This window comes from Gossypium hirsutum, chromosome D13 (assembly GCF_007990345.1).
Source record: "Gossypium hirsutum isolate 1008001.06 chromosome D13, Gossypium_hirsutum_v2.1, whole genome shotgun sequence".
Taxonomy (NCBI): Eukaryota; Viridiplantae; Streptophyta; class Magnoliopsida; order Malvales; family Malvaceae; genus Gossypium; species Gossypium hirsutum.
Window position 1 is genome coordinate 57,184,140 of NC_053449.1, and position 71,542 is coordinate 57,255,681.

Consider the following 71,542-nt stretch of genomic DNA (forward strand, 5'->3'; position numbering starts at 1 on the left):
AAATTCACAATTAGCACTAAATTTATTCTATTAACAAAATCATGAAAAATTCAATAATATTATTAACAATTAACTTTCACCAAATCCATACTATAGCCCAAATTAAACCCTAAAAAATTAACACGGTTAACTTTGGATACTAAAATATATAATTTTTGTCATATACATGTAACAGATACACAAGTAACACACAAAAAAAACCGTGTCAAACTCGGGTATCAAATCCCATATTAAACCATATAAAAATGATAAAATATAATGAATTAAGGTAAAATTGAATCAAAATCACATCGGACAAATATTGGACTTAAAACTCAAGTTTTCCAAACCAAAAGAAGAGAATGAAGAAAGTAGCAAATTTGGCATGGAGTTGGAAGATATGAGTGGCAAATAACAAGTAAGCTTTAATCACTAAACAATGAATATCAACAAAATTTAGGAATCTTCCTACCAATCCGTAACCTTTTTTTTTTTTTATACAAGCTTCAAAGTCTTGTTTTGTTTAAGAAATTATGAGAAGTGATTCCGAGTTAATTAAAAATTATTAACTATTTATTCTATTAAATATAGAAAATAATATTTCCAAATTGATATAATAATATATAATATGAGATTAATTTAAACTTTTATTTTTATGCATGATAAATGTAACTATAATGTTAAATTCAAAAGATTGTAAAACTCATTATATTTGTACTCGACGGTCGAAATCTTGAAGTTTAAGTTTGTCGTGTTAGGAAACTACATAAAATAAACATGAAAAATGTTTTGTTTTCCCTTTGATATGGTGAAAATTTTTGAAACTTCAAAGTAAGGTTGTCCTGTTTCTTAATTGTCCTAAAAACAACATTCTTTGTCATTGTCACCAAATTAGATTTCATACTTTTCAACATCACGAATACCTGAATTATTTGATGAGTACATGAATTGTACTTTTTTTTATTTGGGAGTATTGAATACGTTTATAATTCTGAGTTTTATAGTACTTTTTCTAGGAGACATGTCAAATTCAAATGACCATTTTTTATTCTTAATCTATAAAATAATAATTTCAATCAAATCATACATCGCTGTATATTAAACCCTTTAATTCTTTAAGAGGTTTCTCTAAAAGATTAGCTATATAATTAGGAAGACGTTTCAAATACCATACATGAATTACTGGACATGCCAGCCTTATGTATCCCATTTGATATCTTCGTATCCGAGAATCAACAAATTCAACTCCGCATTGTTCACAAAATTTAAGGCCCTCCTTTTGATTTCCAATTACTCGATAATTTCCACAAGCGCAAATTCCACAAGGATTGGACCATGCAATTTGTAATTTACACATACTCAAATTACTATTTAATAGTAAAAAAATATTTTTTATTTATATTTATCATTATAAAAAATTACTTTTAATATTTTTATTTTAATAAATAGTAATTCAGGCTTTTTAAATCAATTTGGACAAAATTTATATAAGGTTGGGATTGCATTTCAACCCGGCCCAATTCATGGGCAAGTATACTCTTCGAACCCGCAAATCCTTAATTTGTTGCCAATTCCAAATTCTTTGTATGCTTATTTCTCTCAATAATCTCGAAAAAAATATTGTTTGATGAAATATAAAGAAAACTAAACTTTAATCGCCAATGAATAACAAAAGTTACATGCTACTAAGCGAGGATGATGGAATCTCCAAAGGCTTAATACGAATGGATTTTACATAATATTTATGATCATGTTCCCCCACTGTAACATCTTGACATGATGTTTAGAGGTTTATTAGAGGAGTAGCAATGTCTGACTTAGTTCCCATTTTCTTCTTGCACTCCAATTAAAGCTTGCTGCAAACATCCAAACAAACAAGAATAAGTAAACATCACATGGATCAACAGGCAAGAAACAACATGGATGGTTTTCTTTTCTTTTTGGCAAAAGTAGAGGCCGAAGCCTCGGAATAAGAAGAGTGGTTGCAAATGCTTGGAATCTAATTAATCCGTATCTGCTGGGTTCGGAACAGGGACAAGGTTGATTACCTGAAAGCATGACAAAGTGTACAGCACATCGCTTGATGATATTTGGTGGTGGAGGACAATTCTCATCCTGAATCAACATTAAGACCCACGTCAGTTTCGCTTGTGTATCATTATTACTCGGACTCAAGTGTGTCTCACACGGGTATGTTTAGTTTTCTTAAACACGGATGTTAGACACAGATACAGACCTGAGTGGGCCTTCCAGCATCACAAGCACACCATGTTCCTCTAACTTCTTGTATAGCTTCTCTGCTGTGATTTTAGATCCCTCCACTATGTCGAAAAATATCTGGTGAAATACAGTAACATGAAGAATATAAGCATGGTAATCCAGTTGGTAAAAGTGATTCTCTGCAGTTTTCTGATCCAACTTTCATTTCAGGCATTTGTTTTTAATTTTTTACAGCCAGTTTTTCTTGGAGAACAAGGTAGCAACAAGTAAAAAAACAGGATTGTAACTTATTTTACTCTATACTCAGATAGATCGAATCGCAACTAGGGGTATATAATTGAGCGAAGCCAAGCTCAAACTTGCATTCTACTTGAAATTCGAGACTCGAAGCTCAACTTGCTTGATAGATCAAGCTTGAATCAACTACAACCAAACTGAACCTGAGTACTTTGCAAGTATAGGTGTCTAGTTTAATGCAAAGTGAAGGAAAAGATTGTGATTATTGCTAGTTAATAACGAGCGTACTCACGATATTTGTTTCCACTGCAGCAACATTAACTCTTAGACCTTTAATTTGATTTAGCCCCTCTGAAACAATACAAAACCAGCATAAAATCCAAGAATTTAATTTGATGCTCGACATAGGTGTTGGATACGAGTATTTCATGAAAAAATGAAGAGTCAAAGCAATGAAACCTCAAACCATAATTTACCTGCTAACACCTTAGCCTTCTTGTGATCACCCTCGAGCTTTGCAACATTTTCTTTTAAAGCAACAAAAGCAGCAGCACAAATGAAACCAAGCTGCCTCATCCCACCACCTAAAGTTTTCCTAAGTCTTCTAGCCTAAAAAAAACAAAGAAAACGAAGTTTGAAGATAAATTTCGGTATATGGCAGAGGTCTTTTAGCTGGAAAAACTTCAGATTTTACCTTGCTAATAAAGCTTTTGGATCCAACAATGACGGATCCAACTGGAGCACCTAAACCTTTTGATAAGCATACCTACAGCATTCAAAAGCAATGAAAAAAAAAAATCTATATCCATTGTTTATAAGATAAAGAAAATTTCAAGTTGAAGTTGTATTTCTGGCAAAAGACAGTTTAAATTAAGATGAAGTATACCGAGACCGAGTCTGCAGCTTGTACAAGCCTGTTAACAGGAACTCCAAGTGCCTGGCAGACCAATACTTTAGTTAGATACCGTGATAATTGACAGTTTTCGTGTATACATTTAAACACAGGCATACAACACCGATAGAAGGCTAGTCGTGTTGCCCAGATTCTTCATTTTCTTAAAGTACCCGTGTTTAATACTTATATCCTATATTGTTTGGACATTAGTATGGACGTACATGATCCTCCAAAAACATGAAATAACTAGAAAAACAAGTTGAACATACTTGAACTAGACACATATTTACTACAGACACCGAGTGAAAATAGACTGAAAATATAAAAATGTGTTGCTCACCACAGATGCATTGAAAATGCGAGCCCCATCAATGTGAAGCTTTAAGCCATGCTTCTTAGCTAGCTCACCAACTTTGTCAGTGTATTCCGCAGACAAGCATCTACCCCCGGTGCTGCATGAATTGAGTAAACCATAACCAGAGGATTTCAATATGTATATAATCATATTGTCGGCATAAGCATAATTTAGAATTTATAGTACATATATGATCCATTCTTTTAATGTAGTGCCAATGCAAAAGTAGTTGCTTCGAGTCTTTATTTTTCTTGAAGTATCCATTTCTGACGCATATCCAGATACATGCTCATTGTTCAAATTGATCATGTTTACAACATTTTCATAAACTAGAACAAAGCTCTTACTTTGCATGTGAATTCTCCAAGCAAATGAGCCTTGTAGTTGGGTAAACAATCTCTCCTCTTGGGTCCCTAATGGCGGCTTCAATCAAACCGATGTCCATAGTTCCATCATCATTGTTCTTCACCGGCCTTGGATGAACACCTCCAATGGTTGAAATCCCACCATTCTCATAAATATGGATATGACAATTGTCACCAAGAATGACTTCACTTCCCCTAATATCACAATGAACAAGAACACTAATGAGGTTACCCATGGTGCCTGATGCAACAAATAAACCGGCTTCCTTGCCCATGATCTTAGCGACTTCAGATTCCAACCGGGCCGCGGTCGGATCAGCACCCAAGACATCATCATCAACTTCAGCAGTTGCCATTGCAGCCCTCATTGCCTCAGTTGGTTTCGTTACCGTATCCGATCGAAGATCTACACTTTTGGTCACCATTGTTTCTGAAATTTATCCCACAAAAAAGATCAGTCAAAACAATCCAATGATTCCTTTCTCCAAATTAATTACACCAAGAAAATTGATCCTTACTACATTTCTTTTTCTGGTAAAAATTTTCCCTGCCTTTCCATTTAAGAGGGAATTTTATACCATGCCAAGAACATGTTGAACTAATCCCAAGAAAACTCAAGAAATCCATCCATTAAAAAAAATCTACAAACCGTTTAAAAAATGCATATTATATACATATATGCATGTGTGTGTATAGAGAGAGATGGCCATATTTTACCAGTTGAAGCTCTTCTTGTTCTTTGCCTTACAACCAGAACGAAAAAGTGGAAAATTTGCCTCTACTTTTCCCAGAAAACTGAAAATTGCAGCAAATTTCCTTGACAGAAACAGTTTAATTGTTTCTTATTTCTGCAAAAAGAGAATTGCAAAAATATTAGAACCCAAAAATTTCACGCTTTACAACAAATATACTTACTACGTGCAAAATATTAAACCCGAAAAAAACAGAACTTCACCATTGAAAGGAATTTCAAGAAATTATGGGCTTATGACACCTTAGGCTTCAAACACACCACTTATTTTAGCTAAACTCAAACTAACTGTTCTGAAGAACACAATAATATTCAGTGAACCAACTTGACATGAAAAATTAAAAAAAAAAAATCTTCTCAAAGTTAAAGACATCATGTTTATACTTTTAAATCACCCATAAAATAGGCTGACTAATAAAGTACTGACCCCAAGGAATGAAACTAGACTTAATTAATAGCATTCAAATACCTTTTTTTCTTTTGGCCTTTTGATATTTCTTTGTTGGAAGAAAACAAAATAAGGGAATTATGATATTTTGTTTGTTTCTTTGATATTTGGTTTCCATGAAGGAATCAAATAACATATATGAATTAGTGGGTCGATTTAGCTTTTGTCGCTTTTATATCATGTAATGTTGGAAGCTTGCGAGAAGAAAATTTCCTTTTGGCTTTCCTAGTAATAATTTGGAGTTTTACATCATGCATGTGATTTAAATGTGTTTCAACTTGATTTCTTCACCAAAAAGAAAATATTTTTCTACTAGGGGATCAATTCAAATTCTCTTACTTTGATGAATGAAAGTCAGCCAAGAAAATAGTGGATGACAGATTCATTGTAAGTAATAAAAAGTTAACATCAGATTGAAAAGCTAGCCAACAACCCCCCACAATACCTGGTTCAGTCAATTATGTACACGTATTACATCGTAGAATCTTCTTTCAAAATCAAAACTAATAGTGTTACAAACGAAAAACAAAACATATATATCAAAGATTTAAACAATTTAAGAAGAAAAAAGAAACATAGATGACACTATCAAATTTATGCACAAAACAACTATGGATGCTTTCTGCGCCTTCGAATGCTAATGGTAAGAACATGCATGCATGCATGGTCGATCATTTCAATCATTTAAAATAACATCATAGAGAGAAGAATTTAGTTTCTTATGTAATAAATGATGTATTTATGTTTGTATATAAGCATACCTGCGTGAGGCTAAGAGGATTGAGAAATATTTTAAAGAAGATTTTTGTGAAGAGAGAATAGTAATAACAGAAGAGAGAAGGCTTATTTATAATGGTGGCTCAAGCAGTCAAAGCTTATCCAGTGTACGTATTCTTGTATTCTTGTGTTTCTATTTTTTTATTTGGTTTATTATATTTGTATAAAATTCAGTATGGTAAATAAAATTTATATATTCCTATATTTATATCAAATTTACATTATTTTATCGTGTCATATTATTTTTAAGTTCTGGGTTCTAAAATACAAGGTGTAGATAAGGCTGCTTGAAAATTGGGTAAGCAAATAGAATGGGAACAAAAATTTGGGATTAAAGAATAAAATAAATAAAACAAAACATACTTTTTGACTAAAGGATGAAATTCTGACTCCTCCCTTATGTGGCCATCACAGCACATTGGTGATGACTCAATTGGATAAATAATAATAATAATAATAGTAATAATCCCCCAGGAACAGAGTGAGTTGCAGGAAGAGAAGGTTGGTTGCCGCCTGACTGAAGAGAAGAAAATTAGTGATGAAGATGCGATGGGTGTGAATTCACTTGATTTTCATTTACAGTCAAAATCATGGCACTTGGTGTTCTTTATTTTCAGATTGGGTGCTGTCTGTTTTAACCATACTGCTGCTTGTCTGCTTCTTTTCTGTGTTTAAGCTTTTTTATCTGCGCTACTTGGATCCTCTTTGAACATGCTGTTTTGGACTGTGTTTGCTTTCCCTTTGAAATAACACTTTACTTTTATACACTTGTAATAATAAATAAATAATATTATACATGATCATAACACAAATGTAGTATCATAAGATCTAGCTACAATACTTTCAGATATGGGATGACCTTTTTATCAATCAAACGCAGCTGCATAAACCCTAATAAGAGGATAATTTAGGTGCAATGCAAAATAATTTTCTCAATCCCATATTAAGTACATTGGCAAGCATGAGTAGGAAAATATGCGACAGAATTCTTTTACCCCTTTTTGTGTCCCTTCATGTGCCCTCAATCATTAACACATGTTTTTCAGCCCCGGACTTCCAATGAATAAAAAGAGATAATTGAATGTAACTCTATGAGAACCAGGATTCCCCAAAAAAACTACAACAGTTATTCAAATCTTATAATGATCACATGTTTCATATTACCGGTATTTCTTTTCCAGGTTTCTTCTAAGAGAAACAAAAAACTCTGGCACTGGAAAATACAGTGATGCAAAGAAATACAACATAAAAAGCTCTGAACATAGCTGGAATCCATGTAACACTTTCGTGATTTATAAAAATAGAGAAGCAGATATGGTTCCATCAAATGCCCCAATACTACTCATTGTATAAGGCTTTAATCTCTTGCTGTCTGATGAAACTCAATACTTGTTCAGAGCTCAAAAAGCTATTCCTCCATTCCAGTTTGATTTTCAGCAGTGTCTCCACCCAAGACACAAGAATTGTCAACCTCGGTAGCTTCAACCGTTTCTTGGATGCTTTCCTGTTTGGTAGAGACTGAATCCGGATTTATAGATTCTGTAGCAGCCTCAGAACTTGTAGCAGCATCCCCACTCATCTTATTAAGTGTCTGAGTGATATCATCTCCTTTGTCTTCCACAACCAATGCCTCATTTATGTGCATGTTTCCATCTGTTCCAATATCCATAGTAGCATGTTCTTTTCCTGAATCAGCATTCACATCAACTTCTGCACTTGGTAGGCCATCAAGAGAAGAGTCAAGATGCTCCAAGGAAGGTGCAGGCTCTGAATGTCCTGCGCTAGGTACAGCAACTTGGCTTGCTGCAGCCTCAGACAACTCAAGAGCATGATTCTTTTCACCTGCCTCTTCTTGCTTTTCTGCTTGTGCTCTATATACATTCATAAGTCTTTGCATCCTTTCCAACTCAGACATGAGATTCCCGTAGCGTCTTTGTAAGGTTTGTTCAAGCTCCTTCTGTTTCTGGACTTCCTCCCAGAGACCATTTATTCTGTGTGATGCTGCTAAATGTTCCTGCTTTTGTAATGCTTGAAAACATTCTAGCTCTGTTCCTGCAGTATCTATCTGCTTAACAGTAGACTCAATATGACGCCAAAGAGTTGCAGCCCGTCTCTGATCATAAAAAAATGTTGGTTGTTTAGCACGTCAGGAATTGAAATTTCAAACAAGTTCCAAGTTCCATTACTAAAAGTATGATATTGTGCTTTCGAATTTAGAGTGTCACACTTTAATCAATCACTTGTTAGCTACGTGTAAAGTGAGTAAATTACTAGTACTCCAACCCATTACCCAAAATGGATTTCACCAGGTTGTAGAAATTATTGGAAGAAAAATATGACAAAAACTTGAACAAAGATTCAGACTCCCAAACACAGATCTCAAGGCATCAAGGTTTTCAGATTCTGATATGTATGAAGAAAACATACAGAATAAAGCATTCATTTAAGTGCTATGAAATTTCCAAATGAAATCGAATAACAGAAAATGCATGATAGAAGTTAAAACTCAAATGCTACAGTTGCAATAAAAAATAAGATGCTGTTAGTAGAAGAAAATTATTAAATGAAAATTATCGGCATATATCTAATGACATACCTCATAACCCTGTGTGAGAACATTGTACTTCTTCTCCATGCTTTCGGCCTTCGACTTATCATTATCCATCTTCTTTTTCACATTTTCAAATTCAGTTTGCAAGGCTGCAAGTTTCTCCATATTTCCAGCAACACTTGATAGACCATAAGCATTACGAGTAGGGAAGTACATGAGATCATTTAGGCAAGTATTATGTGCTTCCACAAAATCATCAAGAGATTCATTTTCATGCCCCATTGCCACACGAAGAAATTCAGCCTCCTCCTTAATCAAAGAATCAGCCTGCCAAAAAAATAAGGTTTTTTATCAGTTCACAAAAGGCGCATCACTATCAGTTATGCTTACATATCATCTCTGATATTACAAAAGTTGAGGATAATGACCAAAAAAAATGATCAGACTGACAGGGACCTGAATCTGGAAACTGTAAGTAGTTGATTTTCTTTTGGTTTTCAACAAAAATTACATGCACCAAAATATTTATACGGTGCAACTAAATGAAAATCAAGTCTCAACTACTTGTAAGAGGTTTTAGGTTGTTTGCATGACTTGATTCTTTAATAGGCAATTTATATCACAAAACAGAACCCAATTCTATAGCAGGCACCAAAACAAAATTTTCTTACATTAATAAGAAACCATTAGTATGATGATAAAAACCTTCACTAAGGTATGAAAACATAAATACACATGAAATAATGAAATGAAGCCAACATAATTAATCAAGAAAAGCATGACAAACCTCTTTCATTTCCTCTTCTTCGAAATCTTCAATACTGGGAATGGATCCATTTGCAGGACGCTTGGCACCTTTTTTCTTCGCCTTATTTGCCTTTTCATCAAGTGGATACTTAGCATTATCATGTTCCAGCAAGGACAAAAGCTCTTTTCTTATCATTTCATCAGCCTGCTCAATTGAAGTAGGGGGAACAAAAGAACTTTTGTCACCATCGGTCCTCATCAAAGAATCTCTAATTAATTCCAGAGAGGCACTAGGAGGTCTCGGAAGCTCCCTCTGCAACACTTTTGATCTCTTCTTAAGTAATGCCTGCTGTCGTGCTTCTTCCTCGGCCCTTTCTCTAGCAATCCGATCAGACATGTCTTCTTCAATCTTCTCCTCTGGTTCTTCATTATCTTCTGGGGGTGGCTGAATGACTATTTGGTACTCATTCTTTGGCTGTGGAAGAGTACCAAGTCCAGATCGCAAATTCCTTCTTAGATCAGCTTGTCTCCGCTGCTCAAGTTTGGCACTGTCATGAAGGTCCATCTCTTCGTTTATGTGGAGCCCATCCCTGATAGGAGTTCCTTTAGGGGTCAAAGCAAAAGAATAGACATCCCTTGATGGTGTCATTCCAGTTCTAGGCGTAAGACCTGCAGTTCCAGGAGTTGCAGCAGGAGTCAACATTGGATTTGGTGTTAGGATCTGTGTTTTAGGTGTGACCCCTGAGAAATCTGAAGGGTGCAACTCTGGATTTTCTCCACCAAGTAATGGTGTTTGGGACTCTCTCAGCCTAGCCAAATTTTCAGCTTCCATCATAATAGCATCACCTTTTCCAGCTGGTGTTCTTTGTGGGGTTCGTAAAGGTGTCATTCCTGGACGTGGTGTCTGAGAATAATTTGCGAGAAGAGCACGAGTTGCACCACTCCCTCCAGCCAGTTCCTCATTCTCTGCAAGAAGATCACTGGCATATCCCATCTTCGCAATCTCCTCCAATTCATGATCAGAAATCTGGGGTGATGGCAGCATAAGTTTTGATCTCTTTCTTACCGTTTCTGGATCATTCAACTTGTTTGCCTGCAATATTGCTGATGGAGTATCCTGCCTCTGTGAAATTTTATTCTTCGCAATATCCTGCTTTCTTAACTGTGCTTCTATATCAACTCTTCTTTTTCCCTCAAGTTCCTCAATAGTAGTTGGGAACTTAGGCTGCTCTACAGGTCTATCTTCATCGGCAACATCATAAAAGCCTGGAGGAGGCCTCTTCTCAAAAGGAATTTCAGCATTATAGTCAATTCCCTTCCTCTTCCTCTTCCGTTGCCTCGTATCAATTCCAGCAGCCTTAAGCTCCCTCCTTTTTTGCAAAGAAGCAAGTCTCCTGGCCTCTTCAAGCTGTTTCTCCCTAGCTTTCCTCTTCGCTTTCTTGCCTCTAGTATTAGCAAGCCGAGCACGAGCTTCAGAAAGCATTTCCTTCTCATCCTCATCCATATCAACAGGATCTGGACGAGCAGGCTTTGATTCGGGATTTGGGTCAATCTCTCCAGGGCGCAATTTCCGGGGATCATCACCTGGCTCATAGTTTTCATCTCTAGCACAGGCTGCATCAAGGAGCTTCTCATACCGTTCAAGACATTGCGATGGAGTCCGACCAACAATTGGAGCAATCGTTCTCCATTGTGTTGGCATGAGCTTAGCAAGATGAAGCAGTTTCTCGTCCTCTTCTCTAGTCCACTCAGTCTGCATACATCAACAAAACACAAATTCATCACTTGAAAGTTCTTACTTCTATCAAAATAACTATAAAAATTACTGCTAGTTTTCTTCATCAAAAGTAATAAAGTAAAAACACTTCAATTAACCTTAAGGGTTCACAAAGAAATACAATAACACCTACTCAGCAAGAAAGCTACCTGCAGTTTGAGTCACAGAAGAGTGCAATTCCTAATAATTAGACCACCCTCAATTCTTTTGCCAATCCATATGAAACAATTGTATCTGAAAGCCTGACGCTCCATATTTTAACTATTTGGTATTTATAATCATATATTATTTAGTTTATTTACCATTAAACTTTGTTTCCTAACCAAACATTCAAGCAAGCAAAAAGCATGTACCATGCAGCAACAAGAACGTTTCTTTTAATTAAGCTCAGCAACTCTAACCAAAGGTTTCAAATAAAAAACAATTAAAATGAAACATAACTTCTCCAACTCAAGAAAATTCTAACAATAATGATGTCCACGGAAAATTCCAACTCAGAAATCGTAACACTGAAAAGCCTAAATACCCAAAATTGATTTCATCTTTTAAGAAGAAACCAAAGTAAGCTAACCAATATTAAAGCAATACAAAGCTCCAATGAAAATGCTCAAACTCGAAAACGTTAAAACTTTATTTTAAAACGAAGAGAAAAGAAGAGGAAAATTTACCTTTTTGATGGAAGGATCCAGCCACTCATACCAACGAGCTTTACATTGCTTAGCAGATTTACGAACAAGCAAAGAAGAAATCCGAGCCCATTGATTCTTCCCATATTTCATAACCGCCGCTTTTAAGATCTCATCCTCCGTGTTCTTCCATACTCCTCCTTTTATCATAATCCTCATCTTCGCTCACGTTTCTTTGTTTCCCTTGAAAGATTTGATTGAAATGGAAGCTTCAAAAATTATAAACCCTAGATTTTCAATTGAAAAAGCTCTGAATTTTAAGCTCTTTAAACCCTAGATTTTCTGTTTAAAGAGTAACTGCGGAGCAAGAACAAGGGATCCTAATCTTATAATTTTTTATTTTGACCCCTTAGAATCTGTATAATTAAAGTAAGATCCTCAACCCGCTAATTGAAAACTAAAATAAGAAGAAAAATATGCATTACTTGTTCATCAATATTTAATTTATAAAGTGATAATTCTTACCACATTCACATTATTGTCGGTATAAAATATTTATAATTAGATTTTTATTTGATTGTTTTAATTATTTAAATTTTTTAAAAATAATTTAATCTCAATGTTTTTACAATTAAAATCAATAAATTTATCTATACCCAGAATAATCTTTCATGGATTATAGTTAGAAATTGTTATAGTTTTTGTGTTACATCTCCAATCTATGGTAAGCTTTTAAAGTTTTAATGGTGTATTAATCAAGTTGTTTTGTCAATTTGGTGTTAACTTGAATGTTAAATCCCTCCCATTTACCATTTGTGATTTCAACATTAAATGTGACTTTAAATACAGACTAAACCACATAAACCAATACAAGACTAGCTTATACCTATTCCATAAACAACTTATATCTGATAATTAAAAAAATAGTCATATATTTAAGAGGATTGTTTTTATTTTCTAATACATCAAATTCAAGTTATCCATGAAATAAGTAAATATGTGTTGTAATCATTGTTTTTTTAAATATGTTCCACGTCAAATTTAACTAACATGTGTAGATGAAAAATATATAGAAAAGCTAAGTGCATTTGGTTTAATTAAAAGTTATCATTTTTTCAGCAGTTTAATTGGTTGGAATGTAATTCCAAATTTTTTAAAATCTATTTTTTAAAAAATTTAATCATATTTTAATATATTTATTATTAAAATATGAATTAATAATATATAATATTAGAAAAATAATATATAGCCTACTTTATTATTTTTAAACTAGAATATCATTAGCGAAACAAATAATTTAATTATCCTCTAAACTAAAAAGCAAAAGATTAGAAGTAATAAATAGCTTGAGAATTATATTTTATATCCAAACATAATGTTTATACATTAACAAAAAGTTACACGAAGTCATTAGTTTATATGCCATAATCTATATGTTAAATTTTACAGCATCAAAAAGTTATAACAGTTTGTGGCATTCTATCATGTCATTATACCATCCAAATATTACATATACAAAAAGTTGCCAAAACATCACCAACATAACCATAATTTTTAATGGCTCGATATTTTGCGTATATGAAAGTAAGTTCCAGCTTCTTTATGACTCTATAAAAGAGGAATTCACATTAGATATAAGATTGGTCAAAACAATATAATAAAGACAGGAAATAATTCTTACACTTATATATGAGTTCCGCACAGCATTGACTTTTATATATATATATATATACAGCTTAGGTGGAAGGCAAAAGATTACCAACTCTGAAATAGTTATATCTCATATATACTCCTTTGAGCCCAAAGTAAACATAGAGGAACAATTGTTTGAAAAAAGTTTCCAATAGGCAAAGCACAGCAACATGGAGGATAAGTTGATGTTATGGTGAAAACGACTTCAAATGTGTACAGACCTTATTTTGCCCGGGCCCATATAAACCCTAGCCCGAACCTACCAACCCAAAAAATTTACTGACCCAATTACAATAACAGACCTACAACCCAAAATTCAAAAGCCCAAATGGCCCAAAGCGTTTGACATTTTCAGAATGCCAGAAACCTAGGGTTTCTGGCGCCGTTCCCTTGCTGCTACCCATGTGAGCCTTCAGCGCGCACCACGCCCGAGGCCTGCCACCACCAGCCGGCCTTGCACCGAAACGGCAAGTTGACCTTGCCATGTACCTGCAAACAAGTAGCAAAAAGAGAGAAATGGAAGCAGACTAGAAAAACAGTAGCAAAAGAGGGAATTTTCCTGCATTTTTCATCTTTTCTTTCGGCTATAAAGCCAAGTATGTGGTGAAATGTAAAAGGGGGGGATTTTTGTAAAAAAAAAAGACAACACATTAGCAAAAAGAAATAAAAGCAAACAAACAGATTCCATGTTGTTATTTACATCAGATTCGCATTTTTTTTATTTATTTTCTTTATTTTGTATATCAAATAGAAAACAAAAAAGGGACGAGATGAAGCCTTACCTGCGCCGCGCCGGAGAGGAGGGAAGGCGAACGGATTCCTTCTCTTCTTTTCGGTTTTGACTCGTTTTTTAAAGGATTCGGCTTTGAATCCGAGTTCTAAAGGGAGTGGGCTTCAAGCGGGGCTAAGAAAGGTTCTGTTTTGCACCTCCGGCTGCCGTCTGTGGCGAAGCTACGGCGGAGGTGCGCCAGAGCCTTTGGTCGGTTCCTGGGGAGAGGGTGTTGAGAGAGTTCTGACTCTCTCTCTGTTTTTGTTGAAAATGAAGATGAAACTGTTTTTTAGTATATTTTTGGTATTTATATTAAATTTAAAACGGCATCGTTTTGGCCTTTAAGATCCGCGCGTGACCCGACCCACTCCAGGGGATCCGCGCATTTCTGACAAATGGGCTATTTGCGCCATTAATCCCTTTCATTATTGTTTTGTTTTAATTTGATCCTTCTGACTGTTTCTTCATTATTTAAATTGGCCTCGCAAATTTGTTGCATGTCTCGATTTAGTCTGGGTATAAGTGGCGCGCTACAAGGCTGGGGCATATCGCTCGATCAGTCCTTCACATTTTGTGCGTGATTCATTATAGCCCCCGAACCTTTTTATTTTGCGATTTGGCCACAAAATTTTATTTTTTGTTCATTTTAGTCCACATCTAAGCACAACGTTTTGGGGCTTCGGGGTATTTACCATTTTGGTCCCCCTATTTCGGCGTGCTACATAATTTAGTCCCTTTTGTTTTTTTTATTTCGATTTCGCCCCATATTTTAGACTTTACTTCGATTTAGTCCCTTTTTAGCATTTTTATCATTTTCTTTATTATTTTCAATGTATTATCATTTATTATTATCGTCATTCATAATATTATTTTTATTATTTTTATTTATCATACTATTATTATATGATAGTTTCGATACATACATGTATAATATTGTCATTATTATTTCCCTTTTTCAGACTTATATACTATATATAAATACCTTTTATATGTGTATCTATATAACCCCTCTTTTTACGAATATATGTATACATATTTATATATTTTATATGGTTTCTTTTATATATATATGTATGCCCTTTTTACGTATTAAAATATATATTATATATTATCTTATTTCATTTTTATAATCCACTTATATTTTTTATCTACATACATATATTTTTATGTTTCGTAATATTTATGTATACCTTTCTTATTATATATATACTCTAACCTTTGTAAATACATATACATATGCACACATATTTTGGTTTGTGTCTCTTTACATTTAATTGTATTTACTATTTATTTATTTCATTTTCTTTATCATTTGAGAATGAATGTTTTAATCTATTTGTTTATATACATTGTTATTTTATATGATTGTAAGTATGACTTTTATTTATTTTATATTGTTGTTATTACTTGATATAACAAAAATTTTTTTAAAAATATATATTTCGTGTTTAGATTTGAAAAGATCGTACCCTAACTCACTGGGTTTCGATTTTTATAATAAATCTAAATGCACGAATTTTTTTTAACCCAAGTTTTAAATAATCTCGGGATTTTAAAAAGAAACACGTCCTAACTTACTGGTCGTGATCACATTTTCAAGCCTGAGATGATTAAAATATCTTTTCAACGAACAAAATTTTGGAGTTTTTACGTATCAGGAATTCGATACATCGTGTCCTAACTTACTGGATATGATATTTTCTTTCTCGAATAACGTGAAATATGCCCATGTTCCTAAAAATTTCCAACATTTTAATACGAGGATCGTACTTTTAAAATTCTTCAAAGCTCTCAATTTTCAACACTAAGACACTAATTAATCAGCTAGGTACCAATTTTGGGCGCATCGAGGGTGCTAATCATTCCTCGTGCGTAACCGACTCCCGAACCCGTTTTCTGAATTCCGTAGACCAAAATCATTGTTTTGATAAAAATTAAATCGGTTATTAAAAACAACTACTTTTCGAGGTGACCCGATCACACCTCACAAAAAAAGATTGGTGGCGACTCCCGTTTTTAGTTTTCATTTTCAAAACCCAAGTCGACCCCGTTTTTAATCCAAAAATGGTGTCAACAGCTTGGCGACTCCACTGGGGACAAATACGAGAGTCAAGCCACGAGTTGATTACCTTTTGTCTTTTTGTTGAAAATTGAAAACTTGATTTAAATATATGATCCTTTCATTGCATTCCATTCGTTTTTATCACAATTTTCATCATCGTAATTGTTGTATTGATTTAAATTTTGGCATCTTTTTTCACATTGCATTGCATGACCGTTGGTCACACCCTTTTAAGTGGGAGTGAGAAACTACGCCTTCGTGAGGTTTTCACCTCCGCATGGGATAGTGAATCGCTTTCGGGATACATCCGTACCTATGTCTTCGTGAGATTTTCATCTCCGCATGGCCATAGAGAAATGTATTCCCCTGAACTGAACTCAGTCCACATGAGCCTATAATGGGTGAGGATTGAGGAATCTGCTAGTTCGGGTACCCGTACTTTAGAGCCAAACCTCATATAGTGGACTTCAGAACACATCCTAAGTAGAGCCACTCTAAATCCCTAGTGACTACCCAACTAATACTTTTGTTTTCCTTACTTCTGTTTTGTACTAACCCCTCTTGTTGTGTTTTGATTATGATTGCATTGCATCTGCATCTTAGGAAAGAGATATTGATTCAAGTTTGATTACTAACTTAGAAAGCTTGTCGTGGAATACGAATTCCTTGATAAAGTGGAAAACAATACGACTGCCTGAATATATTCTGAGAAACACAAGAAAGGATGATGAAAGAGTTCGTAACCTTTACTTCGTGGCCTAAGGATTCAAGACGATTATCCAAGAGCCTTTGACATTCCAACTCCCTTAAAGAAGCTGACGAGCCTTATGAAGATGGACAGATGATGGATCGCGACCAAGATCAAGAAAAGGAGCTAGTAGTGGCATCTTTTGGAAATTGGCGAGATTATCTCAAACTTGCGGATGAAGAAAAAGATCGATGTTGCCTCTTGGAATATAAGGGCGAAGCCGTACATACCTCTGCTTTATGTAAAGGAATTTGCTTTATAGAAAAGTTTTCTAAATATAATTGAATCAGATTCAACGTCTCTTTAGGCATTTATTTCATGCATTTGCATTACATGCATTAAAATCCATTAAAAGAGTCTAATTGAATAAATTTATTTCAGCTAACCTGGGAAACCAGCCAACCAAACACCCTTACGATATCCAAGTAAAGACTAGAGAAATGGAACGAAGGTTGGAAAAATTAGAGCGAATGCAGATTCAGATGCAAGAGCAATTGACTGAATTTCAACAGGAGATGAGAAATCAGACGCTAGAATTACGGAGAACTATGATAAACCAGTTCAACCGATTGCTAGCTGGAAAGTCAAAAGAAGTGAAAGACTCAGTGGTTTACTTTGGGGTTGATAATGAGGATATTGCCTATTCCTTAGATTGTATTCCGACAAGTGTCCAGGTCCAGCCAGATGGGTGCCCGCAAGGAGCACTCTTTACTATCGGATCCCAACACTATCAGACTGGTACATCGACACCAGTGAATTACCTGACAGGCTTAGGATCCAACTTGAGGAACGATTTAGTTAATCCTGTTGCTAATTTAGCTGAAATAAAGCAGATGAGGGTAGAGTACCCAGATACTACAAAGTCCCCAAGGAAGAAGGGGAATAAAAGGGATAATGTAGGCGGATATAACAAGGGCCACTCAAAACCAATCACTGTGGGCAGGCCAAAGACAGAGACCACCAGCATCAGAGCCCTTTAAAGCAAGAACCTGGAGTGAAACCAAGTACTGAGAAGCTCCAGTTCACACAAATTCCGATGTCATATAAGGAGCTGTATCAAAGCTTGTTCGATGCGCATGTTGTTACTCCTCGTTACTTGACCCCTTTACAACCTCCTTATCCCAAATGGTACGACATGAAAGCACAATACGACTACCATGCAGGAATTACGGGGCATTCAATAGATAATTGCATTACCTTCAAGAAGCTAGTCGAAAAATTCATCAACATGGGTATTGTCAAGTTGGGTGACTCATCTAGTGCAGAAAGCTATCTACCCAATCATATTGACAACGGGATGAATGCAATGTATGAAGAAGTGTTGGCAAGTGTTCACACCAATGGCATATATGAGGACACAATTGAAAAGGGAACTTGTTAGATGACCGCCCTTATAAATTTGAGAGCGTTCTAAGCGATTGGATTGCGGAAGAAATCCTTGTAGTCTTTAGATCTTATTTAGAGTAATGTTCAGAATATTTTTGTTGTTTTTAGCCTAAAGCGATAGAAATTCCTTTGTGAAATAGGCTAATGTCTGAACGTCATTATTCTAATAAAATACATCTTTGCATTCCTTTTTGAGCCAATGTTCTTTCATTCTTTTTGAATAATTATTTCTGATTATTTCATTCTTTTAGATTTTCTTCCACATCATTCATTCATAATCATATTGTATAAATAATTATTCATAAATTTATACTTTCTTTTGTATATTCTTTGGTACTTATTATGAGTCCTCAGATATCAATGACATGAGTGACACTGCTACAGACTCAGATTTTCCTTTTGAGCGAGGCATGTGTTTAGACGAATCTCATGACTTTGGAAATGACATAAATTGTAGCCTATCTCCGGACTTGTTGAGGATCGTAAAACAAGAGGATAAACAGATCCTACCTCTCAAGGAATCATTAGAATTTGTGAGCTTGGTGGAGACTAGAATTGACCTAACCACAGAGACGAAGCAAGACATTGCTGAGTTACCTCTAGAGTTCAATGATGTCTTTGTATGATCATACCAGGGTATGCCTCGATTCTTATAATAAAATCTGCACAACAGCACGATGTCAGAAATTTGCAGTATGAACAATGTAATTCATTGTCGAGGCAATGCCTGTCTCGTGGAGTCAGCATAGCTTTGCCCATTTGAAGTCGAATTTCCATCTCTTCAAGTTGTTGTCGAGTCCATCCTGATTAAAGAGGAAGATCCAAAGTTTTTGTCGAAGTTGCGCCCAAAAGGCTCAGATCAAAAAAGGAAAAAGAAAAATCAAAGTCAAAGTCAAAAGGAAAATGAAAAAATCAAAAATCAAAATAAAAAAACCAAAAAAAGAAAGAAGAAAAAAATCAAAATCAAAATGAAAATGAGAAAAAGAAAGAAGAATGAAAAAAGAGAAATCTAGATGAAAAATCAGAATGAAAAGAAAAGAAAAAGAAAAGGAGAGGCCAAAGCGAAAACCCGCAAAGGGCACTTTGTGACCAAATGAGGTTTGAGTTGAAAACCCGAAAAGGGCGACTCAAATTTCGAGCACAATGAGGCATGGACATCACCATTATCGAAGACTTCTAATGGGCATTGCTTCATTTTGAGAGGCTACTTCATGAGCCAAAGTCATCGTATACCGATACAGAATTTCAGAGAAGAGGGTATTAGAGAATGCATTGAGCTTAAACAATAGCACGATCGCTGAGGTCTCAAATTAACTCAGAAGTGGACACCACGATTCGTCACTGAATGGCCTAGAGTTGAACATCAAAAATTGAAGGAAAATGACTGAGACTTACAAGGATTGGCATGAGAAATTACTATTTGCCTTCCTTGCTTGACGAACATCTGTACTGGGGCAATACCTTTCTCTTTGGTTTGCGGGGTTTAGGTAGTTTTACCTATTGAAATCCTCTCCCTTCGGGTATTAGTTGAGCTAGAATTGGATGAAGCAGAATGGATCCAATCGCGATGCGATCGGTTGAACCTAGGAAAAAGGTTAAAAGCTATTCTTCAGGGTCGGATGTACCGGAAACAAATGATACGAACCCATAATGAACAGTGTCATCTCAGAGAATTCCACGAGAGGGTTGGATGTCGAAAAAGATCATTCCTCTCCAAAAGGATTCCAGAGGGAAATAAATGCCAAACCAGAATGTCCCTACGTTGTAAAGAAGACATTCTTCAGAAGAGCACTGATCCTGAGTGAGATTGCTAGTCCTATAAACTCGGATCCAGTCAAGAAATACTTCATTTAAAGAAAGAGAAAGGACCAAGGTGAAAACCCGCAAAGGGCACTCTGAGTCAAAAAAAAATGAAAAATGAAAATGAAAAATGGAGAGGCTAAGGGGAAAACCCAGAAAGGGCGCCTTAGGCCAAAGGGGATTTGAGTTGAAAACCCGAAAAGGGCGGCTCAAATACTTGTTCAGAATGGGGCATGAGACGATCAGAGTGATTCGAATTTTGATTATATTGGGGCATGTGGTGATCTTGCTATGCCTGAATTAACAGGAAATGATAAGCGACATATTGGGGCATCGACAAAGCACTGTAGATCTCCTAAACACATGCCAAACTCAAAATGGTCTTCAAAAAGTTTGTACAGAGAAGTTCAAGCTGCGATATTTGAGGCACCCAATTCTCATATTATTTGTTGTTATTGGAATACTTTTTTCCTTTCCAAGATATACATTCCCAATTAATTTCTTTATCATCATTCTTTACTATTTTTGATAATTTGTTCTTTCGAGCTATGCTCAGAACCAACTTTATTCTTATCCATTGTTATGACCTTTTTGCAAACGTGTTGCATTGGAATAATGATTAATAGACTAATAAAACTTTCACAAAAGAAGTTTTGCATATTACTCTGGAAAGTTTCTAAATATCACAGGAACCTGAAACAGGACGATTGTTTAGAACACACTAGGTAAAGGTTGGAAATTTGAGAAGGAAGAGTCTAAATTTGGACTTTCTCTTTAGATTTCGTTGTCAAATGCGTTGATTGAACAAAATGATAAGATGACGGCTTAACGGCAAAGCTGGAATGAACAAGCAAGCAATAATCATCAGGCAGTAGGAAGAGGTTACCTCGGAGAAGAGAGCCTTCATCTGCGCATAAGTCTTTGGTATGACACCCTGAGAATGGTGTAAGAAACCAAAACGATTTAGGTCATGTATCCTCGATTTGTGATAAGATAGGATTGAGATAAAAGTCACATATTTCTACCCTTGGATTGCAGTGGGAGAATGATGGTACAAATTTTGGCGTCCCAATGGATTGAACTTTGAGGTTTACAGAGGGGCAACCTGGCCAAATGTTTCTTCAGAAAAACCAGTCAAGCGAGAAGGCGTTGTAGCACGTCAGTCACAAAGCCTTAATAAACTTCGAGTAATGACAACCTAAGCGAGATCATTCTCGGAAAAATAAAATTCTGTATTCATGCAAACACCATTCACACATGCCTAGTTAGTAGTATTTGATTCATTTTGATCATGTCATCCTAATCATTAGGCATAATTAGGTTCATTATACAGGTCATGTTCCCCAGAGAACAGATCAATGAATATTTCAGATCTTATCTCCCTGAGGTTACAGTGGAGCAGATTGACGCCAGAGATCTTATCTCCTTGAGATTACAACGGAGCAGATCGAGGACACTATCCTATCTCCCTGAAGTTATAGTGGAGCGGATTAAAATAAAGGATCCTATCTCTCTGAAGTTACAGCAGAGCAGGTCACATAAAGCTTTATCTCCCTGAAGTTACAGTGGGGCAGGTTGAATATGCAAGTCCTATCTCCCTGAGGTTACAGTGGAGTGGACCGAAGAATTTCAGATCTTATCTCCCTGAGGTTACAGTGGAGCAGATTGGAGCTAGTAATCCTATCTCCCTGAAGTTACAGTGGAGCGGATTAAAATAAAGGATCTCATCTCTCTGAAGTTACAGTAGAGTAGATCGCGTCAGGTCTTATCTCCCTAAGGTTACAGTGGAGTAAACCGAAGAATTTCAGATCTTATCTCCCTGAGGTTACAGTGGAGCAGGTCGAAGATGGTAGATCTTATCTCCCTAAGCAGTAGTGGAGCAGATCGAAAATGGCAAATCTCATCTTCCTAAGCAGTAGTGAAGCAGATTTAAGCCACCAGTCTTATCTCCCTAAACAGTAGTGGAGCAGATCGCATCAAGTCTTATCTCCCTAAGCAGTAGTGGAGCAGACAAAAGAAACCAATCCTGTCTCCTTGAAGTCACAGTGGAGCGGATTAAAAACAAAGATCTTATCTCTCTGAAGTAGCAGTAGAGCAGATCGCATCCAGCCTTATCTCCCTGAAGTTACAAGAGAGCAGACTAAAACCACAAACAACGTCCCCCTGAAGTTGCGGCAAAGAAGATTGAAGCTACAAGTCAAAACTCTCTGGAGTGCAGTGGAGTGGATCGAAGCGGACTGAGATAAAGCTACTTGAAGAGGAGAAGCGTCAAAAGAAGTCGAACTCGACGAGACCGGGCAAAATTGGTCTTTCTTAGTCTTTGCTCTGTTCTCGTTACACGACAACGAGCAAAGAGGGGCAGCTGTACAGACCTTATTTTTCCCGGGCCCATATAAACCCTAGCCCGAACCTACCAACCCAAAAAATTTATTGACCCAATTACAATAACAGACCTACAACCCAAAATTCACAAGCCCAAATGGCCCAAAGCGTTTGACATTTTCAGAATGCCAGAAACCCTAGGATTTCTGGCGCCGTTCCCCTGCTGCTACCCATGTGAGCCTTCAGCGCGCACCACGCCCGAGGCCTGCCACCACCAGCCGGCCTTGCACCGAAACGACAAGTTGACCTTGCCATGTACCTGCAAACAAGTAGCAAAAAGAGAGAAATGGAAGCAGACTAGAAAAACAGTAGCAAAAGAGGGAATTTTCCTGCATTTTTCATCTTTTCTTTCGGCTATAAAGCCAAGTATGTGGTGAAATGTAAAAGGGGGGATTTTTGTAAAAAAAAAAGACAACACATTAGCAGAAAGAAATAAAAGCAAACAAACAGATTCCAGGTTGTTATTTACATCAGATTCGCATTTTCTTTTTTTATTTATTTTCTTTATTTTGTATATCAAATAGAAAACAAAAAAGGGACGAGAAGAAGCCTTACCTGCGCCGCGCCAGAGAGGAGGGAAGGCGAACGGATTCCTTCTCTTCTTTTCGGTTTTGACTCGTTTTTTAAAGGATTCGGCTTTGAATCCGAGTTCTAAAGTGAGTGGGCTTCAAGCGGGGCTAAGAAAGGTTCTATTTTGCACCTCTGGCTGCCGTCTGCGGCGGAGCTACGGCGGAGGTGCGCCGGAGCCTTTGGTCGGTTCCTGGGGAGAGGGTGTTGAGAGAGTTCTGACTCTCTCTCTGTTTTTGTTGAAAATGAAGATGAAACTGTTTTTTAGTATATTTTTGGTATTTATATTAAATTTAAAACGGCACCGTTTTGGCCTTTAAGATCCACGCGCGACCCGACCCGCTCCAGGGGATCCGCGCGTTTCTGACAAATGGGCTATTTGCGCCATTAATCCCTTTCATTATTGTTTTGTTTTAATTTGATCCTTCTACCTGTTTCTTCATTATTTAAATTGGCCTCGCAAATTTGTTGCATGTCTCGATTTAGTCTGGGCATAAGTGGCGCGCTACAAGGCTGGGGCATATCGCCTGATCAGTCCTTCACATTTTGTGCGTGATTCATTATAGCCCCCGAACCTTTTTATTTTGCGATTTGGCCACAAAATTTTATTTTTTGTTCATTTTAGTCCACATCTAAGCGCAACGTTTTGGGGCTTCGAGGTATTTACCATTTTGGTCCCCCTATTTCGGCGCGCTACATAATTTAGTCCCTTTTGTTTTTTATTTCGATTTCGCCCCATATTTTAGACTTTACTTCGATTTAGTCCCCTTTTAGCATTTTTATCATTTTCTTTATTATTTTCAATGTATTATCATTTATTATTATCGTCATTCATAATATTATTTTTATTATTTTTATTTATCATACTATTATTATATGATAGTTTCGATACATACATGTATAATACTGTCATTATTATTTCCCTTTTTCAGACTTATATAATATATATAAATACCTTTTTATATGTGTATCTATATAACCCCTCTTTTTACGAATATATGTATACATATTTATATATTTTATATGGTTTCTTTTATATATATATGTATGCCCTTTTTACGTATTAAAATATATATTATATATTATCTTATTTCATTTTTATAATCCACTTATATTTTTTATCTACATACATATATTTTTATGTTTCGTAATATTTATGTATACCTTTCTTATTATATATATACTCTAACCTTTGTAAATACATATACATATGCACACATATTTTGGTTTGTGTCTCTTTACATTTAATTGTATTTACTATTTATTTATTTCGTTTTCTTTATCATTTGAGAATGAATGTTTTAATCTATTTGTTTATATACATTGTTATTTTATATGATTGTAAGTATGACTTTTATTTATTTTATATTGTTGTTATTACTTGATATAACAAAATTTGTTTAAAAAAAAAATATATTTCGTGTTTAGATTTGAAAAGATCGTACCCTAACTCACTGGGTTTCGATTTTTATAATAAATCTAAATGCACGAATTTTTTTAACCCAAGTTTTAAATAATCTCGGGATTTTAAAAAGAAACACGTCCTAACTTACTGGTCGTGATCACATTTTCAAGCCTGAGATGATTAAAATATCTTTTCAATGAACAAAATTTTGGAGTTTTTACGTATCGGGAATTCGATACATCGTGTCCTAACTTACTGGATATGATGTTTTCTTTCTCGAATAACGTAAAATATGCCCATGTTCCTAAAAATTTCCAACATTTTAATACGAGGATCGTACTTTTAAAATTCTTCAAAGCTCTCAATTTTCGACACTAAGACACTAATTAATCAACTAGGTACCAATTTTGGGCGCATCGAGGGTGCTAATCATTCCTCGTGCGTAACCGACTCCCGAACCCGTTTTCTGAATTCCGTAGACCAAAATCGTTGTTTCGATAAAAATTAAATCGGTTTTTAAAAACAACTACTTTTCGAGGTGACCCGATCAAACCTCACAAAAAAAAAAGATTGGTGGCGACTCCCGTTTTTAGTTTTCATTTTCAAAACCCAAGTCGACCCCGTTTTTAATCCAAAAATGGTGTCAACAAATGCATTCAATCCGCTAATAACCAAGTCCTCAATAATGCACTCAATTTCAACAATGACAACTAGTTTTAGTTATACAAATAACAATTAATTTAATGGAAAACATTAACCCCAGCCTACTTAATGACATTGATCATGTTAAGATGACAGTTAAAGAGAAAGAGTGTTTTTAATGCAATTTTTTTTTTAGAATTTGATAAAAATTTGTATAAAATGTAAAAGAAATTCCTATAATAATTAACCTATTCTTATAACAGGACCCTTAATTTATGGACTACATCATCTCCACTCTCTTTTCTCTACCAGATTGGTATATCAATCGCATTGTTGTTACAATTTCATTGCAATCAATAAGTAACAAGATTTATATACTAAAGGAAAAAAAATGCAGTAAACAAAGAAAGACAACTGATTTACTAGTAATTAGAGGTGCTCATGGCCGGGCGGCCCGAAATATGGAAGGGTTTGGGTAAAAATATAGGTCCGAAATATGGGCTCTAAACGGGCCAGGCCTCGGACACCGCTTTTATGGCCCGAGCCCGGTCTGGCCCAAATGTACTAAATATATATATTTTTAATTTTAAAATACTTTTTTTAAAATTTTTTTATTTTTAAAATAAATTTTTAGTGTTTTATTAAAAAAATGGGTCGGGCCTGGACAAAATCTCAGGCCCATATTTCGGGTCAGGCCCGGACCCGGGCCTAGGATGCGAGATGAAATTTTTTGGGCCCGACCCGGCCCATGAACACCTCTACTAATAATATGATTTGATAATTAAACACTTGCAATGACCCCAAGCTAAAAAGCCAAATATTTGTGTTATTAATTTATGATAAATTATAGTCTCTGCCTCTAATCATTCAATGATGGACAAAATTTATGGTTCACATGCAACAATGAAGAGAAAATGTTGAACATTTATATAATAATTATCTTTTCAAAGGGAAGAAGGGGTGATTAAGGGAAGAATGGGTGATTAGAGTCAAATCATATTCACAGTGTCTGCAAGGAAATGAAGTATGCATCCAAAATCTGTAACACTTCTTACTCGAGACCGTTTTCGGAGTCGAGTACGAGGCATTACTTAGCTTATCTTACTAATTCGGAGCATAAAAACTTGGTTTGAAAATTTATTTCAGTATTTACAGCAAATCTATCCACCTGCGCAACAGTCACTTATTTAATTATAACTCGAGTTACGAAACTCAAAATTTAGATCCGTAAATTTTCCCTGAAACTAGACTCATATATCTTTTCACCATAAAATTTTCAGAATTTTTGGTTTAGCCAATTAGTACAGTTTATTAGTTAAAGTCTCCCCTGTTTCAGTGACTGACCATCCTGACCTCTTGTCACTAAAATTCAATTATCTATTTGTACAGACTTCATATGGTGCTTCCACTTATTTCTCCTGAAAATAGACTCATCAAGGAATATATACATACAAATTATAACTCATAATTCCTTCTGTGAAATTTTTAATGAATTTCTAAAGTCAGAACAGGGGGCCTCAAAATCATTCTGACACTGTCTCACTAAAATTAAAATATCTAAAAATATAGAACTCTTTTTCTTACTCTATTTTTTTCATGTGAAAGTAGACTCATTCATCTTTAATTTAGTATCTCACTCAGCTTCTAATTCAATTTCCACCCTTTTTTATGATTTTTCAAAGTTACCTCAATGCATATATCCAAAAACTGTTCCATTGCAAATTTTAAAAAAAAATTCAATATAACCCTTTTATAATTATCTAACATTCCCTGCAAATTTAAATCACAACCAATTCCAGTATTTCAACTACTTCATTTAAATACTAATGAAGTTCAGCCAATCAATCATTTCAAACTAAAAGCATGTATATATTTCGATATCTAACACAACCATAACATTCAAATTTATTTTGCATACTTAGTCCTTCATACTAATACTTTTTACTTCAATTCCCTATACATGCCATATAAATCCAAAAAGTTGTTTAACAAAATCTACCGGAGTAAATCTGGATAGTGTGATCGTTGTTGTAGATCTGATCCTCCGAAATATATATATACACGTCAATCTACAAGAAACAGTAAACACACACCAGTAAGCTTACAGTAAGCTTAGTAAGTTCACAGGCTCATAATAAAATCTTACCAGAATTTCACTAACAACATTAACAAACAAATAAAAATTCAACATTTTCTGCCAACCACAATCTCAAATAATAAATATATCCAATCGAGCTCAATATCAGAAGTCAACTTCTATTCCGACATTTAGCTTCAATTGCACTTACAAATACCTATCAAATTAAGGATAGTCTTACGAAATTGAGTACACCGTTTGCCCGGTGCCACAATTTGCTTGAATATTTCACATTGCTATAACTCAATATGGCTTTCTTCACGGAATTACCATACCTACTTTTCACAACTCAGTATGGTTTTCTTCACTGAAACACCATACCTAATTTTCATAACTCAGTATGGTTTTCTTCACCGAAACACCATACCTACTTTTCACAACTCAGTATGGTTTTCTTCACCGAAACACCATACCTACTTTTCACACTTTGTCATGGATCCACCATGGACTTATCCGTCAATTCGTCGTTGGTTGCCAAACATGTGTATTCAATCCTGCGTATCCCTTAATTTGAACTAACAATCTCATCTTCTTCTCATTTTTACCATAATCATAATTCAGTAACAATATACGGATTTATACAATATATCATTTCCACATTAACAATTAATCATAAAAATTCAGCCATATGAACTTACCTGGGCCGATTTGTAGAAGTTGTAAAAGTTTAGAAACTAGTTCGATACTTTCTCTTTTCCGCGTTTATCTTCGGATTCCCGATCTATAATATAAAATTTTCCATTCATTAGCATCTAATTCAATACTAATTTACTTCACAATTTATGCCTTTCAATTTTTGAAATTACACTTTTACCTCCAAAATTTACAATTTTTACAATTTGGTCCCTACTCAATTAACCCTTCAATTGATCAAAATTTTCTCAATTAACATCTTATCCAACCATTTTAGACTACTGAACAGCCTTTGATATTCATAATTTTAGTACAAAACCCCAATTCCTAACTTTTTCACAATTAGGTCCTAAAAATCATTTTCTACTAAAATCACTTAATAAAATCATAATATAATGAAATTAAAACTTTAAATATATATTAATTCATCATAAAATTCCAGAACTTATTCATACTAACTTACAAAATCACCCATGGAATCAAAAACTAATGAATTCAATAGTTGGACCTAGTTGTAAAAGTCACAAAACATGAAAATTTCAAAGAAAAAGCAAGAATTGAACTCACATGGTGTAAAAATATGAAAAACCAGCTTGTTTCAGACCTCCTATGGCGTTTTTGCTGATAAATTATGAAGAGATCTCTAGATTTTTCACTTTTATCTTTGTTTTATATATTTAATTTGTAAAATTTCCAATTTTGCCCTTATTTCTCCTTACTTTCTGCTGATTTTTCTTGCCCAACCGTCCAGCCCATATAATTTGGGCCTAATTACCTTTTAAATCCCTCCTTATTAGTCACTTAAGCCATTTAATCACAATTTTAATAATTTTGCACTATTCTCAATTTAGTCCTTTTTAATTAATTGACTATCCAAACGTTATAATTTTCTAACGAAACTTTTATACTAACTCAATGACACTCCATAAATATTTTTTAAAATATTTATGGCTTGCTTATGAATTCGAGGTCTCGAAACCTCGTTTTAGACCCAGTTTACCTATTAAATTCTTTTTAAATCACAAAAATTCACTAAATCACAAAATTCACTAATTCAAAAATTCTTCTAAATTCACACTTGACCCATAATTATTAATTTATTAATTTTTAAGACTCACTAGTCAGATTTAGTGGTCTCAAATCACTGTTTCCGACACCACTGAAAATTAGGTTGTTACAAAATCAGCTTTCTCTGTCAGCTTTTCATGGATCTTAAGGCGTTGATCACATGTGGTGCGATCTCCCATTGAAGAAGATGGACACTTATTTTCATCTTATTTTGTCTTTTATTCAATTTTGACAAAAATGCCCTTGACCCATTTACTTAGATATTTTTCTAGAATTACCCTTATGTGTCCATAAACTAATTTATGGTCTATTTGCCACATAAACACTTTCAATTTCATGCAATAATTCAATTAAGTCATTTAATCACTAATTAGACACACTTTGCATTTTTTTTCTCAATTTAGTCCTAAAAATTTAATTAGGCACTAAATCATTAAAATTTCCTATCAATATTTTCACACAATATTTCAATCAATCGGTAATTAATAAAAATTTATAAAATTAAACTATTTCACTTCGGATTTGTGGTTATGAAACCACTATTACGATTAAGCCCTATTTCGGGCTATCATAAATAATGTAACATTCAGTGCAACAATAGTTGTGCATTAACGACTACTAAAAGAGGAAAAGCATAAAGAAGAAAAAACTTTGAAAGAGACCCTATCATTGAGTGAAATATACAAGTGAAATGCCAAAAGAAGAAAAAAGACTCACTTCATAAGAATATCATAGTACCGGGGATCTAAAGAACGGAGTATTCCTTCAACATCTTTTATAGCCATTAATGCTTTATGCACACCTACCCAATTAGCATACTGCAAATGCCAATATCCAAATTAAAATGAAAAAAATGGAATTTTTTTTTCATTTTAGGGTACGAAACCTTGCATCGTTCGTCTTGAGGAGGATAACTCTCGAGTGCAATTTTAATAGCTTTAATGGGTTTATACCTGAGATAGAAACAAACCAATCTTACAAAATTAGGGTTTTTTTTTCCTTTCAAAACTTTTAAATGGGAAACTTGAATTAATATTAGAAATTTCAACTGTTTAATTAAGCTCTCGATCTTCAGAGATTTGTTTTCTATTTTTGCTAGTATATCCTCGGTGTTATCAGATCCCGCAGATTTCTCCGTTTCTGCCATTATCACTAATTCACTCGTTCTCTCTAATCAATCACTTGCCAAACAAAAATTATTTTCAAATGTATTCGTGCAATGAATTCAATCAAAATGTCTGAAAATCATACCTTATGAATTAATTAAAATATTTGTCAATAAAATGATTATTGAAAAATATGATTATTAAATCTTTTATTCAAATATTTGTTAATAATGATTATTGAAAATATAAAAATACATAAATATTATCTTTTATTCCAAAGGGTAATTTTTAAAGTAACATTACATTCAAGAAATATATTGAATGCATCAAACGTGTTAATGTAAAATTTTTGAAATTTTAGTCAATACTTTTTAATACATACAAAATATTGTAAAGTAACTATTGGAAATCATCCATATTTATGGAAAGTCAAAGATATGGGTATCAAATAAAGTCAAAGATATGGGTATCAAATATTAGAAAGTCAAAGATATGGGTATCGAGATATTGGCATAAGAAATCTGAGATATTTGCAATATTTGGTCCCTAATTGTAAAGTGACTTTGCAAGTTGATCCCTGAACCTCAACTATAAATAGGCATAACCATCTCTCATTCTGTATATCATATTTGCCATTTTTTACTTAAGGCATTGTTCTCTCTCTCTTTGTAAATTCTCACTTGTATTTTGGAGTGAAATATATTTGGTAGCGCCCGAGGACGTAGGCAAAATTTGCTGAACCTCGTTAAATTCTTGTGTTCTTTATTGTATTATTCTGCATGAATTGTGAGTGTGATTGTAGTGATTTATTGTGCTATTAAATTACGATTGAGAAATATTTTGGCTAGGAAAGACTTGGTACTTAAGCGATCCTTGTAATCCATCTCTCTTTCTTGGGAATTGAACTTAGTATGACTTTTTAGTACAATAATTTTACTCTTTTACACGCTTCCGCACAACAGTAACTTTTTCAGTAATATCATTTCTATCATTGGAATTATAATATTAGAAAACATCAAACACCTTCCAAGAAAAAAATATTGGTTAATAAATTTTTATTAAGAGAGTCGAAATAGAATTTAGACTCATATTTTCTTTTCTTTTATTCCTTTTTAATATCCAAATAGAACGTATAAAAGAATAATATAATATTTAAAACTGTCTTTTAAATAGTTTAATATTAAATTTTTTTAATTTAATTTTTTTAAATTATTAACTGTTAAATATTTAAAATAGTTTATACTTTCTATTATTCTCTCTCCATTTTTAAAAATTTTAACAACCTTACCTTAATTTTAAAATTTGTTTGATATATTCTTTTGAATCATTTGATTTTTATTTTTTATTTTAAATTTGGTTCACATTTTAATTAGGATTCTATGAAGAATATTGGTGTGTTTTTTTTAAAATGAATTTAATTTTATTAGGAGATATCTATTTATATTGGTGTAAAATTAATATGGTTTTAACACCCTTTTATAATTTTTTTACAATTAATATTTTAATAATCTAATAGTCGTATTTTGTTTTCCATTCATATAGAAAATGATTGTCAAGTTTGGAGTAAAGAAAAAAATAATTATTTATTTGTGTTAAAAAAATTCAATCGTTAAATATATATGGATTAGTATTGATAATATTTTAGATCAATATGATAAAGATATTAGATCGATTTGAAATTTTACATGCATGATAAGTACAATTACATTGATAAATCCAAAAATTCAATAATAAATTATTATTTCTGAATCAAGAATCTTAATTAATAAAAAAAATTCTTCATTTTTAATGAAAAGTAAGAGAGAAACACAAAGTTAAGGAATACAACGCCAATCATATCTACTAATAATAAGAAGTTGACAACACGCATGAGAAACTCATTGTAAATAATCAAATCCCTAACGATCAATTATCTCTCCTTGGCTAGCCAAACCGCAATAAAATTCTCTTCCCTTGGTACATACTTGCTAATCTCCTCTCAGCACATTCCTTCTACTTTCAACCATGCAAAACAATGGATGAAATATATTGCATAAATGGAACCAACTTTAACCTAATAGTTTTGGAGCTTAAATATTAGCTTGTACCCTACACTTTAATTTACTCGGCATAGGTTATACAAAGTTAAGATAAATATTATTTATGAGCAACTCCTAACAACCAGTTCGCGTGGCCTAATGGATAAGGCGCTCGCCTCCGGAGCGGGAGATTGTGGGTTCGAGTCCCACCGTGAACGACTTTTTAAAATCTTTCCATTTTTTGTCTCCTTTTTCGCTTGTTTCTTTTTCTCTATTTTAAGTGAACAAATAAGACAAATTTAGAAAATAGCCTTTTTAGTTTTTACGTGACATGATTTTTTTATTATCAAAACTTAACTTAAATAAAATATTAGTATTAAATCGATAATAGATTTAAATTTTAAAATTTAGAAACATTAAAATGAATTTCATATGAAATATTACTCTTAACATTATGATTTTTAGATTTTTAAAAAAGAAGTATTAGGATTTATAGTGTTATTAAACATAACTAATAAATTATTAATATAATTAAATAGTACTTATTAATTTAATAAAATATTATTTAATATTATACTATTAAAAATGTTTATATTACTATTATAATAAGAAATATATCAATTATAGTGTATAAATATTTACTAATAAATGTTTTATAATATACTAATAGTATATATATATTAGTACTAATATTATTTTAAATCATTATTACAATATTTTAATTATTTTAATAATTTTAAAACATTTACATGATTAATGCAATATTAATACTAACATGATACTTTAATAATATTGTATTGAATCACAAGAATTAGGTGAGATAGTAAGGGTTTCTCTTACCTTAACCAATGGTCAAGGGTTTGATTCTCACATTGGGTATGGAACAAGTTTAAAACTCGTGCAGAGCATCTACCTCTTAATGGTTCTACAGAATGCAAAAAATTAATCAATAGGCTCGCTTCAGTGGAACCTTGGGAAACCAAAAAAACATAGTATTGTTTTGGGTTTTTAATATTAATATAATAATTTAAATATTATTAATCTATTATTATTTAAAATATTAATGTCTAATATTTATGTATATATTTCTATTTAAAAAAAATTCTAGAATTGATATATAAGATATGAATTATTAAAATATTTTAAATAAAAAAATTTTAATAATAAATAATGTTTTATGTATTTAATATTAATTTTTATTATTAAAATGCTATTATTTCAAATAATGCCATTAAATAATATTTTGTTAATAAATAATTTTGTACTTTTATCAACATTGCTATTTGAAAGAAAAAAGAGAGTAGATTTTCCGAAAAGTATAATAGAAAATATTTGTCATTGAATCATCCAATTAATAATTTCTAAGTAATTTTATCATAATTAAGTTTTTTTTAAAAAATCTTCTAACACAAAATCAAATAATAAAATCTATTTCAATTACTTCTGAAATTATTATTCCTTAGTTTCATATGCAATCAGGGGACGTTGAATAGAAAGGGGAAAAAATGTGACATGTTTCCGCCATGAACAGTATTTATATATTTTTATCATAATTTACTATTTTAATCAAGTTCACTAATTACACAAGAATCTCATAATTTAATTTACAAAAACTAGTGGCAGTGATCATGGCACGTAGAAATTGATAGGAAAAAGGTGGGCATGGTTGCTGAATCTGCTATTTGATTCTACGTACCAACATTGGTTTCATGTGACACTAGGCAACTTGATACCCTAATAAATAAAAGGTATTATTAATTTCAGTTGTCACTATTGTTATAAGCTTTTGGAGATTATGAATTTAAATAAAAATAATAATATAAAATTACTTATGTTTTAGTTGTTTATATTATCGCTGATGTTAAAATCTATTATCAATGCATTAGATTAATTAAAATAAATTTAATTAAATAAATTATTTCAGTTGCCGTTAAATAAATTTAATTAATTGAAATTTCTAAATCGAATAAAGGAAATAATCAAAGCCACTGGCATTAGATTAATCATTGAAACTTAAGCGTGCGTTGCTCATAAAGAAATTATAAATTACAAGAAAGAAAAGAAGCCTAAACAAAACACCAATCATTGAGTTCAAATCGTTAAAGGTCGATTAAGATTTCATTTTTTTTTATTTACTTTTTAAATCTAAAGAAGCCTAAACAGAAGAGCAATTTATTTACTCATGTCGATTAAGATATTTACTTCAATTGATTTTTTTTTAATAATTTTTAAAATTTTAAACCATTGTTTTGAATTTTTTAATTTTAAAAAATTAATTAATTGCTGACATAGCATCAACACGGTAATCTACGTGTGCCCCACATTAACAAACATTATGTTTCTCAAGTGATCTAAGGATTAAAAAGGTGAAAGTTAAATGAAGAGCTAAAATGACATTCTTTTTAAAATTAGAGAATTAAATCTTTAAATTTAATTCAAACCATAAAATAATAGAAAGAAATTAGCAACTTGAATTACAAGCAGCATGTTTCAAATAAGATTATGTAAATTTATTTTAAGAAATTAGTCCTCTATTTTTCTAAAATTTTCAATCAAATATGGTTTTTTAATGCATTTTTATTTCCACCATATTTTTATTTTCAAAAATAGATTAAGTAAAATATAAAAATAGTCACTTTTGTTTGTCTCAAATTACATTTTAGTCCCTTATGTTTGAAATGTTATATTTTAGTCATCGTTTTGTTACAAAGTGATCACTATACCGTTAAACTCCGTTACCTCCCTAACATCAGCCCAAATGAATTTTAAACGCCAACTTGAATGCCCAGTTGCTGAGATGAAAATAAATTTTTAAATAAATAAATTTAATTTGGACTGTCACATGAGACATTCAAGTTGACATTTAAAACTCTTTTAGACTGTCATGTAGGATTACCGTTAGAGAAACAATAGAGTGATCACTTCGTAACAAAACGATAACATAAGTAGCTAAAATATAACATTTCAAACATAAATGACTAAAATATAACTTGAAATAAATAAAAGTGATTATCTTTATAGTTTATCCAAATAGATTATAGTTTTCATTTAACGTGTTTTTTAATTTTATTTTTTTTTAAAAGGAAATAGGTTAGAACTAGACACGATAACTTGTTTCTCAAGTAAACATAAACATAATACAAATTATTAAATTATTAGATTCGAATTTACCATAAAAAACTCTTTCATATAATACCTAACAATCTTTTCCTCCAAAGTCTTTCACATTTCTTCAACAAAATAGCTAGTGTTTCCAATCTTACATATAAGCCCTTTCACCATGTCTATGATAAATGGAATGGGTAAACTAAAGACCTCAATTATGTAAACCCATGTATACCAACAATCCAAAGAAATGTTTATCTTTGGTAACTCAGATATGCAGCTCCTTTTATCATCAAAACATCTTAAATTACGATATTGCATGAAATTGGGGAAAAAAAATCAGAGATACGAAGCACAAAATTTGTACCGAATTCAATTTGATGTCCCTGAATCACCAAAAGAACAAGACCAGTTACAGTCCTGGCACACTGAACGAGCAAGACCTTAGTATATTCATGGCAGCAAGGGTAGCAGATAGTGTACAAGCGGGGAGAGAAGGAAAATTATGGCCTTCTATCTTCAAACCCAAATTTATATAATAAGAGAACAGATCATTTGAATTAGTTTCTAATGATTGTTTCTCTTCCAATCTTTTTTACAAATTTGAGCATAATATATGGAAATCAAAAGGACCTCAAAGTTGTCTTTACTGCAATTGTGGTTTGTTCATGACATAACCTGGCTCTGCCTTCCACAATGCATATGGGGCTCTCAAATCCTTGTGCCAAGGAACGACTGAAATGACATAGAAAACATATAGGGTAGTTAGTGACAAATGGAAGCTACAATGTGAGAACCATGGGAGATGCCAAAAACAGTGGCATATGAACATAGTTGACTTACTCATAGCCACGAGTGCCTATACTCCTTTAGTTTAACTTAAATAGTTGAGGATTTACTCAGAGCATTTACCTTGACTCCTGCTGGAGTATTTCCGGGCTTTGCTGTTGTCGTGCTGCCAAAGACACTGGCAGAAGCGCTACCAGGCCTGGCTGTGGCCGTGCCCCCAAAGTTAAATCGGGGTTTTTTATCAGCAGGCTTCAATATTTGAAAGGAGCACATTAAAGTCTCATCCACACTCATCATGGCTCCTGCATTATCGAATTCCCCGCAATAATTGGGTGCTGAAAATATAGTTACAAGTTGTCGGTCGGCGAAAAACTCATATCCATCTTCCACAACCTGCAAATAATATATTAAAATATCCTAGTTAAACATAAAATAGGTTAACAAATGAGATGTGCATTTGCTCCTGCTGCTACATTCTTCTAGAACTTGATTAACAACATAGAATATTAACTCCTAACACATGTTAAGCATAAAGTAAGCTGCTAAAGCAAGTAAAACCTGGTGGGCACGGCAAATGAGATCTAGGTCATGTTTCTGTAAAAACTCTGACACTTTGTCAGGACCAAAAGTAAATGAAACACCTCTGTCGTTCATTCCCCAACCTTGAACATCTTTACTGGGATCTGACCAAAGAAGATCACAGAGCAAACCTGTGTCTGGTACATCAGTCGGGCGTTGTAAACTTCGAATATGATCCAAATTATTCAGATCGGGAGAAAGGCCTCCATGCATGCACAGAATCTTCTCATCGATTAATGCTGCCACTGGAAGGCAGTTAAAACATTCCGTGAATGTCCTCCATAGCCTAACATTAAATCTTCTCTTACACTCATCATAGAACCCATATATGCGGTTTATAGAAGCACATTCATGGTTACCCCTCAAGAGGAAAAAGTTTTCAGGGTGTTTTATCTTGTAAGCAAGAAGAAGACATATGGTCTCCAGACTTTGCTTGCCTCGATCAACATAGTCCCCTAAAAATAAGTAGTTGGCATCTGGTGGCAATCCACCATACTCAAAAAGCCTTAAAAGATCAGAATATTGACCATGAATATCACCTGAATGTCATAAACAGATTTCAGACAGGAAAGGAATTCAAAAGCATTCTATATAACCGTTTGGAAAATAGAAGTAAAAATTAGGACCAATATGATGAAAACAATTTCCCCCAAATGCTACCTCATGCGATAAATAATAAAGCTAGTAGCACGACTGCAACACAATAGTCAATTTGAAGTACTTTTGTTAAAAGAATTTATTGCTTCATGAATATTCAGCCCTACTCTGGATAATACAGAGATTTTGTCTTGGTTTAAAATTTTAAGACATGCACTTATTGAAGCACTCCATACTTTAGAAATATCAACATGTAGCAAAAAGTTTCGCTTATAATGTGGCAGAGAAAGAGATAGAGAGAGAGACAGAGACAAGGAATATAAGTAATGTGGATATTCAACATTGTATCATCTCCATTGAGTAGTCCTACCAAACATTCATGCTACACCAAGGAAAATTATCACATACCAAGAACCAAATCAGTGGTACTTTTAGAGCAGAAGATCCAGAATTCAAATAAATATGATTGGCTATCTATGCATCAAATTCATAAAGTAAACATGCAGCAAAACATTCTAAACTTCTAGTTTGAGCCCTTAAGACAAAAGACATTACAAACTGGAGTCCTTGCAGGTTGTTCAGCTAAATCACATCAGAAATTTCTAGTAAACAACATACGTGAGACAAAATTAGATAATGAAGAAAACACTCACGTGAATTCTCCAAAAGATCTAGTATAGGACAAAACAGTTTAGAATTTCCAAAAATTAAACACTCAGGACACAAACAGAAGGAAAAATGGGCACAAACAGATAGATAATCGAAGAGATAGGAATAACTAGCATACCGCAGGTGCAATGCCACAAGTAATTAAAGAAAAAAGACAAATATTAGGCTGCAATGATAATATAGCACAAATGGAAACCCCAACTAGATGAACACCCAATTCACAAAAAGAAAAAGCCAAAGCAATTTAAGTCATAGGATTAACAAAGAAAGTTGGTCTTCAAAAAAACAATGATGCATGTCTAGGTGCAAAATAAAATATGGTGAGCCATCTTGACCACTTTGAAAACAACTGTAAAATCCAAAGCATAAGAAAGCCTTATTTTGAGTTGGCCATTTTGACCTACGCTCGTATGTGAATTCATCCAATACGACAAGAACATGCGAGATAGACAATCATCATAACATTCCCACTAACTTGAAAACTTAAAAGATGAACTGAACCATCTCCGAAGTCCAACCTTAAGCAACCAAAAACACAGAAAACCAGGTCATTCCTCGGTATAAAACTGCAATTTAATGAAACGAACACAGCGAACTAAAACATCACTCAATGAATTTTACCTACTAAGCGGAAACCATCCCAATGTAATATGAGAGGTTGCAAGCTAATTCATGCTTTATAACTCAGCAAGATTAGCTTAACTTACTAATTCCAAGTTAAGAGTAAATAAAACCCAAGGTAATAAACAAAAATGAGAAAATAAAGGGCAAATCCAGGATGCAGTTCCAAAAAGATCTTAAAGTCACAAAATTGAACTTCAACTCATCAAAGTAAGTCAAAGCAAACATATGGATCATAAATACCATACAAAATAAGCATTGGGTATTCAAAAAATAAGTGAAAAAAATACCACAAATCTTGATGGGGGCTTCAAGTTCCAACAAATTAGGTTGTTGTAAGAAAATCTCTTTAGAAACCAAACAAAGCTGCCGGATCTCTGATTCAGATAACTGAACTTGTTTCCCTGGTCGACCCCTAACTTCCAAAAGCCGGTTTATAATATCATCCAGTAACCCTTGATCCATTTTTCAACCCTCTCTCTTTTTGAACAAATTGGGGTCTTCGAGTTTGGCCCCCCCCCCAAAAACGAAAAGTCAACGGTTTTTTTTCTTCTTTTCTGAGGGATGCAAAAGGGTAAGGAGAGCGAAGAACAGCAGGCCGTCCAGCGAAGAAAGAGCGAATTGGCGAGGTCGTTCTAGAGAAATTGAGCTTTTTGTATGTGTGTATAGGGTTTTGGTTGAAGAGTTAAAAGGGAAAAAAAAGGGTATGTAGAAAACAAAGATGGAAATTTTATTTATGAATTTTTAGTTTATGTTTGTGAATTATTATTATTACTATTATGAGTAAAATTACATTAAAGGAATTAAATTTAACCTAATAAATAAAAGCATTATGTCAAATTCAATTTTAAAAATATAAAAAAAAATTCAGAACCGCTTAGATTAATCAAAATATGAATAAAAAAGGGAAATGAAAATAATTAATTTATTGGATAAAATTGTTTTAATTTTCAATGCCATGGAATGACTTGAGTAAGTTTGGTAATATCAACTTCACCACTTGATTTATTAATATCAAGTAAGTTGGTGAAAATAAAAATTAATAAATAGAAATATTTCTTAAAAAAGGAAATAATTATACCATTCAATTGTTTTTATAAAAAAATATTTTTTAACAGGCTCATTTTTATCTGGGTGCAATTATTAGTGAGATAATATAATATATTGTCCCAACTAAATTCACTTTAATATTTGTATTGTTTTTATCAAAAAAAATATTTGCATATTTTTAGTTTACTTTGACATCTAAACTTAATAATTGGATTCATTGTGATTTTAAATTAGGATTCCATTAAGATTGAATGATGTGATTAGTGTTCTTGAAACATAACTGAAATACTAATATACTAGTCCAAAGTTCAAACAAAAGGGTTGACTTTGGACCGACTGAACTAGAAATGACTTAAAATTGATAAAAATTAAATTAAAAATTGGGGCAGAAATCAGTAGTTCTAATGCAATTCTTTATTTTAATTGTTGTTGGTATAGCAATTGAACTGATAAAATCGATTGAACCAAGAATCAATTGCCTGATTGATTCTAATGCTAATTCAGTTATTAAAATATTGTATGTAACACTTTAAAAATTTTCAGGTGATGACATGTCACAACACAAACTTTTATATTTTTTTAAGTTCTTGGACCAAAATGAACCTAATTGCTAAGTTCAAGAGTCAAAAAAATATATTATTCTATTCTTGATAAACTATCCATTATTTGTATTTTTTAAAAATAGATTATTTCTCTTTAATTCAAACTAATCGATTGACTCTTAACTTAATTGACATGAACATTGTTGCATTTGTAGGAGGGCGTGGATTCGAATGCGTTGACACGCATTATTCTTCTATTTATGAGTTAGGGAGAGATTGTAGGTAATTCTAAATATTGTGTCAAAAAAGAACAGATATAATCAGAATCTATAATAAAAATTATATAAAAGAATTATTTTATAATATAAAATTTATAAAAGGAATATATTTATTTCACCCCCAAGGAGGACTCGTATTGAACTTAGGCTTCAGAATCGGATTTAATATAAATAAAAACGACTTTTGTGTTTTTCACTTTTTCTTAATAGCACGTGCAATCCTTAATGTCACGTGACATATATAAGATACAACCCCCAATTTTCTTCCGTCTTCAACCTATTGCGAAAACCCAGATTTTGTCAGCGTTTCTCACCAACCAAACGCTGTTAAGGAAAAAAACAATGAGAAAAGCAGGGCCAAGAAAGGAAGGGAACTACACGAATCCATGTTTAACGATGCATCAGCCATGGGCTTCATTGTTAGTTTATGGGATCAAACGTATAGAAGGCAGGTCTTGGCCTGCTCCAATCAGAGGTATCCGCTCTTTTTTCTTTAAATAAAGCTTTCAAATTTATGCATAAATCCTAATACCCTATTTTTTGGGGGGTTATATTTCATGGGGGGCTTTTTTTTGATAAAAACTCTACAATATGTAGGAGATTTTTTTGGAAAAAGTACCATCTTTTATGCTTTTCATGTTTATATTTTTCTCCATAGTATAGGATTTTAAGTTATGGGGTTGATTGATCCTTAGTAAGGTTAGGAGCTTTGGTGCTTCCATTATTTTCCTTCCCAACAGTATAAGATATCTAGTTTCTTTACTCAATAGTGAAGAAAAGGTTCAGGTTTTTAGCTGCTTTGTATCGGAACTTAATTTGGAGTTTTTTTATTTTTGTTTTCTTTACTTCTTATAGAAACAATGCTTGTTGTTAGGAGTAAAAGAAGTTCCAAAATTTTTTTGATTGTTTTTCCATCTTACAATTACTGATTTTCAATTTGTTTTGATTATTTTGACCTAATTAGCTGATTAATGGTTGGGACACTTATAATTGAAGTTGATAAAGTGACTCCATAATAAGAAAATTAGGGTGAGGTAGTCTGAGTTAAGAGGGTTATATAAATTTTGATGGTAATAGAAGCATAAATATGCTGCCAATTTTGATGGTACTTTAGTTTACTACAATAAGTAGACATTCAAGCTCTGGTAAGCAATAAGTTTTTCATGTCCAGTTGAAACGGACTGTTCCCGAATTGGAAAGTGTTTCTAGAAGACCCCAGCAAGATATTCTGTTTCAATTCTTTGCATTAGCCCTGAAGTGGGAATATCTATATTGATTTAGAGAAATGAAAATTTCTTTTCCATACTTCGAAATCAACCTGCCTCTAAGTGATATTGTATTTTTTGTTCCAGGCCGCCTTTGGATACATGCTGCCGGTAAAGTCCCGGATGAATCTACGATCAAAGCAATGGAGGATTTCTATAGGGAAATTTACACATTGAATGGAATTACCGATATTAAATTTCCAGAACATTACCCTATCTCAAGACTGCTAGGTTAGTCCTTTCTATACTAATCTGATCTCTTTTGGTATTCCTGGTGCTTTATTGCTTGTTTTCGGTTTTTGCATTATTTACTGAAATCGGTACATTGCAAATTGATAAAATAATTTTTTTGAAAGCAGAAAGATTTCATCTGAATTTTGAATGATCTCCTTTTCTTATTTCATTCTAATCTAGATTAATTATTCCGTGGCATAGGGTGTGTCGAAGTGGCTGGCTGTTTGACATGTGAAGAATTGGTTCAATGGGAGGCACTACCTGAAGGGGTGGGCAACTTAGCTTTTCTTCCCTTTATGTTATTCAGTTCTCAACATGATATGCAACAATTTCGATCCACTCATTTTTCTTTCTTGTTTTTCTTTCTGTACCCAGGTTAGGCTAGAAGGACAAACTGATTTTTGCTGGCTTTGTGAACAACCAAAGGTTTTACTTTCACGTTGGATAGTTCCTATTCTATTTATTCTCTTGTTCTGTTTCTTTCCAATTAGATATTATATTGTGATTGGTTTTTCTTTTTGGGTTCGTTGTAGAAATTGTTAGTTCCATTCGAGATGCGAGGATACCAGCGTATTTATAATTTGGAAAAGAAGGTAAACTGTGTGCAAGAAGTCATGCTTATGCCACTTTCTTAATTTGCTCTGAATTGTTATTGATGGAAATATTTCTAACAGATATATGAGGCTGCTGTTAGAGGCCTTGTCCCAGTTGACGGTCCGGCACCTGTAAAATTTCCATTACCAAACCCGAGGGATCCTTTCTCCTTGAAGCCGGGATCGATTGCGGCTTCCTTTCCGAATTCAAAAGCATCTGCCATTGAGAAATCATCTAGTCTCAGTGCAGCAATAGCTGGTGCACGAGGAGCTGCTACACAATTTTCAAAGGACCAAAATATTCGTACAAATGCCATCCTGAACAGTGCACCTGATTCAGTATCGACTGAAACGCGGACGATATTTATAGATGATAGAATACCTGATGGTAACTTAAAGGAAGGATCCATGGAGGCAAATTCAGCCTCAAAGCAAAGTGACTATGTCGAGGAAGAGGGAAGCAGTAGTCTCAATCAACCTCCTACACGTCCAAAACAGGATTCAGGTGTCCCATCTAAGGTAAGCACTCATTTACTTCAATATGATTTCTGGTGTTTAACTCTATGCTATTGTAACTCTTCATTTTTCTTAAAGTATCCGTGTTTGACATACATTCGTATACGAGGACGGAGATATAATCTTTCAAATACCTTGGCAAAAAACTTGGAAAAATTGAAGATATGTATATCTGATTGCTCCATGTTTATTTTTTAGATTTTTGCTGCGGCATTAAGGGGGCTGAAGCCATCATGAATCTCAAAGTTGTCAACTAATTCTTAGGGCAAGGAGCTTGTATAATTCATTTTCTTCATTAATCTTTTTCCATTTTAATGTATGATTCAATTATCCTTGTATGTTTCTGGTTCTTAGGGCTTTATTTATGTGTTGAATTTTCATGGATTATTCTAATTTATAAACTCTGACATTGTGTAGAAACGATAACTATTTCATGCAAGAGTGGATTCTCCAACACTATTTTTCAGTTTACTACTTTTTTAATATGTAGTTAATGAGTAATGACATTCACCATTAACAAATAGTTTCTCTACATGTGTGCTTTTATATGTATATTTTGAAAGTGAAAGACAATGCATTTTCTGTCAAAAAAAAGAACAAGTATCTATATTTACATAAAATATTAACCATAATTTGATGGTCAGAGAAAAGACCGGATCAAAGTCAACCCAAACTTCTGTCATTTCCCTGGAGATGAAATCATAGTGTGATGTCTTATATCCAAACACATTTTGAATATGGTACATAGCTTCAAACGATGTTTTACACTAATGTAAGTGGATATATTTTTTATTTATGTTAGTTAAAAAATGGATATATAATTAAATCGACATGAATTTAGAGATTAGTAGGGACCTCTTAAATTTTTAAATTGATTTAGTTATATTTATTAAATTATATTATTATTTTAATTTTGATAAAATTATATATTGATCTAAAATTTTTAATTGTTTTTAGTGATGGCTATAATATATATTTTATGTTATTACTTAAATTTTGGTAAAAAATTTGCTTTTCCCTTAAAATTTTATATATTTTTTTTATGGATTTTGATAAATTTAGTAATACTTTTAATTTAAACCTGATTCGTTTTATTAACTTATTACCTTTACACAAATAAAAACAAATGTAAATCATTACAACATCTAATACAAACTTTATATTTTACTTTGGTTAATTAATGTAATTTTATATTTTTCTTGCTATATTAATAATGATATATATCAACCTGAAAACCTCTAATAATGCATGAAGAAATTAATTAAGATATCCAAATTTTTGGTGGTAAAAAAAAATATCGAAATCTTTGAATAGCCTTTTTCCATGGATAATGTGAACTGCAAAACTATAATCACAAGTTGTTAATTGAAATCTTTGGTTGGAAAACCTCGTAAAGCATATAAAGGGCATTTATTTGCAGTCTGATGCTACAATAAGCAGTAACCATCCATGGCTACCATTTCAAGCTTCCTCGCAGTCTTTCTAATATTGGGGCTGTTAATATCCGATGCTGGTGTCGTGGTGGAAGCCACTGAAGATTTTCCTGGATCCTTCAAGTACGGAATGCTTGCAAAACGAGGCAAAACGCCTCCCTCACCACCTTCCCCTACTATCAATCCCGTCGTTCATCAACTCCCGGAGCCACCGCCAGCAGCGCTACCATCGACATGATCAAAGAATACAGTCCTCATCCCGTCTACTTTTTTCATGTGTGTAATAAATAATTATGGTTCGGTTTTCTGCGATCATAGAAACAAATGAAGTTGAAAGAAAATAATAATCATCTTACAGTTGGTTGATAAAATGTTGTATTTTATTTTTATATAAACTTCCTCAAGGCTCAAGCTTTTATATCAGAAGAAAATACGCGTTTAAAGGTGTCATTGTTTGTTATACTTTAGGCAGCGAATTTTGTGGACTTTATATCATACTTCGCCAACGTCATAACATATTTGTTCAACGAAACCAACAGTACTATGGATCTGAAATTAGCTCGCAAGCTCCAAGGCTAGTTTGCGAATCTTCACTTGCCGAATTTCGGAACAAGACATCTTCACCGTGAAAAAACACTTAAAACGTCTTATCTTAAGATGTAACATCACCGTCACTGTTAAAATTATCAAATCAAACTTCCACGAAAACGGCTTTAAATTATATACTACACTTCTTTCCTACTATAAAAGAGACGTAAACAACTCACAAACCAAGTAGACATTGCTTTCCAAAACCTCCCATAGTCTCTTCCTGGAATGAGGAATTCTTCAAACCTTCTTTCCATTCTCCTCTACCCAATGACCATTAACTAAAGAAAACTAAAACTAATAATCTTTGAATCTATCATTCTTAATTTCTAATAACATGTCATTGATATTCCATTTTTCATATCTAGAAGTTTTTTTAGAGAGTTGAATTTAAATTTTATTATGTATTAATTTATGATTTTATATTTTAAAAAGAATTAAATATAATTTTTTTTAATTTTTAAAGGTACCAAATGTAATTCCCTTTCTTATCTGCCCCAGGTTCATCTTGCCATTTGTTGGTTACATTTGAACAGTCCATCATGTCTAAATCAACGATTTTCTTCAGTATGTTGATCTCATCCTATAGTTGCTTCATAATTGCAGACTTTTCAGAACATAAATTTTTGTAGTGTTCAACTTCTTCTCGTAGAGATTGAATTATTTCTTGCCCTATGTTAGACTAATATTTGATCAGCTTTAGGACTATAAAACAGATTATAAACTAATGTAAGTAGTAATTAAATCATATATATATATATAAACAAACTTATGTAAGTGTAAGAATAAAAGATAGGAGTGATTGAGTCTTGACTTAATTAATATTAAGAGAACGTTAGGTCAAATGCGTTAAAGCGCATTCAATATATTTAATAACATTATTTCTTTCTTTAATAAATTTTTATTTTTAAAAAAATTTAGGGTTTTATATAAAATATATCAAAATATTATCTTTCCATAATACAACTTTTATTTAAAATTGGATTTAGGAATTTTGCTTAAAATCTATTTTGATGAATTGTTGCAAATTTAAAATTTTTTAAAACAAAATGCTTTGAGTGGTAAAAAATGTAAAAGAAATTGTCCTCTCATAAAAATACATCAAAATCAATTTCATCATTCATCTAAATTGCCTTCCAATGTGTGGTTGACTCAATCCTAACCTAATATAAGTCCCATCATTGTGTGATCAGACTTATTAATTAAGTGTTTTCTTATATGAACAATATGTTTACTCTGAAAAATAAGTTATTTATAATTTAAAAACATTAGAGATGTATGTGGTATATTAATTAAAAATTAGTTAAAAGCAAGGAAATATATTTTCATTAGTTCCAAGACTTGTTCATCTCTGCTTAGGCAAAAACACAGGTTGACAAGTTCTACTTCAATTGATGAATCATAAAGAAACTTCCTCCCAATTATATATATAAAAGACCATAAACTTGCAAAAGGCTTTGCTTAAAAACAAATGCTTCGAACAGTATGAAGAATCAGAAAATTGTTTGTAACATTCAACGCTTGATTGCTTTGTTTTTGATCCATGGATTGCTTCTTTCACAGTCTGGTTTCAGCGGCAAGGCTGTTGCACGGAGGGTTACTTCTGCTTCATCTTCTTTGAACATAGGGATCTATAGGGTCGTAGAATTATCGCCACCACCTCCGCCTAAATCTGGTCAGACTATAACCATGGTTGCACCGGCTCCATCACCATCAACCATGCTTGTAATGGTTCCATCATCGTCACGGAGGGAGCCAGGACCATATCCATAGCATGTCTTTTAATCATAGGATGTATGTAATATGTTGATCATATTTCATATTGTTACGATATTATTACAAGATATTATATTATTATGGGATATTATCTTTTAAGAATATACTATATATGTTTCAATATATTTAGGAATATATTTTATATCTTTCCTACTCATACGTGATTACTGTTGTATAAATATTATGTATACTCTTAAGATCTATTAATAAGATTGAAAGGGATTACCCTAGTATCAAGAGCTTAGGTTCCACTTTTATTTTTTTTTCTTCTCCAAACTGTTTATCTTTTGTTTTGCCTAATGGCGCGGCGGTGTCAACCTTCGGGTTGGTTATCACTTGCCTTTTAACACAAAATTTTTTATCGTTTTCAATGGTTGGCAGCGATTCTATTTCATCATCATCACCTAAAATTGAACCTAACACTCCATTTTTCTTGGGTCCTCAAGAATAACTCGGTGATTTTATTACTCCTATTCAATTAAATCTCGATAGTTTCGATGATTGAGCTTATGCTATTCGCGTCGCATTATCTTTGCGGATTTTGAATGCATTTGATGATGAAATAGTATGGATTATCCACGGACTGCTAAAGAAGTGGTAGTTGCAAGAAGGGTAAATGTTGCAATGAGGAACCAACATGTGTCTCAAATTACCTTTTGATGTTTTCATCTGTTTTTGTTGTTTTATTGCTCCATTTGAGTAAGGGGTTGTGGTGATAGATATGTTTTCTCAGTCTTCTACTAAGGTTGAGTATAAATATACGGCTTCCATCACTTGTGAGCGCAAGTGATGAAAGTCTTGTTATTGAGCTTATGTGTTCATCATCCTAAAGCTATTTCTTTATTTGTGATGGTCATTCTGCATTGTATATTGCACAGAATCCTGTATTTCACGAGTGTACTAAATATATTGAAGTGGATTGCCACTTTATTAAGGATGCAATCCATGATGGGTTAATCGCACCTTCTTATATCTTGACCTCGTTTAGTTGGTTGATATTTTTACAAAGGCGCTTGGTAAACTACCATTTGAATACCTTCTCAACAAATTGGACATTTATAATTTGCATGCTCCAACTTGAGAGGGGGTGTTAGGATATTATATTATTATGAGATATTATCTTCTAGGAATATAATATGTATCTTTTCATGTATTTAAAAATATATTATATACTTTTCTTATTCTTGCATGACTATTGCTATATAAATATTATGTATACACTTGAAATTTATCAATAAGATTAAAAAGGATATTCTTATCATATATTCTGTTCCCTTAAAATGTTTGAACTTTTATGCACCAAAAAAAATATTTCAACCATGAAGAATCAAACTATAGATGCCAATAGCTATGTTTGAATTTCAACCATTTCCACATGATATGTGACATTAGTGTGAGAAAGTCGTTTTACATTGCTACTGTTAACAGCTAGGATAGCTATCGCAAAGGAGAGACTTCTGTAAAATAGGTTCAGATCATGAAATTAGCACCTTGGAATCTGTTTCCACACGAACCAGCAAATGCTCCCAAACAGCAAGTTCCAATTGATCAGGTTCTTCACTTAAAGGTTCCTTTGGATTCCACCGAACCCACGTTTCTATTTTTGTGCAGTCGCAGCAGGTAAATCTATTTGGATAGCAATATTACGGTGCGGTGGAAAGACTCTCATCACGCCCGTTAAAAGTTAAAGCTGCGTTTGCACCTTTAATTTCTTTTTTTATTTTATTTTATCCTTTTCTATATTCATCATTTAGTTGAATAAAACAATAATATATACTTATATAATTAATTATAAAGAGATAAATATAAAAATAAGATAAAATATATTATTATTTAAATAAAGTATTAATTAAATAAATAATTATAACTAATTATATTGTTAATTTTAATATAAAATAAATAAAATATGTTAAGTGAATAAATTTTAATTTTGAAATATTAAATAAAATAAATATTATAAAACACATACAGTTATAAGTATTTGAATATTTTGAAATTTTAATTATTTATTAATAAAATTATTATTTGACATAATATCAAACAAAATAATTTGTAATTATTCATTAATTTACAAATGTTAAATAATCTATTCTACACCAAAACAGGCTTTTAGCGGCGTTTTTTAGCGCCACTAAAAGTATTTGCGGCGCTTTGACAAGCGCCGGAAAAAACGCCGCTAAAAACCAAGACCTTTAGCGGCGCTTTTCCCACAAATGCCGCTATAAATCACGACCTTTAGCGACACTTCTTCCACAATCGACGCTAAAGATCATGACCTTTAGTGATACTTCTCGCAAAAACGCCGCTAAAACATAACCTTTAAAAAAATTATTTTAATCAAATAATATCTTTAGCGGCGCTTTTCCTACAAACGCCGCTAAAGAACAAACTTTAGTGGCGCTTCTAGCAAAAACGCCACTAAAAACATAACCTTTAAAAAAATTATTTTAATCAAATAATATTTATTTTTATGATAAATATTATATTATGCTTTATTTTTTAAATTTGAACTTTAAATATACTTTTTAAGGATAAAAAATATTATTTAAATTAAATTTTCTATGAAAATTTTAACTTTAAAACTAAATATAAAAATTAATGAATTTAATTTTAAAATTTAAAATAATAAATTAATAACACAATTAAAATCCAAAAGTTAGAACTCAAGTTGTCGTAAATATTAAAGTAAAATGGTAACAATTTAGAATCAAAGCTAAAATAAATAATACATATGAAAAACAGACTGACTAGTTAAACCTGCCTATGACTATACACATTGCAAGTACAATGCATTAAATTGTTGAACTTGCCTAGGTACTATCTGACAGCAGAATAACACATTAAATTGTTGGATTAAACATGTAGATTACATACTAATGTAGACCAAAATATTTTCCTTTTCCTTCTACCCTTAAATCTAGAGATAGCAAAAACCAGGGACCTAACACCAGCAAGTTCAAATATATCGCTAAAAGAAACACAACTTTAGCTCCATCCAAATGTACTTTCAATTCTCATTTCAAATTCTGCTTCAATATATTGGATGAATTTCCCCACTGCATGATGTTAGGTGATCAAACAGAGTACTTTAAAACTGCAAAAGTAAGAAGCAAGCATCCTCACTTGATAATCTGAAGGGTTGTCTTCCTCACCACTTGGTCCTCTAAAAGGAAGCAGCTGAGCTTTAGGTTTCTCTAAAGAGAAAACAACAGGAATTCCACCCTCAATCCCATGATCTTTCCTTAAACGGTGTCTCACCTAGAAGCAAAAATTTGAGAAAGAGTAAAGTGAATGATAGAAGAAAATAAACCCCTAAACAATGTCTTCTTAATGCAATAGATAAACAAGAGTAAAATTGGAGAAACCTAAAGCTCAAATACAAGCATAAGATATTAAAGTTTTTCCAAACCAAATAAAATCTAATTGGACAAGGCCCCAAAGTAAACACCAATCATAAGATCAGCAACCACCAGAAAACTGTAGTAGCAAGTGTAGATTCAAAAGCCACAGACGCAAAGAGCCCCCATTTTAGAATGATTGAGAACTCCAAAACAACTTCACCGTATTCAGAATCAATAATATAAAATGCCAGAAGCTCAAATCACAATAAATAATAAAAATACAAAAACATAAATATTTCATAACCCAAAGCTACTGATACTAAAATAAAACACGTATCTAGAAGCAAAACTTAACCTTCGTACATACTAAGTAGCAAAGCTGATCCTAATCCTCTATTACTGAATAAAGTAACCAATCTTAAATATATATAAAAAGTAATGCCAAACCCCTAAAATATTGGAAAGAAGCAAAAACTTTAGATAATTAAATTCCTTAAGCAATTTTTTTACACCCTACATAAAACACAATGCTGGACTCAACAACAAGCACCAAATCTTCCCAGCATTTTCCATCATTCTGCCATTAAAAAAAATCCTATTATTAACCCCTCAATTTTCTTTCCATATAGCTTTGCAACCTATGTCCTATCAATATGCAGTAACCCTCTCCATCCACCCTATACTACATTGTACTTTTTAAACTTGTTATTGCCTATCCAAAAGCATCAATTCTAGAAACAGTGTTTTATGCTGACAGATTATTAGCAATCAGCTGAATAACTTATGTTGCTTGCTTACTCGTGCTTTAGATGGGTGAAATATCAAACAAGCATATAGAAGGATTAGCCATGCACTATCATAATAATGATAAATAAAACATAAATTAGAGCATAACATGAACCACATAAAGAAATTAGGAGTTCTATATATGGTGAAAAGCCAATATTTGATTGCAACGTTATATAAAATTCTTATAGCCAATAGGTAAAATTGAAAGTTCATAAGTCATGATGATACCTTTGTGTCAATGTTATCAATGCAGTCCAAAACAAAATCAGGGTTTATCTATTTGATTAAAAAAATTAAAAATTGTTTTATAAATTATTTTTTTAATCAGGGTTTAAATTTGACAAATTTAAAGACTAAATGTTATTTTATCTATAGATGAATTGAAAAATTGAAAAATTGAAATGCCAACTAAGCTTCTTATATAGCAGCTCTGTCAAGGTTCTGAAATCCAGCTGAATCAATCAAACATAATCATTGAAAATATATATAATTTTATATATAAAACCTTGTTTGCTCTAAAGAAATTTGGATGGAAAAGGGTTAATTTCATATTCTTTAAATTATTTAAAATAAATGCCTGCATGGATGGAGTCAAGTACCTTCTGGGAGTTCAGGCTGTTCCAATAGGGTACAAAGAGCGACTTAGCTGCTCCCATCTCACCCCTTGTTCGAGCTTTCACATCTTTCTCCACCTCCTATATATACAAAACATAAAACATCATTTAAGAAAAATGAGCTACATATGCCTCGAGAGATTAGAATATGATCCAGTTTATGTTGTTGCCTAACAAAATACTTTGAGATTAATGATGATTAATGATGCAGTTCTGAGAAAAAAGGGTAACAAAAAAGCATTAAAACAATACCAATTAAATGCTAAATTGTCATGATCCCTATAAATAATAAGGATTCTACAAATTAAAGTCATACCTCCTCATCACACCAAGGAGCTAAGATCAGTTTCTTTTGCCCAAGAGCTTTTACAAACTCATCCCACGTTTTTACAACTTTAATGCAGGTATCTCTTTTTTGTTTTGCCACATCGAATAGGTTCTGTTGAATCTTATCCAACATTCCTTTTACTTGTTCAACCAAAAAGACTCTAGAGATATCAGTCTTTTCTCCATTGTCACGGCGAACTGCACGCACCTGTCCAATAAAACACATTCTGGTTTGAATAATAAGAAAATAATACATAAAAGAATAGAAGGAAAGCAGAAATAAGAAAAAAAAAAGGGTTAATTGCATGACCTTAAAGAGCTAAGAAAATACGTAATTTTGTTTTGGACTTAAAGAGCATAATTTTGAGTACTATTAGAGGTTATGAATTCCGAGGACATGTAAGAGAAGTGCACAAGGCTACTAATAGGAACATGGACAGCAAATAATCATCTTTTACGTAATAATTAAACAAATAAGCTATCCGATTTTTCTTTTGGTTTGAGTTGGTAAAACGTTAGGCATGTTCGTATTCAACATAAGTTTTCTGACCTTTAAATTTTTCATTATTGTTGCAAATAGAAGCACAGTCACTGAAATGAGAATATTGACATGCTCATTGTCTTTCTAGTTGCAGGCTTCTGTTAGCAGTATTACTATCAAAATTTGCAATTTCATTTGAAGAACCTGCAAGAATCACAAAATTTAAAGTACATATGATTCATAAATTTAATTAAACCGTTGACAAGGGAAGGCGGAAAATAAAAATTAAAAGAAAAAGAAAACTTTTTCTTACAGAAAGGAAAACAAAGAAGAAAAATAAACAATCAAAACCACCCACAACAATCTTTCAAAACCTAAAAGGAAAAGATAAACCAACCCCAAAAACTTTGAAAACCCAATGATCCAAAAAAAAGTGTTTCTACTTTTGTTTTATTTTGTTAGGAGCTTTGGTGCCACCCTGAGAATGCCAGACTGCGGTTTCCACGAGATGGATAGAAAAACAAGGAAAGAAGAAGAGATGGTGACAGGTGTTAACATAAACACTGGTATGAACAGTTGTTAACAGAAACTGAAGAAAATGAAACATGGGTTTCGCTTATTCTTAAATTAAAAGATGGTACCAGGATCAGGAAGAGGGGGCGCAGTGAAATGGAGCTGTACATTTGAAAAGTTCTTCGGATCCGTGATGGAATCGCATAGAGCAGCTAAAGCTTGTGGATTAAGAAAAGTTCTGCAGAGAAAAATCTAGGGTTACAAATTTGGGCGTTTAAGAATTGGGGTTGAGGAAGAAAAAATAGCAATGGGTATGGCGCTAAAAGTTTTAAAGGACGGTGTGTTTGTAAAGTTGGGGGTTTCAAGGGGGGAAATTAGGGAAGGATTTCAGGGGGGAAAATTTATAAAATGGCGCTAAAATTATTTTTTGTGGCGTTTTTATAAAAAAAACGTCACTATTACTTTTTATTATACTGTTTTATGGTTAAAATTTTTTAATTTAAACATCTAATTTTGTAGTTAAAATTTTGAGATACTAATTTTTTTTTTAATTTAAACATCTAATTTTGCGGTTAAAATTATCAATATAGCAATTAAAAAATGATAAAATAATTTTGTAGTCTTTAATGTTTGTAATTTTTATTAATTTGGTATTTTCTTTAAAAGTATATAAATATTATAAAAATAAAAGTTTAAAATCTTTTTAAAATTTTTAAAAAAATTTAAAATCTTTTAAAAATCCATTTTAAAATTTTAAATCACGAAAAATATAAAACCTTTCAAAATTTAGAAAAATATATGTTATTTACTCTTTAAATGATAATTAGAAATGTTCACTACCTATACAACACACCTAGTCCAAAATATGGTTAGATTTATATTTTTTATTGTTTTTAAACAATGAAATGGGTGATTCAGGTAAAACGAGCTTGAAGTTGAAAAAGTTTTTAAAATTGGACATTGGTAACACCTAATCCATAAACCTTAAAATGGTAACACATAAACCTTAAACTCTAAACCATGCATTGTAACAGTCAAATCATTAACGCTAAACCGTAAACCATAAACATCAAGCCCTAAAACAGTAAATTTGATCATTATCTGATAAGCTGTAAACACTAACCTCATATTAACACTAAAATGTAAACTCTAAACCTTAAACCCCAATCCCCAATCCCCAAGCCCTAAACCTAAACCTTAAACCCAGAACTCAAAATTGTAATCCTAAAATAATAAACATTATGATGATATTTATTCATCATTATCCACTAACCCGAACCAAATCCAAATGCAAACCCTGCTCTGCTCTGCTCATTTTGTTTTCCCAACCCTGGACCTCAGCACTCGCCACTCACCCACCTAATGAAGTACCCAACGTAATTCGATTAATGATTGCAAATATAAGATATTTGCTTTCTTTTGCAATTGGGCTATTCAGATAAATTAGACCTACCTGTCCACTACTACCACTATACCGCCTTAAGCAGCATTCAGCTCTAGACTCGAGACTCAGCTAACACTTTTTGTTATCAAGAAAAAACAAACAGCTTTTTCTTTTCGGGAGCAAATTGTCCAACTAACCCCACTGACTCTACTAGCTAAATTGAATCCCAAATTCACTTAATTATTTTCTAAAATTCAATATTTAATAAATTTTATTCGAATTTCAATATTTATAATATTTTCCTATAACCCTTTCTCAGCCTAAAAAACCTAGTATTAATTTCTAGTGGGTATTAGACCAAGTAACAACCTCATTTGTCCCTTTTCATTCATTTTCAGTTCTTATTCTTGAGTAGATACTATTAGGTCATTGTTGTGTTCATGTATTACCTTACTCTTTCATTAATTCATTATTTATCACGATATTTGGTGTTTTATATTACTTTCTTTGATTTATTTAGTCGAACTATCAAAATTTATTATTCTTATAAAAATTTATTCTATTTTTTATTCTTTACAACACAACAATTTAAGTTTTATGGTATTTTATTTTACTCATAATTTAATATATTTTTCTAGTAAAATAGTTTAAATAAACTGTGATTGAAAAATAATAATAAATAGTTAGGAGTTTGGACTTCTCTTTAATAAAAACATTTTGGATTAAACAATTTTATTTGTTATCATTTTAATGTAAATTTGACCAATATATAATAAATACAATGAAATATTAATTTTTTCAACTTATAATAAAAAATATAATTGAAACATTACTTGAGAATATATTAAAGAATGAGATCATTGAAATGGTTTTAGATTTTATTATTAGCGGCGCTTTTTCAAAAACGCCGCTAAATCCTTGAGCTTTAGCGGCATTTCCCAAAAACGCCGCTAAAGCCCCGAGCATTAGCGGCGCTTTCCCAAAAACGCCGCTAATACTTATTTTTAGCGGCGTTTTTCAGAATGCGCCGCTAATACTCGATCTTTAGCGGCGTTTTACGTAAAGCGCCGCTAATGCTCGATTTTTAGTGGCGTTTTTTATCCAAACGCCACTAAAAACGCCGCTAAAACCCTATTTTGGTGTATTTTTTTATTATATAACATTTATCAATGTCTTTAATGATCTTTTATCTTTTTATTATAATTTATACTGTCACTGCGATTAACACCAAACACATGTCTTACCGTAGCATTTTCAAATCTCATCAAAATCAATTTCATCTCCCATACAAACTAAGGCTCAGCGAATACTCTTTTAAGTTGTAAAGAAATGAATATTTGTTTCTTCGGCTTAGGAACCACCATGCTCCACACTTTCCTTGTATCTGGAAAATCTCAAGGGAATGAATACTCATTTCATGGCTACATCCGCAAAGCTGTCACGACAATGTCTCACACGTTGGTGGTGATTTGAAAGTCCTTACGATTTTCCACATTGCATCTTTTGAGTTCCAGGTATCAGATGTGTTAAGATTCTGAGTATTCAAGAAATGGAATGCTGTATATATATTTCTTAACTTGAGTGTGTTACACATATTTAAAGCTAAGAGAAAACCGTTCCTTAACTACTACTGTAACTAACTATAACAGTCGCTATAACAGAAACTAACGTATAACTATATTAAACCCTAATATTCCCCATACTTATTTAACAGCTTGCTACCAAAAACAACTCATTTCACGTGATATTCACAACCCGAAGCTGCCCTCGAAACTTATTTAAGACAGACAAAGGCAGTGGTTTCGTTAGGATGTCTGCTATCTGATGGGATCCTGGAACATGTCCAACCTGAAGGACCCCTGCGGCTACCTTTTCTCTGACAAAAAATACGTCTAGCTCTACGTGTTTGAATTTTGAATGCATAACTGGGTTGCCAGCTACTGCTACTGCTACCGAACTGTCACACCAGATCAAGGCCTTTGGTTGCACTGGAGCACATAACTAACGCAATAACGACTGAACCCAGGTTATCTCAGCTGCCAAATGAGCAACACTTCTGTATTCTGCCTCTGCAGTGGAGCGGGAGACCACTTGCTGTTTCTTGGAACTCCAAGAGATCAGATTTCCTCCAAGAAAGATGCAATAACCTGAAGTTGATCGACGATCATCAACATCAGACCCCCAGCTAGCGTTTGAATAGCCTTCAAGAAGAAACCGCGAGGCTCGAGTAAACTTTAAGCCATAGTTCATCGTCCCTTGTAGATACCGCAATATTTTTTTGACTACTTTAAAATGCACGTCTAACGGCTTATGCATGAACTGGCACACCTTATTTACGGAGTAGACAATGTCGGGCCTGGTTATCACCACATACTGCAAGGCGCCAACAATACTTCTGTACTGATGTTCATCATTGACTGGATTTCCACCTATGGCTGAAAGGTGACAGTTTGTTACCATCGGAGTAGGAAGAGAATTAGACCGATCCATGGACGCTTTACAAAGTAGGTCCTGAATGTACTTCGTTTGCGACAGATATAATCCTTCTGCTGTGTATTGAACCTCTATGCCTAGGAAATAGTTAAGTTTTCCTAGGTCCTTTAAAGAGAATCGAGCATTTAGTTGACTGACAAACTGATCTACAGCCTGAGCATCATTGCAAGTGACAATGATGTCATCAACATAAACTAGCACATACATCAACCGTTCTCCTGATCGAAGGATGAAGAGAGAGCCATCAGCTTTGGATACTTCAAAGTTCATGGAAACTAAAAATTCCCTTAGCTTCTGAAACCAAGCTCTAGGAGCTTGCTTGAGACCGTATAGATCCTTTTTTAACTTACAGACCAAAAGTTCACCATTTGAGCCACTTTGTTCAAAACCCGGTGGTTGAACCATGTAGATGTCCTCACTTAAATCCCTATTTAGGAACGCGTTGTTTATATCGACTTGCCGAAGAGGCCAGTTGAGAGACACGGCCAATGCTATAACAACTCGAATGGAGGTTGGTTTGACAACAGGACTGAATGTTTCCTGAAAATCCACCCCAGCCTCTTGCAAATACCCTTTAACAACTAATCTGCCCTTGTACCGAGTGATGGTTCCATCCGCATGTCTCTTAATCCGGAAAATCCATTTGCAACCAACAGCACGACGACCTGCTGGTAAGGAGACAAGATCCCATGTGTGGTTGGCAAGCAGTGCACTGTACTCATCATTGGCTGCTGCAGTCCAGGCAGGACTCTGAAAAGCTTCTGTAATGGTAGAAGGCTCAGTCTCATCTAGGACAGAAGAAAAAATTTTTGGTCGAAATATACCACTATTGGAGCGAGTTTGCATCGGGTGACAGTTGGAAGGTACGGTAGTAGATGAAGTTGCTATCGTCTGTTCAGCCTGGACACCAACTGTAGACTCCTCAACTATTGTAACGGGATCAACAAACATACCAGAGATGGTTGTTGTGAGATCAGCTGATCAGAAGACACTCCTGTAGTTGAGTCCGCTGAAGTACTAGCTGAAGACTGATTAAGATGTGACTGACCTGAAACAGTTCCCAGGCTAGAACGCAAGAGAGGATGTGCTTGGTTGATGACACCAGTATTGGGTGTGACTAACGGAAGAACAGACATACACCGACTTTCCCTTATTTCTGGGAACTCCTTGCTGAAACCATCATGATAAGGGAACTTACTTTCATCAAATTTCACATGCCTCGACAAAAATATTCGACCATCAGCAGCAAGACACCGGTAGCCTTTGGTGTGAGGTACCATCCCAAGAAAAACACATTGTTGTGATCGAAAGCTCAATTTATGTCGTTGAAAAGGTCGAAGATCAGGAAAGCAAGAGCATCCAAACACCTTGAGTGAGCTATAATCTGGTTTGCTTTATAAAGCACTTCATACGGGCTAAAATGACCCAAAACCGGAGTAGGAAGCCTGTTAGTCAGATAAACAGCATGCACAAAAGCATAGAACCAAAACTGGAGAGGAATGCTGGCTCGTGCTAACAACAAAAACCCCATGTCAACTATCTGACAATGTTTCCTCTCGGCAACACCATTTTGCTCCGAGGTATACGGACATGTAACCCTGTGCTGAACCCCAAGCCGAGACAAGTGCGGAGACAAAGCACGATATTCACCTCCCCCATCCGTTTGGAGACTCTTAATAGAATAACCAAATTGTACTCGTACCATCTGATGAAAATCCAAGAAACATTGAGTCACATCCGACTTGTTTTTGAGAAAATAGAGCCAGGTATACCGACTATACATGTCAACAAAGGAGATGTAGTAACGAAATCCATTTGAAGGTAAATGTGCAGGCCCCCATACATCGGATACCACAAGTGCAAAGGGAACTGAATACAAAGTGTTTGAAGTAGAAAAGGGAAGCTTGTGAGCTTTTCCCACTTGACAGGCTGTACAAACATGACTCAAAACATTTTGTTTATAAGGAACATTACAAGATCTTAACACACGGGTTAAAATGCCATTACAAGGATGGCCAAGTCTATCGTGCCACAAAGTAGAAGATAGCTGCGCACTGTTTACCAAAGTAGAACTTCGTTTCGAACTGGATTTCAAAGGAAACGGAGCAGCAACAGAAGTGGGCGTGGTGAATTGGAAACGGTATAAACCTTCATGCATGTGGCCCTCGAGTAGCGTCATCCCTGTCTGAATGTCCTTCACAAAGTACAAGAATGGGTGAAATTCAAAATAAACACCGTTATCCTTTGCAAATTGCCCAACAGACATCAAGTTCTTGCATACAGCAGGAACATGTAACACATTCTGCAGCTTGAGAATTCTTGTACTAGTTAAGAGAGAGGACGAGCCTACATTAACAATTGAAACAGATGCCTCATTACCCATAGTGACACGACTCGTACCTGCATATGGAGCGGCATTAGTGAGACCAGACACATCCGGTGTAATATGGTTTGTAGCTCCCGAATCAGGATACCAAATAGATTCTGATTGTGAAGTAACTGTCGGTTGACCGTGACTAGAGGAACCACAACAATGTAAGACTGTTTGACAAGCAGGAGCCGAGGAAGAGCAACTAGATCTATGCAGTTGATGACAGTTGACCTGGACTGTATCGGACGCTACAACACCTGAAAAATTTTCATCAAATCTGTGAAAACAGGTTTGAACCAGATGCCCCACCTTACCACACAATTGGCACTGTGGCTTGCTGCGAGACCAACCCCGACCATTACCACGGGATCATCCCCGAGAGAAACCTTGACCCTGTCCTCTATAGGTTTGTTTAGATCCCTAAGAATAGTTTGAAGGCTCAGAGGACTGTTTCGAAACATCCTCACTACCAGATTGTCGTGTTGCCAAATTTGCTTGACAAGAAACTTCTGTAGACAACTCCAATTGACGTGATTCACAGTCAAGTAACATTTTAGTTAACAAGTCAAGAGAGAGAGGAGTAACAGAGGCAAATATCCGAACAGACTCAAAATCAACCGACAAACCAGCTAAGATGACAGTTATCTGTTCTTGCTCAAATATAGGACTCCCAGTAGCAGTTAAATCATCACTAAGCTGTTTCACCTTAGCCACGTAATCTTTAACAGAAAGATTTATTTTCTTTAGGGAATATAACGCATGATGCATGCTCGAGATCTTTAGAGAGGACTTTGCACTAAACCGTTTTTCAATGGTGTTCCATATAACACAACTAGTTTTAGCATTAGTGAGATGAACTAAGATATCATCTGTAACAGTTGACAATAGCCAGGAAGCGAGAAACTTATCTTGTTTCCTATGAACAACAAAGGCTGGATTTTCGACCTGTTGACCATCAGAATCAACAACAACAGCAGGAGGAGAGGAAATAGTACCGAGAACAAACCCTTCAAGCCCATATCCTTCAAGAATCAACAAAAGTTGATGTTTCCATAACAGAAAGTTATGTGAGGACAGTTTGATGGTGTCATGCTTGGAGAAATAATGGACTGTCGATGCACAAACCATGTCATTTCCCTGTGAATGTGCAGCCTCCCTAGTGTTGGAGGAGTGTCGAGGTGTCTCAGGTACTTGCACTCCGTCTGGAACAACATCTGTAGCCATCGAAAAGTAAAAAAAAAAACTTTGTTTACAGCAAAGGAAACCTAGCTCTTGATACCATGTTAAGATTCTGAGTATTCAAGAAATGGAATGCTGTATATATATTTCTTAACTTGAGTGTGTTACACATATTTAAAGCTAGGAGAAAACCGTTCCTTAACTACTACTGTAACTAACTATAACAGTCGCTATAACAGAAACTAACGTATAACTATATTAAACCCTAATAAGATGCGATTTTAGTATAAGCATCCTTCGTTGTGAATTGGCCAAGTATCGATCACCTCCAAGCGCAACAATCACTAGCAGCCTCAGTCAATGGATGTTATACCCCCTGAAAATTTTAAAAACAATCCAGCAAAACTATGCCACATCATTAAAGCCCCCACAATCGAGCCATTTTCCATCCCCTAGGGACCAATAAACGCTCACACAAAGATCACTTCAAATATTAATGAAAATTGATCGCCACACATGAGCAACTACATCAATCATTTCTCTCCGAACAAGCTTCTCCCTATTGTGCTTCAATCACAAAACTTTAACTCCAAAAACCCTACGGTTTCAAAATTATTGAAACCGAGTTTAAATTTAAAAGAAAAGAAAAGAAAAGAAAATACAGAAGTTTTGGTGTCTCAGACCCAAATCACCACTCGCCAAAGGCATGCAACATTTTTCCCACGTAATTAAGGCTGGTTTCCGTCCTTTACCGTGGCACGCGCCCACCCTAGATGAAACCATTATGTATTTTTTCAATCCCCAAGCATATACCCATCAGGAAAGGAGAAGATCGCATATATCCATCCATTAAATGTGAATTGAAAATTTTCAATGATGAACCTATATGTCTCTTTTTGGAACCCCAGTTGAGCACTCATGGACTGTCCTACGCCATCCTCAGTATTTTTTGAGAAATAAATTTGTGTATACCTTTTGTTGATCTTGTTTCATGAGTAGCAGCTTAAAGTAGATAAAATTTTGTTGATAACCTCAGCATGCTCAAGATCAACTCCACAGAAAAGCACGAAATCATAATTAAGCGAAGAAAAGGTGAGAAATGCCTGGTCCTTTCCTAGAAAGTTTGATCGGGAACCATCTCTTGTTCTCAATTGCTTAGATTTATAGCATGCACATTCCCAGAACAAACAAGTATGAATGAAGCGGGTCTACTTAATTAATTTTATATTAGTATAAGTTTAACTCTCCTCCAACTTAAGTAATGGTTAAAATGGGTTCATCCCCGTCTAAGATCAAAGTACATTAAAAAAATAACTAAAATGGGAGAACTGTGTATCTTTTTATTGTTCTTTATAAAATCATTTCTAAAATGGTAAAATCTTTGAAAATTTCAAAGGAAACATTGAATTTATGTATATATAAGTCAAACAATGTCCGTACAACTTATACCCTAAGCTTCTTGTCAAACTATTTTAAGAATGCAATCCGTTATATACATAAAGTTTTTTTTCTTTTACTAAAAAATGAAAAAAAACAAAAAAGAGTTGCAAAGTTTGACATTTTTAAATCTCATTTTCTGTAGTACTTTAGTATGAACGGTTAGCAGTCCTTACTGAATTATATTTTGAATCAAAATATCTTTTACTTTCCGTTGACTTTAATATTCCGAAATTTCCATGTATTGAATCTTAGAGAAGTAAAAAAAATATTTATTTAAATGGTATTATCATAAAATAATTATAATAAAATTTCATTACAATTTATTATTAATATTTTGATATATAAAATGCTTTTTGGTAAAATTTTATATATTAAAATAATAAATAAATATAATCAAATACGATTTAAAACTAAAGTAATCCCCGTAGTTTTTGGTCCATTGACTTTGAGGACACCAAACAGCTCACAAGTTACTGTATAAATTTGCCCTATTTTTTTTTTAGAGTCTCATTGGATCCTTAAGTTCACTTCAAAGAGCACAAAAGGAAAAAATTCCTTTTAGTTAATTGCCCTTTATAGGCAGCATGAATGCAATGTCATGGTGGATCGTTTTCTTCTTCATTTTAGGGTTATTAGTTTCGAATTCAAACGCCATACACAAGGAGACCACAGCTGTTGACAGCTCCGACATCTCTTCCCGTTATTTTACTTACAAGTTTCACGCGGTGTCTGCTAGGGTAGTCCATCCACGACGTCCGCGTCCAAGTCCACCACCACCACCTAGTGGCAATGTTATTGTTCATCAAGGCGCTCCTCCACCGAGCAAGTCTCCGTCTCCACCACCGCCATGAACATAATCTAGATTACCCACCGTCAACATCAACATCATCGTATTTTTCGTTTGACATCTCTTATACTCATATGCCAGAAATTAAAGTTCAAGCTTGATCTAATCACAGTTTCTATCTTCTCTTATGCTCTGTATAAGACTGCTGAAGTTATTGTTATCTTTTTTCACTTTATATTCAAAAACATTATTGGTATCATTATTCATCAATTGCCGTGAGTGATCTAGTTCTTCTAGTAACATTACTCAGGATTCGGCTTGACCAAGCAAACTCAGTGAACAGTATGTATCTTGGGCTGACAGGGAATTTTCCAAATACCAACAGCTATTGGATTGCACACGTTGTCCCAAAATCATAAGCTGATTTTATTCTCATCTGTTATCTCCGGAGCATCATTAGCAGCCTGTGAAATCCAATTGGCACAGCCTTAATCTGATTAACCACCTCCTCGGGTATTAGAGAACAAAGCTGTTGTAAGTTTTCACTCTCATTTCTAAACAACTTATTCACAAAGATATGAAGTTGATCATGCTGAATGACCCGAGTGCACTCAAAACCATCTATCAAGCCAGAACTGAATATTTTGACCATCCCCTACTCTCCATTCAGTCTCTTGCGGAGAGTTTCTCGTCTAACCAAAATACTCTTCCAAATATAAGAACAATTTATCTTATCATATGCGTTTTCAAGGTTCATTTTCCGGGCCACTTATTTTCTTACTCATAGAATGGAACATTTCCTGACCCCCTACTATGTTATCAACAAGCGGACGCACTAGGGCGAAGCTGCGTCAGTTGTTTATTAAGGAATCCGAATCCCACCGATTTGCCTACAACTTTAACAATCAATGTCTTCTTCCCTGATGTTGCTCTGATGAAGCTGGAAGTTTCGGCCATGAGTTAGAGCCCCCAGTCGAATTTTCCCACTGCTCATCCCTGAATCATTCATAACCACTTCCTCCCAACAAAGCTTAGGCTCATATATTATGACATAATTTAAAGCTGAAACTGGCACTAAATCTCCCAAAATCCTTGTTGGAAGAACGACCTTGAGCGCGCCATGCTCCATTAAACTTGTATAATATTTGAACCTCAAAAGTAATTTGACTTTTTGTATATGAAAATATCACAGAAAGTTATTTCATATAGTATTTTCTTTTTAGAAATTTGAAATCCATGGGATCAAGTTTAGTATAAGGTTCTTCTTGAAATTAGTAGATATGATTTTGAAATTTAAGTACATTAAAAATATGTAAATATTTTATGGATGTAGAGAACTTTTTATTGTCAAATTAATATATTAAAAATAATACTTAGAATCGATATAATATGAATACTCTAAAATTCTATCTTTTTGACTTAAAAGAAAACAATACTCGGGGAACTAAAAAAACAAAGTATAAAACAAATTATGGGTTTTCATATGCGTTTTTCATTGAAGTTTCCATGGCCATTGACTTTGAGCACACCTAGAACCAGCTGGCCGTTTACAAGTTACTTGTATAAAATACTCCTCAAACTTTCAGTCTCAATAGTCTGATCTCAACTTTCTAAAGGGTTATGGTTTTAGCCCTTTAGGCACTGCCACAATGAATGCCACGTTTTGTTGGCTCCTTTTGATCTTCACTCTTGGACTAATTATTTCACATTCTGCCGCCAGTGACGACGAGTCTCAAGCTGTTCGAAGCTCCTCTTTTGATACTGTTTCTTCCAATTTTTTCTCTCATAACTTTCATGTGGTTTCCGCCAGGGTGCTTCGCCCTCGAAGAAGGGCACCTCCACCACCTATGTTTAATTATCGCGTGTATCAAAGCCCTGCCCCTCCTATGAGGTCACCCCCACCTCCACCTCCTCCTCCTCCACCACCACCACCACCACCACCCCCACCACCACCTCCTCCTCCTCTTCGCCACCGTTATGTGCCAAATCCAAGAAGGCCACGGTCACCACCATGATCGTGGTGTGTTTTTTATTGATGACTTCCCTTTTAATCTTGGAACAGCCCAATAAAGTTGTTGAATCCAAGACATAGTCTTTCTATGAATAAGACATAGTTTTAGTACATGTAGCCAAATCTGTCTAGAGAACTCGCATTCAATAAGATTTCAACTTCTTTCTTTCTTATGCGCTTTTAGATTGTAGATGGTTGAACAACTGTGACCGATCTTGATGTACTTTTATTATTTTCAATAAAAGATCTCGTTTGATGACTATTGCCAGGAATCATCTGGCGACCAACTTCATTGCATGTTTTATGGAAGGATTAATGTATACATTTAGTATCTTAACATTTTGTTTAAAGTTTGTGTTAGATGTTAAACCGACTTAAATTGGCAAAGCAAAGAGAGGTGGTAAAAAATTTATTCTACAATACTTAAGAATAAATATAAATGGATAAGTAAAGTAACTTGGGGAAGTTTTAAGGTAGTATTTGGAATTGTTTGTGATTATACAACAGTGATCTATTTGGTAGCTATTGCAATTGGTGGATTCTACTCAATTGGATGTAATTGAATCATCCCAATTGCATTTTTCAATTCTTAGAGGGCGAGAATGATAATTGTAATAATTACACGAGTAATTACACCCAAATATAATTTTAAAATGTTATTTTTATACAAGTTATAAAAATTATATTAAAAGCAAGAACATGTATGAGTGTTTGAGATGGTTATGACAAAAAGATTCTTATATTATAAATCTTAAAAAATTATATTATAAAAATAATTTGTGTATTTTATAAATTATAACAAAAAATTATATTATTTAAATTCTATAGCATTTCTAAAGTTAAGTCAAACAAATTTATTATAAAAAAATTACATGTTATAAAAGTGTTATACTATATTTATTTATAAAAAGTTATAACCAAGAAGTATGAATATAATTTATTTATGTACCCATACTGTATGTTGTAAAAGTTGTATATTTATTCATAAAAAATGTTATAGTTTTTTTTTATCATAACTTATTTATAAAAAAAATATCTTTCTAAAATTATGACAAAAAATTATATTATTTATAAGAGGCGATATGAAAACTTTGAACAATTTATAAAACTATTATTATGAAGGTTATATATTATAAATATTATATTATTTTTGACATAATTTACGTATTATAAAAAGGGATATAACCTATTATAAATGTTTCTCCAAATTAAGTTTATATAAGTTTTTATAATTAAAGTTACAGACTATTTAGACTATGAACCCAAATATTATAAGGTCAATGTTAATTATGCAAATAGAAAATATTTTATTGCACAATATTGTAGGGTATGATATCATTTGAGATAATGGTACCAAACACAAACACCATAGATAGCTTGCAAACTCTTTAATATGAGACATTCAATGTTTCAAAATATGGTTGAGAAGACTTTTGTTGTTCTAAAAAAAATATTTCTTATATTAACAGCATCACCTTAGTATAGAATAAAAAAAATGTTGGATTATACTAGCATGTCGCATATTTCATAACTTCAACCATTGGTGGAATTGAGATGATCTATACTTCGAAGAGTAGATGGAAGAAGGAGATCTTGATAATCTCAATTATATAGATTCAAATTTAGATGATGATGAACACAATCAAAGATCAATAGATGATGATAAAAAGCATATGTTAAATATTAAAGAGGGAATGACCCAATAAATATACACTTGAACAACTGGATAAAATTGCATATGATGTATATTTTTATTACTGTTTTTATTAGTAATTAATCGTATTATCAATTACATTTTTGTACTAATGTAATACAAATGATGATTTGATTTTAATTTTTGTTACTTGTTTAGAAATTATTTTCATCATACTAATATTTTTTAAAATATAAATTATGTAATTATATAGTTACAATTTGTACTACCAAACATAACATAAGGAATTCCAATGTAATTGCATTCATGTCCACAGAATTACATTTTTTTTTGTAATTACTCTCTATTGTCCAAACAAATCCTAAATGATAAGTAATGATTAAGGGTGGAAAATGTGCTAGAGGTTTCTTAGGCATTTAACTAAGCCTATATATATATATATATATGTGTGTGTGTGTGTTTCATATATTAGAGAAAGCAATGTAATGTAATATGACTATTGTGAAACTTAAGAAACAAGAGTGTAAGTAGAAACTAGTAGTAGCTAGTGTATTGTGTTATAAATCGAAGGTTTAGAAAATTAGAATTGTTGCATGAGGTGTGAATATCACTGTCTTTAAGGATATTTTACGGATTCGCGTATCTCCCAAGATTCAATAAGCACTTGAAAATAGGAAACAACGAAAAAAACCAATTAAATACTTGCTAAAATTGTAGAAGAAAGCTTTCGAGAAAATAAATAGTGTTTTGAAAGAGAGCGTAAAGAATAAACTGGTTGAATGATTTTGAAGGTTGTCATGCATCGTATTTATAGGAGTTTTACTAGTTAAATATAGCAAAAGTAAGTTTATTGAATTAGCTAAAAATAATTTGAAAATGGTTTAATGAATTGGACTTAACTATTTAGCTTGGCTAAATATAGGTGTTACAAGTGAAGAAGTTCACCTTTTTTGAACTCCAGAAATTCAATAAAAAATAATTCCACAAACAAAAGGACTTAGATATACATCCCACTAGCCTTTTGAGCCCAATGCATGAGTCCACCCTCTCAATTTAGTTCTTGCTAGCACAATTTAGTTCTTTGGGTGCTTATTTTACTAGTATTTGATCAAATTTCTCATACTACTATTTGGGTGCTTATCTTAAGCCAATAAAGATTTGAGAAGTTTACACACTTTAGATTCATGACCTGAAACGACACAACCTTTAGGTTGCTATATATAAATTTCTTCTTCTAAATCTTTAGAAAATAATTATTTTAACATCCATTTGATATATAAAATGTTTATGTAAAACCTTGTGCAACCAGTACTAAAACACCCAAAACCTGGCCTAGACGTTATGGCCGAATCAAGGAGTATTACAAAGAAGAGGTTTTGAAATCAATCTTGTTATGTCAAATTTCTCACATTTAATTGTTACTAAGAAGAATCCACATTTATCAAACATATTATTATTCTCGTTATGAAAACGTTGTTAATTTGCTTTTTTAGAAAACTTATTTTGGGACGAAAGTTTGATATTGCAAGAGTTGAAAATCAGGTTTGTGTTTTTAGAAAATCATTTGTTTGCGTAAAACTGCGATGTTGTCAAACGTTGCAGTATAAAAGTCCAAACACAATCAAAACCAAACTTAAAACAAAACAGTCCAGAGAGTCCCAAAAATTACAAATTCTCAAAATAATCTAGAATTAAAATAAAACTTTTAATTAAACCAGTTCGTGAACTAGTGGTTACCTCTGAGACTTTGTGGCACTAATCCACCTGTGCTTGAGGATTACCTGAACAAAGTAGACAACAAATGTGAGTTTTCCTAAACTCAGTGTGTAACTTAACAGAGACAAACATGCATAAAATTTAGATTTCCAATTTTTCAGAATAGAAACGACATAAGTCCTTAACAGAGTCAGATCGTATCAGAATCAGATTTTTAGAACATACTGATATATAGATATACAGAGTCCTACCCCCATTTCTACACACCATCTCCGTCCATCCCAACACACCATGTGGGGTATAAAACACCCACCCATCCCTACACACCACATAGTGTCTAAATGACACTTATCAGAACAGTATGCAGACAAGCTGCCAGTAAATTAGCGATATGTCGCCTCACAGAACACTTCCTCCACATAAACCAAACCCGCCCCATATATAGATAAAAATAATAGATATGGATAACAAATACAGATAACAAATACAAATTTACAGAATCAACGTGTCTCGCATGCTCACATACATATATCATACATGCTTTTACAAAATAGACAAATCATGTATATCAATTTCTTAAACTCAAATCAGTCTATCAGATTAGAAAGTATCACGCATTAGGGTTTGTTTGCCTTTACTGACCCTATGGAAAGCCCACAGTCAATCAAAATGACTTATGCGACCCTAAGGATAATTTCAGACTTTTGGGCCCACACGCCCAAATAGGCCTTGCTTGTGTGGTTGACATGGCCTGGCCCATAGCCCACACACCCGTGTGGCCCACACACCTGAATCGGCCTAGCCCGTGTGGCCTACATGGCCACACACTTGCTTGTCACACGATCGTGTGTCACACACGGCCAGCCACACGGCTGAGCACACGCCCGTGTGGCATCGACAGGCCACTTTTCGGCTTCCACTGAATCTCGATTTCTCATTTTTTAGTTACATGTTTGGTTCGAAATTGAAGCGAACGCTTCCACGTGATAACCAGAACCTAAAATTGATCATTAAATCACGAACTAGTCACTCAAATCGTTACCATCACCAAAATCAAATTGATCCAAACAATCTAATTTTTCAACCAAACCCTTACCTTTAGTCGAGAACAGCAGTTCCACGCAACTAAGTCATCGACAGACAATCCCAAGCCCCTTGATCTTCCCCTAAACGACATTAAGAAAAACACTCAATAAAGAGTCACCAACCAAGAACAATAAACTACACCTACCCAACTTACTGAATCGAATTACAATCGAAATTTGAGATAAAAGAGAGACGAACGAACCACAATGCCGTCAAACTACAATGACACACGATTTTAGTTGGAACGAAAGATTGCAGAGTGGAAAGAGAGGGATTTATTTCAAAAAAAGAGAAAAGAATAAAGAGAAAAAGAAGAAAAAATGTCAGAGAAGGGGGAGGAGTTTTAGGAAAAATCAAAAATAAAATTTAAAATAAAATTAAATAAAAGATAATCCTAACTCCCCCCATTATCCCAGTAACTAATCGACTTACAAAGTTACAACTACTTCAAAATTTCACTATGATCGAACCTCTATCACACAACCGAATAAAAAATTATCATTCATGTTCATACGAGGATTTGAACACAAAACCTCAAAGCTAGCTAACACTTTACCACTTGAACCAACAAGCTTATTCTAATATAAGTTTACCAAAAATATAGTATAACCCTACCCATAGAGATTAGGCTAAGATAAAAATAACAGAATTCTCCATAAATGAGACTTGAACCCAAGACCTTAAACACACAATCAAATCACTTAACCATTGAAGCAAATACATATTTGTATCAAAATTCACAGAAACCAAGTTAAGAAATTTAGGGCGTTACAAGTACAACTTCGTGATAAAACCATCATGTTTAAGTTTCTTTTAAAAAACCATTTGCAACCAATGAGTTTTGCTTCAGAAGGTAAATTAACTAATTTCCAAGTTTGTTTTCTAAATTGGAACTAAGTTTTACTTTAACCTTTTTTTCAAAAAAGAGCATCATAAGAAGAAATTACTTTAGAATAATTTAATGTACCATTTTGCACAAAATAAAAGTGAAAAATTATTTCTAATAGACTTTTCAGTTCAAGCCTTTTAAGCCTTCTCAAATCCTCATATTTGTAGTTTTTTGTATAACATGTGCATAAGAAGTATCATCAACTTTTAAAGGAATATATACTAAAAAAATCAATAGTTTTTTTTTTATCTCAAGTATAATATTATGATCAAACACATCACTATTTATAATAAGAAATATATATGCAACACTAATTTCAATATAGTCAATGAACATGCAATTAGAATTCATATTCCTTAAGATCAAAAGACAGAATCTTTAGACATCCCCACATTTTCATACATTTTAAGTTAGAAAAAAAATAATCTTCAAAACATAATATATCTTATCATTATCATATAAGAAATCTAACAACACAAATAATATGCAAATAATTTCAAGTACATTTGAATTAACAATCGCACATTTTAGTGAGTATTTTAATGGCCTAGTTTTGTTTGAGTTACACTACAACATATATTCACAAATTTCATTATTAATGTGCCACATAGATCATAATATTTCAATCAGGTAAGAAGATAGACTAGCATATTCATTAATTTCTAAAATAAAAAAAACAAATAATATATGTTTACAAAAACCTTTTCTCACAAAAATATATTTTTAGTCATTATAACCTTGTCATGATTGAAGGAAACTCACTTCAACTTTTCCTAATAATCTAACGAAAACCAATTTGGTTTCAACATTAGAAATATAAAGCACCTCACTTAGGCTAAGGTCTTTCTAGACATAGGTTTAAACAAAACCTTGCCTTTTCCAAACACATGTGCAATTTCAAGAGTTTTTAAGATATACAACTTCTATTTTTTCCACTTGAGAGAAAGGCACAAAGGTATTTTAACTACCACTAATATTTCCATTAGAAATATTAAGAATTTTATTAAACTTCTATTTAAGGCCACTAGTTTTTTTTCATATAATAAACAAATTCATGCAACAAGAAATCATAGATCCATGCTTCATTCAAACAATCAATCATAAAAATAACACACTTTCTATGTGGTTAATATTTTATTTTTCCAAAATTAAACCAATTCTAGTCTTTCAAAAATATTTAAAACTTACCCCTTTTAATACATGCTATTGATGTGTGGGAATCTCAAACAATAGAAATATTGAAATCATTGAGATATGTGTAGCAAGAGAACAATAAAAGCAAAAACATGGTACATTCATGGAAACATGACACAAGTAGCATCATGACAATAATGACAACAACGAACATAGTATCAATAATGCAGACAACATCCAAATATCCTTAAGATTGATAAAAATCGAAGGTTTAGAGAATTAGAAATGTTGCTTGAGGCGTAAATATCACCGTCCTCAAGGATATTTTGTGGGTTCGCGTTTCCCTCGAGATTCAACAAGTACTTCTGTTAACTGGAAGGAAAACATGAAATTAGGAAAAACAAACCAATTAAATACTCAATTAAAATTGTATTCATAAGTGTACACTACACTTCCAACAACTGGTATTCGAGTTTGGTTCGTGTTGATGTCATGATGGTGAACATGATTCTACTGCAAATCTCGAAACTAATAAAGCCAAATTATAGTAATTGA

General features: G+C 33.3%; 6 protein-coding genes and 1 non-coding gene across 12 annotated transcripts; 2 read left to right on the plus strand and 5 right to left on the minus strand.

Annotated features, from left to right (window-relative positions):
• Nucleotides 1-1,614: 1,614 nt before the first annotated feature.
• Nucleotides 1,615-4,899, minus strand: LOC107936772 (probable low-specificity L-threonine aldolase 1). The gene is made up of 10 exons (XM_016869540.2): nt 4,769-4,899; nt 4,034-4,481; nt 3,672-3,783; nt 3,323-3,373; nt 3,131-3,202; nt 2,913-3,045; nt 2,729-2,787; nt 2,216-2,316; nt 2,028-2,094; nt 1,615-1,835 (listed from the first exon to the last, which is right to left on the minus strand). The coding sequence occupies exons 2-10, from the start codon at nt 4,474-4,476 to the stop codon at nt 1,797-1,799; spliced, it is 1,077 nt and encodes a 358-aa protein (XP_016725029.1). The 5' UTR covers nt 4,477-4,481; nt 4,769-4,899; the 3' UTR covers nt 1,615-1,796.
• Nucleotides 4,769-12,203, minus strand: LOC107936763 (cell division cycle 5-like protein). Its single transcript, XM_016869529.2, has 5 exons — nt 11,771-12,203; nt 9,366-11,078; nt 8,624-8,905; nt 6,012-8,140; nt 4,769-4,899 (listed from the first exon to the last, which is right to left on the minus strand). The coding sequence occupies exons 1-4, from the start codon at nt 11,945-11,947 to the stop codon at nt 7,436-7,438; spliced, it is 2,877 nt and encodes a 958-aa protein (XP_016725018.2). The 5' UTR covers nt 11,948-12,203; the 3' UTR covers nt 4,769-4,899; nt 6,012-7,435.
• Nucleotides 12,204-29,117: 16,914 nt separating this feature from the next.
• LOC107919238 (actin-related protein 2/3 complex subunit 5A-like) lies at nt 29,118-30,166 on the minus strand. Its single transcript, XM_016848738.1, has 4 exons — nt 30,069-30,166; nt 29,906-29,972; nt 29,735-29,837; nt 29,118-29,218 (listed from the first exon to the last, which is right to left on the minus strand). The coding sequence occupies exons 1-4, from the start codon at nt 30,164-30,166 to the stop codon at nt 29,118-29,120; spliced, it is 369 nt and encodes a 122-aa protein (XP_016704227.1).
• A 2,122-nt stretch (nt 30,167-32,288) lies between these two features.
• Nucleotides 32,289-32,361, plus strand: TRNAR-CCG (transfer RNA arginine (anticodon CCG)). Its single transcript has one exon. It is a non-coding gene; the product is annotated as a tRNA-Arg (tRNA).
• A 3,316-nt stretch (nt 32,362-35,677) lies between these two features.
• Nucleotides 35,678-39,236, minus strand: LOC107920208 (serine/threonine-protein phosphatase PP1). The gene is made up of 4 exons (XM_016849778.2): nt 38,794-39,236; nt 36,596-37,155; nt 36,161-36,430; nt 35,678-35,983 (listed from the first exon to the last, which is right to left on the minus strand). Exons 1-4 carry the CDS (start codon nt 38,966-38,968, stop codon nt 35,960-35,962), a joined length of 1,029 nt encoding a protein of 342 aa, XP_016705267.1. The 5' UTR covers nt 38,969-39,236; the 3' UTR covers nt 35,678-35,959.
• A 1,276-nt stretch (nt 39,237-40,512) lies between these two features.
• Nucleotides 40,513-43,420, plus strand: LOC107918717 (uncharacterized). The gene is made up of 7 exons (XM_016848301.2): nt 40,513-40,848; nt 41,726-41,869; nt 42,074-42,141; nt 42,248-42,298; nt 42,406-42,465; nt 42,547-42,984; nt 43,180-43,420. Exons 1-7 carry the CDS (start codon nt 40,599-40,601, stop codon nt 43,216-43,218), a joined length of 1,050 nt encoding a protein of 349 aa, XP_016703790.2. The 5' UTR covers nt 40,513-40,598; the 3' UTR covers nt 43,219-43,420.
• Nucleotides 43,421-49,434: 6,014 nt separating this feature from the next.
• LOC107918746 (proline--tRNA ligase, cytoplasmic) lies at nt 49,435-53,206 on the minus strand. Of its 6 annotated transcripts, XM_041109242.1 has the most exons (6): nt 52,728-52,893; nt 52,400-52,534; nt 51,839-52,057; nt 51,508-51,603; nt 49,902-50,036; nt 49,435-49,834 (listed from the first exon to the last, which is right to left on the minus strand). In XM_041109242.1, the coding sequence occupies exons 2-6, from the start codon at nt 52,412-52,414 to the stop codon at nt 49,793-49,795; spliced, it is 507 nt and encodes a 168-aa protein (XP_040965176.1). In that variant the 5' UTR covers nt 52,415-52,534; nt 52,728-52,893; the 3' UTR covers nt 49,435-49,792. The 6 variants fall into 6 exon arrangements, 5 of the variants coding, with proteins under 5 accessions (XP_040965176.1, XP_040965173.1, XP_040965175.1 ...); XM_041109239.1 differs by lacking the exons at nt 52,400-52,534; nt 52,728-52,893 and adding an exon at nt 52,972-53,206; XM_041109241.1 differs by lacking the exon at nt 52,728-52,893 and adding an exon at nt 53,012-53,195 and having other exon boundaries at nt 49,435-50,036.
• Between the last annotated feature and the right edge of the window lie 18,336 nt (nt 53,207-71,542).

Excerpts from the sequence above, each read along its gene's own strand:
- LOC107936772 (XM_016869540.2), bottom strand. The coding sequence starts at position 4,476 with ATGGTGACCAAAAGTGTAGATCTTCGATCGGATACGGTAACGAAACCA. Across the intron at positions 3,784-4,033 it reads TTGGAGAATTCACATGCAAA|CACCGGGGGTAGATGCTTGT; the intron begins GTAAGAGCTTTG and ends CAATTCATGCAG. Across the intron at positions 3,203-3,322 it reads AAGCTGCAGACTCGGTCTCG|GTATGCTTATCAAAAGGTTT; the intron begins GTATACTTCATC and ends TGAATGCTGTAG.
- LOC107936763 (XM_016869529.2), bottom strand. The coding sequence starts at position 11,947 with ATGAGGATTATGATAAAAGGAGGAGTATGGAAGAACACGGAGGATGAG. Across the intron at positions 11,079-11,770 it reads TGGATCCTTCCATCAAAAAG|ACTGAGTGGACTAGAGAAGA; the intron begins GTAAATTTTCCT and ends TGATGTATGCAG. Across the intron at positions 8,141-8,623 it reads TTCTCACACAGGGTTATGAG|AGACGGGCTGCAACTCTTTG; the intron begins GTATGTCATTAG and ends TTTTATGATCAG.
- LOC107919238 (XM_016848738.1), bottom strand. The coding sequence starts at position 30,166 with ATGGCAGAAACGGAGAAATCTGCGGGATCTGATAACACCGAGGATATA. Across the intron at positions 29,973-30,068 it reads ATCGAGAGCTTAATTAAACA|GTATAAACCCATTAAAGCTA; the intron begins GTTGAAATTTCT and ends TTTCTATCTCAG. Across the intron at positions 29,219-29,734 it reads CTATGATATTCTTATGAAGT|ATAAGTGTCCATCTTCTTCA; the intron begins GAGTCTTTTTTC and ends AATAAGATGAAA.
- LOC107920208 (XM_016849778.2), bottom strand. The coding sequence starts at position 38,968 with ATGGATCAAGGGTTACTGGATGATATTATAAACCGGCTTTTGGAAGTT. Across the intron at positions 36,431-36,595 it reads TCATTTGCCGTGCCCACCAG|GTTGTGGAAGATGGATATGA; the intron begins GTTTTACTTGCT and ends TATTATTTGCAG. Across the intron at positions 35,984-36,160 it reads ATACTCCAGCAGGAGTCAAG|TCGTTCCTTGGCACAAGGAT; the intron begins GTAAATGCTCTG and ends ATGTCATTTCAG.
- LOC107918717 (XM_016848301.2), top strand. The coding sequence starts at position 40,599 with ATGTCACGTGACATATATAAGATACAACCCCCAATTTTCTTCCGTCTT. Across the intron at positions 40,849-41,725 it reads TTGGCCTGCTCCAATCAGAG|GCCGCCTTTGGATACATGCT; the intron begins GTATCCGCTCTT and ends TTTTTGTTCCAG. Across the intron at positions 41,870-42,073 it reads CCCTATCTCAAGACTGCTAG|GGTGTGTCGAAGTGGCTGGC; the intron begins GTTAGTCCTTTC and ends TCCGTGGCATAG.
- LOC107918746 (XM_041109238.1), bottom strand. The coding sequence starts at position 53,013 with ATGTACAGCTCCATTTCACTGCGCCCCCTCTTCCTGATCCTG. Across the intron at positions 52,058-52,971 it reads GCCCCCTCTTCCTGATCCTG|GTGCGTGCAGTTCGCCGTGA; the intron begins GTACCATCTTTT and ends TTTATTGGACAG. Across the intron at positions 50,037-51,507 it reads ACAGCCTGAACTCCCAGAAG|GTGAGACACCGTTTAAGGAA; the intron begins GTACTTGACTCC and ends TTTTGCTTCTAG.